General features: G+C 43.8%; 6 protein-coding genes across 6 annotated transcripts; 1 reads left to right on the top strand and 5 right to left on the bottom strand.

Moving 5' to 3' along the window:
- Nucleotides 1-8,152: 8,152 nt before the first annotated feature.
- On the bottom strand, nt 8,153-9,091 carry LOC133449539 (olfactory receptor 11A1-like). The gene has a single exon (XM_061728706.1). The coding sequence runs from the start codon at nt 9,089-9,091 to the stop codon at nt 8,153-8,155; it is 939 nt and encodes a 312-aa protein (XP_061584690.1).
- Nucleotides 9,092-15,993: 6,902 nt separating this feature from the next.
- Nucleotides 15,994-16,905, bottom strand: LOC133450407 (olfactory receptor 10A6-like). The gene has a single exon (XM_061729024.1). The coding sequence runs from the start codon at nt 16,903-16,905 to the stop codon at nt 15,994-15,996; it is 912 nt and encodes a 303-aa protein (XP_061585008.1).
- A 5,896-nt stretch (nt 16,906-22,801) lies between these two features.
- LOC133450399 (olfactory receptor 10A6-like) lies at nt 22,802-25,368 on the bottom strand (the record flags this gene model as incomplete). Its single annotated transcript, XM_061729013.1, has 2 exons — nt 24,458-25,368; nt 22,802-22,838 (listed from the first exon to the last, which is right to left on the bottom strand). Coding segments are annotated over exons 1-2 (945 nt in total), but the record flags the coding sequence as incomplete, so codon positions are not given.
- A 7,505-nt stretch (nt 25,369-32,873) lies between these two features.
- LOC133449530 (olfactory receptor 11A1-like) lies at nt 32,874-33,815 on the top strand. The gene has a single exon (XM_061728694.1). The coding sequence runs from the start codon at nt 32,874-32,876 to the stop codon at nt 33,813-33,815; it is 942 nt and encodes a 313-aa protein (XP_061584678.1).
- Nucleotides 33,816-39,097: 5,282 nt separating this feature from the next.
- LOC133449520 (olfactory receptor 11A1-like) lies at nt 39,098-40,039 on the bottom strand. The gene has a single exon (XM_061728683.1). The coding sequence runs from the start codon at nt 40,037-40,039 to the stop codon at nt 39,098-39,100; it is 942 nt and encodes a 313-aa protein (XP_061584667.1).
- An 11,781-nt stretch (nt 40,040-51,820) lies between these two features.
- LOC133449510 (olfactory receptor 11A1-like) lies at nt 51,821-52,780 on the bottom strand. Its single transcript, XM_061728673.1, has one exon. It carries the CDS (start codon nt 52,760-52,762, stop codon nt 51,821-51,823), a length of 942 nt encoding a protein of 313 aa, XP_061584657.1. The 5' UTR covers nt 52,763-52,780.
- Between the last annotated feature and the right edge of the window lie 8,168 nt (nt 52,781-60,948).

The following is a 60,948-nucleotide window of genomic DNA, read 5'->3' as shown; positions in this document are numbered from 1 at the left end:
ACACTTCTTAAGAGAGAACTATATTGGATATACACACTAGACACTCTAACTCCCAAGGGTCTGAATGAGGACTTCAACATCAGACCTTTTTTGTTAAAAAAAAAAAAAAATTGTGAATGTTGTAGTGATACTGTAAAATGTCTGAAGATGTGAAAAATGTCCCTGATGTTACCATATATTTGACTAGGATGGATATATGTTGTTTTTGGTAATCTGTATGTATTATTTTTGCTGTTTCTACCTACATAAGGGGATTCCTGGTTACCCTGCATATGATCGATACAGTAATTACCTCTCATGTCTTCTGTTTAACATGGGGGGATCCTACCTATTGATCATTTGCATTTTTTGCTTCTATATAATGATTTTCTATCTATTATCGATTATCTATGGGTGGACTTGTCCTTTGTCCATATCAAGGATATAAGGAATTGAACTCTAATTTATGTGTAAGTCTTTTTTTAAAATGTGTTAAATCTTTGAAAAAATATATAACCTTGTACAAACTTTAAAATTTAGCCGTCCTAAAACTAAGAGGTGCCTTTGTTTTTTTCTTTTTATCACTAGATATGTATGACGGCCAGTTGGCCTGATGTTGCCTTTATCTAGTTATAAGATGTTTAGATATCTTGATACATGTACTCTGTATGTTATATTTATTTGTATTTTATTCTACACCAGGTGTTTTGAATTAATTTATTTCTATGCAATGTGACCCCCTGGGGAGGGCTTAAAATGTGGTGTCTATTGTATCCAAATCAGTCTGAAAAAGAGCAAAATGCATTTTATGTGCTAAATAAATATGCACTAGGGAGCAAAAGTGTGCGGTCTCATCTCTTGTTTTTTCCTGCATCTGTGTTTTGATACCAGCACCTGTTGAGATATTGGATGTGCGCGACCTATTTCACCCTTTGTTTTCACTGCAGGGATTATCCAATCAGAGGTTGTATGTTACTAAGGATTCTCATTCGATACCTCTTAAGACGTCGCCTACACCTTGTGATCTCACACATCTGGGAGCATGAGACCCTGCCACAGGACTGGAAGAACACCAACATCACCGTCATCTATAAACACGAAGGTGACAGAGCGATCTGTGGGAATATCCGTGGAATCTGCTCTCCATTGCAGGGAAAATCCATTACCCCTCCCAGGTACTCCAAGAAAGCTGAGTATTATTTACTGTTGTTTGGCCCATAGGCACAAACAACAGTTGAAGGAGGGCTCACGTCGCCGTTTCGGGCTGAGACCGACTGGGTCCCATGGGCAAAGACCCAGCCACAAGGCACTTGCCTTCAACCCCCAACCCCTAGGCCTGGCTTCAGGGAGGGGCCACTGTGATGCCAATCTGGGCGACGTTACGGGCCCTGATTTTTTTCTTAGCCTTTCTGTTTGGCTTGTGAACTACACTTAGTCTGGCCTGTCACCCAGGACCAGCTTGCAATGGGAGACCCTACCAGGGGCATAATGCCCCCGACAGCCTAGGATCATTTGGGCAACACAACCCCCTCCACCACAATAAGGTGGCAGTTCAAGGGGAGGGCCACCTGGATGTGGGTTGAATGTTCATCCTGCCATCTCATTAAGTTCTACTGCAGTTTTGCTGCCTGATCCGGTACCGTTTACCTGCTTTGGGTATGGATACGAGTCCCATGCTCATTCCCAGCAGCAGCGCCTTCAGCAGGGTCAGGTCTGGAGGAGGCTGAGCCATCTGCAGCCAGAAGCAGGTGACAGCCACCGGGAGCTTCAGCTGATCGGGAAGGAGGCTCAGAGAGTCCTCAGTGACACCCAGAGCTTCTAGTAGGACCAGCAGATGCTCAGAGGGCTCCGCCTGGCACCGCCAAGATGCAGGATAGATGGCGGGATGGTAAAACTTCAGGGAATCAATCGTTTATCATAAAATTTGAAAAGAATAACCTACAAGGAGCTAAATTAAATCTCTGACACCTTTGTTTATTCATGTGCAACGTTATTGTGTCGCGCAACCTGGAAGAAAGAAGTGTCACCTCATGCAGCGAGCTGAGTCTGAGTCGCTTGCTGGTTTCACTAAAGGCCGGTCGGACCGGTACGAATATCAGCTGTAAATCAACTCCGTCTCGCTCCATCACCTGGAGTGACGTCCCTCTGCCCAACAGCAGCCCGTACATCACCTACCGGATTGGCCTGGAGATCACATACATGCTGGGCCGGTCCCGGGGCTCCACAGCGAAGCCCAGTGACATCCTCTGCAGCAGCAGCACGTCCAAGATGTTCGGGGTGAGCCGAGCCTGCATCAGAGCCAGACAGGCCCAGTCCGGGACAAGACCGGATCCCTGCGTGAGACAACAGTTTATAACAACCCCATATAGTCAGTAATCGGTCTTGGCATCAGACAAAGACTCACACGGACCACCAGCCTTCCTACAAGGGAAACACATTCACGGTGGTGCAGCTGGTAGTGCAGCCGTCTCACAGCTAGAAGGTCCTGGGTTGAATTCTAGCTGGGGACGCTGTGGGCACTGAGTGCGTGTTAAGTTCCCCCATGACTTCAGCACCACACCCTGGGTGGGGTTGGCGAAAGGGCCTTTCTGTGTGGAGTTTGCATGTTCTCCCCGTATTCCCTTGGTAGCGAATGTGAGCTCCCCTCACAAAACCATGCAGCAGTCCTGGGCTGTACATGGGGTGGGGGGGATCTGGCTGCTACATTCGGCCAGAGAAGCCCCACCCTGTCGGTGAAAAGAAGCGGCCTGCTCACTCCTCAAGTAAAGAGGAGACTTGAGCTCAGTATAGGGTCTCCCGGGGTTGGTAGAGGGAGCAATGCCCAGGACTGACTTAGGTATGAGCACTGGGTAATAAAATGGGAAAAAAATAATTACCTGGAACGGGGGCGGCACCCGGTGGTCGAAGAACTGTTAAAGGCAAACTCTGATGAAGTTGGTACTCCGTCATCCCCTCACAGTCCTCTCTGGACCTCTTCTCTCCTCTTCGTTTCCAGCTCTCCCATCAGCCCCAGTGCCGCCTCCATGGCCTCCCAAGGCTGCTGGAAGTCTCTCAGCCAGCAGAGCAGCCCCTCCATGCAACACAAAGGTCCTGCTACTACCAGAAACTGGGTTCAGTTGACCATCTTCAGCTTCACGTAGTCATTACCGGCCAAGGCGGCGAATGATACGGAAGACGTTGCAGAAGCTGGAGGTTGTGTTCAGTTGCTGGTTCAGTTATTAAAGAGTTATTAATAATTGGCCTTCGACAATTATTAATGATAAATAAAGTAGATTACTTATCTAAATATATTATCAAAATGAATTAATCAAAACGGGGCACCACCTGACTTATCAGGAAAATAATAACTATCAGTGAAATTAGTCTCAAACTAGCTGTTATTCCATACGTGTAGCCTGTTGCCAGGGATGGCGTTACAGAATAACAATGAAGGAAGGAATCCAAGCACAGACCTTGGCAACTATCAGCTGTGACAAGATGAGAGTGTGCGGGGGGGGGGGGAGGGGTTAGTAGGAGAGGATGAGAGGAGAGAAGTAAAACCCAAGACGCTAGAAAAACTTCTCACTACCAGAAAACTAAGTTCTTCTGATGTTTCCCGCACAGAGTCGCACTAATGCAAAACTGGCTTCACATGTGCGTTCTGGTCATTCAACTGGGAAATGTTGTGGAGGAACACGTCCTCAAGATCCAGCAATGTGGATGCCACAGTAGAAAAACAATAAAATAAACAAACACTCTTGAACTAATGAACACTATTGTGATGGGATCAGCGGTCCGGCTCACAACGTAAAACTAAACTTGTCAAATGTGTTAACTATGTTTCTCTGCCCTGAAAACAGCCTCTTACGTGGACCTTTGTATGTGAAGAAAAAGGTGGTTTGGTCTGGCCGGCCAGTGTTCCTTGGTGAACAAAGGGTGGTTACGCTCAGCAGGGGATCCTGATAAAGAGCGGCTCTCTCTCTCTCCTGGTCCTCATCTCAGTGTGGATGAGGGGATGCAGCATGGGCAGAACAGCTGGGCCTCCTTCAGCTCCAGGTCGGTCCAAAGGCGTTCACGTCGAGGCTTGGAAGGGTCCCTTGTTCGGCTCCTCTGGGGCTCGGAACATTCGTGGGTCACTCGCTGCAGCGCTCCAGACAGGCGCTTCTTCGGTCACGATCATGGAGGAGGCCGGTCCGTAGCTAGTAGCACTTCATGCTAAAATAGGAGCTGAGACCTGGAGGAGAAGAGAAAAGGAAAGAGAAAAGAAGAGGCAGAGACAGGGGGAGCTTGCTCTTTATAGTTGGGCCTGACTGTGACTGTGACTGTGCCCCCCCCCCCCCCCCCCCCTTGGTTTGGGGTCCATACCCAATGAGGAGTCTATTACTTATCACTGAAGGCCCGCAAATGCAAATCCTGCTTGGACCTTGAGTCACTATGGGGGTTCCTTTTTTCCAAACCATGCGGTCAGCTTGTAAGAAAATCCAGGCTGGTCTCAGAGTTAGGCCTCAGAGCTGGGCTTTAAAGTTCCAATTAAGGCTTCCCATGTTCACATAGATATGTGGCCAAACATATCTATGTACCCCCCTCTATGTAATTTTGTATCTATGTACACTGGTATATATGTGTCCTTTTATATGTTTATTCTAGTATCCATGTAACCTGGCATGTATGCACCAGGGTATGTATATTCCCTGGTATCAATGTACCCTGGTGTCTATGTGTCCTGGTACCTATGTACTCCAGTATATATGTACGATGGTATCTATGTACCCCAATATATATGTACGCTGGTATCTATGTACCATTGTATTTATGTACGCTGGTACCTATGCACCTTGGTATCCGTGTACCCAGGCATTTATGTACCATGATATCTCTGCTCTAGTATTTATGTACGCTAGCATCTGTGCATTCTAGTATCTATGTATACTGGGATCCATGGACATTGGTGTCTATGTAACCTGACATCTAAGTACCCTGGTATCTATGTACCATAATATCTACGTATACTGGTATCTATGTGTCCTTGTATTTATGTACCCGTGTATGTATGTACCCTGATATCTATGTATCCTGGTATCCATGTACCCTGGTATCTATTTATCCGGGTATTTATGTACCCTGGTATATAAGTACCCTAGTATCTATGTATTCTAGTATCTATGTATGTATACTTGTAGCTATGTACCCTGGTATCTATGTACCCTCGTACCTATGTTTAATGGTGTCTATGTACCCTAGTAACTATGTACCATAGGAAACAAAAAAAAAACTTCACTCTGAGAACGGAGAACTCTATTAGGAACATAAGGACCTATCAGGTCTTGGAGAAACCAGGATACTTTATAGACAACAGAACTTTGAATTGGAGTTTTACGTGGAGACAATGGAGGAACAGAAAATGTGGGTTATTTTTATTATCCTCTTTCAACCATGATTAAAAAGCTGTTCTCCCTTTGTGAAGGACATTTTATTATAGTATTAGACTATCTTTGCATTCACAATAAGAGTATACAGACTTACAGGAGTACCACTTCCTCTCCATTGTACGTACTTTTTGTGCCAGCATGCGGATATCTGAATTATACCAAGGAGTTACTGTAAGCTCCTATGGTTGGAAACCCTCTTTCTAAAAGGAGCAACTGCATCTAAAGCTGAGTGCAGCAAATATGCAATGACATCAACATCTGCTGAGGAAGAACCGAGGTCACTGGCCTCAACTGCTTCACTATGTTCCATTGTGGTGAGATGAGCAATGGCCTCCCGAAATTTAGCAGTACCTTTATCGGATAAACATCTGTGTGACGGGGGTTCTTTCCGGAAAAAAACTCTCCAATCAAAAAACACTGGCAGTCGGAAAATATTATATTTTATTGTTGCTGGCCTTCAAGATGCAAAGGTGCATCTTTTACAATAATACAAAAAAAAAAAAAAATAATGCAGTTGAAAAAAAAAAATTAATTGAAAATGCAAATAAAATAAAACCTTCAAACAGGAAGTTTTTCAAAAAGTCAAAGTTTCTACTTCTGAGATGCTGCCTTTTGTACAGCGTATTTCACCCTCTCCAAGCCAAAACCGGCTTCCTTTATACTTTTAACCCTTCACCTGGATTCAATCACTGATCCCTCTGTTTGGCAATCAGACTGAATGGGACACAGCTGACGACCATGCAGTGTGTGGGTGTGTGTGTGTGCATGTGAGTACATGTATGAATAAATAAACATAGGACAACTAAGTGTGCACCCTCAGTTGCGCTACTAAACTGGGAAAAAAAAAGGATAATGGTGATCATTAATGGTGCTTAAGACAGAAAGGGAGCAGAGAGAAAGTACAGCATGCGTGTATGAGTGTATTTGTTTGAATGTATGTTTATGCGCTGCCTGCAGTCAGGGGAGGACCGCACTCAGTGAGGGAGCCGCTCCGTCACAATCTGCTAAAGTAATACCTCCTCTTATGCGCTTCAAAATCGATACTAAATTCAAACGTTGTTAAATAGTGGTCGGATAGGACTTTACATGTGACACAGATTATTGGGTTCTACACCGTATGATTAAAACGGTGCATCGATTTGTTTATCTTTAGTAAAATTCCCATTGATTCTAGAAGAGGTTTTAAAAGCTTATTTAAGATTATCACCGTCAATATCCATATGTATGTTAAAGTCACCTTTAGTGTGTTTTAGTGTAATGGACCAGTACTTCGCTCATGAAACCACAGCATGTGCAGTTAAATCACTAATCAGAGTGCGTTGATGCATCTAAGTACCGCAGTATGGAAAATGAAATAAACGGGAGACAAAATGATCTTGTTTTGTAATAAAAACACTTTTATTTCAAAGATGTATGGTGGATTTAAAAAAAAAGAAAAATGGAGCAAAATCACAATTAGAACAATTATATATATATATATATATATATATATATATATATATATATATATATATATATATATATATATATATATATACAGTACTCGAGTTGAGGGGGGATGAGGGGGGATGGTATCCCCCCTGAAATGAAAACGGTCAAAATCCTCCTCCCTGTAAAACTGCCATCCCCCCTTTCCATCCATTATGTCATTTCATCAATGATTTTGGTATTACTGCTTTTTCAACATTTAGACTCATCACCAGAAAAATAACACCAGAAAAATAACTTATTTGCCAATTTTCACCTGTTTCAAGTACATTTTCACTTGAAATAAGTAGAAAAATCTGCCAATGGGACAAGATTTATCTTCTCATTACAAGCAATAAAATCTTGTTCCACATGCAGATCTTTCAACTTATTTTAAGTGAAAATCTACTTGAAACACGTAAAAATTGTCTTGTTTTAAGTGTAATGAGATTTTTTTTACTAAAATGAGACATTTTAACTAGAAATAAGACAAATATTCTTGTTAAGATTTTGAGGTTTTTGCAGTGATCCATGTTACCTATCCTGTGAAGGACAGAGGCATATTGATAATTTCAGAAAAGTGTTTTTTAGTTTTGTGTTTTGATGTATTTGATGTAAGCCCAGTGGATATTTAAAGCTTACAGAAGGCTGCATTTAACTGCTGCTATGTCATTCCTGCAGTATTTCTGCAGGTGTTTTGGTCACTGCTATTATTTGTAATATATTATATTATTTGTAATCAGCACAAATTATCTGTCACCATATGATAAAATCCACCATCCCTCCTGATTTTTTTTTACAACTCGAGTACTGTATATATATATATATATATATATATATATATATATATATATATATATATATACTGTATATATATATATATACTGTATATATACACGTGTGTGTACCACACGTCTTTATTTTTCAGACATACCTAATACTGACAACTTACAAGCCGTTTGGACAGTTATTAGCCATTTTTAAATAGTCAACATCAAAGAAAAAAACAATGTAGCTTAAACCTCTTAATTATACATATGTAGATAAAATAAAACTGTCAGTGTTCAGAATCAGGCCTGCAGAGCAGACGTCAGACCGACCCGTCCAGATGTCTGATGGGATGAGGGACGGCTGGGTTCCTGGGTTTTCTGTTGGAATCTGAACGTGACTGGAAAACAAATATGAGCATCAAGAAAAACCAAAAAACAACCCGGCTGGGGTGCCTATTTTTTTGCACTGTGCTAAACATGCACGGATGACGTCTGGAGAGACATCCTTGGGTATTTGCATGAGTGCAGTCAAACGATCTGGAGCACCTTCCCTCCGCCTAACAGACGTTTGCACGCGTCTCGTATTTTGCTGAGTTTAAGCCCGTACAGCAGCGGATTAAGTAGCGGTTGGAAAGTCAGGAAGTACAACGATGAAAAGATTTCAAACACAACCGGCAGTCTGCTACCATACCTGCTCTGTAAGATCTGAAAACAGCAACCGAAGGAAAAGTTGGCGATGGAGGCCAGGTGAGGCGTGCAGGTACTGATGGCTTTCTCTCGGGCCTGTTTGGATCCTGAAAAACAAACTTCTAGAATCTTCACGTAAGTGAAGAGGATCAAAATGAAAGGAATGACTATGGAGGTGGCGGTGTAGATGAGACCATAAATGTTGTTAACTCTGGTGTCAGAGCAGGCCAGTTTGACAATGGAGTAGTTTCCACAATAGACTTTGTTAATGACATTCCTGCAGAGCTGTAACGATACACTCAGGGATATCAGTACCACGATGGCACAAAGAGGGATCAACCACGTCAGAGCAATAAGGACAACCACCTTTTTAGGGGTCATACATGTGACGTACTGCAGAGGAAAGCAGATGGCCTGGTACCTGTCATAAGACATGACGGCCAAGATTAAAATTTCAGTACCTACATATGTGTAAATGCAAAAGATCTGTAGAAAACACAGAGGGAAAGAGATGGTGTGAATGTCAGAGAGGACCTGGACCAGCAGCATAGGAAACAATCCGGTGCTGCCGTACAGCTCGTTCACAAACAGACTGACCAGGAACATGTACATGGGTTCATGGAGGCTCCTGGTGCAGCAGATGGCCACGATGAGCAGTAGATTAGCACAGATGATGAGCACGTATAAACACAAGAGCATCAAAAAACACAAGTATTTATATAGACCAATGTCCAAGTAGGCAGTGAGTGTAAAATATACAACCTGAGTAGAGTTAACCATGATGCTGTGGGTTCAGGTGGAGCTGTGTGAACGCCTGAAGCTCAATGTCGCCACTTTTATCCCTGCAGTCAGCTGACCTCAACAGCAGCATGGTGAGCTCATTATCCACCATGGTTTCTGACTCACGACTGAAAGACAAAGAGAATTATCTTGTGTAGATTTAAGAATACGTTTTTCCCTCTTTGTTTACATGAAGCTCTCAAACATTTAAGAATTAATTCAAGACAGACGGTGAAACATTTACAAGAACAAAAGACAACAAAGTCAAGCCTTTGAGTAACAGGAGCAGGATGACTGAGAGTCCACACCAGCAGAAACCGGCTAAATGACTGTAGTAGCCGCGGAGAGCAAAGGTCAAGGTCACTCCTGACGATCAATAAAACTGTCAACACCAACTGACTAACAACACAGCTGACAATATTATATAATGATAGAAGGCATAAAAGTCAGAAAAATGACCAGTAGAACTGAAATAGGACTGATGAAGATGAGGCCGGGACTAGTGGAGCTGAAACCAGGACTAGTGGAACTGAAACCAGGACTAGTAGAGCTGAAACCAGGACTAGTAGAAGTGGAACCAGGACTAGTAGACCTGAAACCAGGACTAGTAGAGCTGAGACCAGGACTAGTAGAGCTAAAACCAGGACTAGTAGAGCTAAAACCAGGACTAGTTTACTTCTATTACAACAGAAGTGACCCCTGAGCAATAATTACATACTAGAGAAGCTGTAAACCTGAAACCAGGACTATAGGACATGAATCCGGGACTAGTAGAACTGAAACAGGACCAGAGGACTTGTAACCAGGACTAGTGAAACTGAAACCAGGAGTAGTAGAACTGAGGTCAGGACTAGTGGAGCAAAAAACCATGACCAGTAAAAATGAAACAAAATAGTAGAACTGAATTAACAGTCGGCTCAGCGAATGGCTAGCCGTTATGACTTTAACATCATGCTACTGCAGTTAGCTAAGCAACCGTCGGTTTGTATGAATCCAAAGACAGGTCTGGATCCGGACCTTGTTGGTGGGTAGAGGAACTGCAGGTCTGGATGCAGATGCAGGTCTGTATCCAGACCCTATTCGTGGGTAGAGGAAACTCAGGTCTGGATGCAGATGCAGGTCTGTATCCAGGCCATGGTGGAGGGTAGAGGATCCGCAGGTCTGGATCTGGATCCTCGTGGTGGGTAAATCAACAACAGCCCCTCCTGCGTTTTGGGTTCTATGTCCAATGAGGGTGCTATTCCTTATCCCCAAAAAGCCGTACATGCAAAGCCTGCTGGGGCTTGAGTCATTGTGGAGGTTCCTTTGTTTCAAACCATGCGGTCGACTGTAAGAAATCAAGGCTGGCGTCAGACTTAGGCCTCAGAACTATGCCACAGAGTTGAAAGTTTTTCCATGTTAAACATGGGACCGTGGCCCAACATGTTGTAATAAATGCTATATAAATAAAATGTAATTTAAAAATAAAATTGAATTGAAGACCGTGAATTTGTTAATCCACTGTGGATCAATGTGTTTTTTCTCAACTTTCATTTATTTCCAAATATTACGGCAATGGTGCGCCAGTGGAGTGACAGTTTTCTGTTTAGCTAAATGGTAAATGGCTTACACTTATATAGCGCTTTCCAGCTGTACTCCTACAGCCCCAAAGCTCTTTACACTGCAAACATTCACCCACACACGCACACACCGGTTGTCGGCGGAGCTGCCACACAACGGCGCTGGCCTGACAACTGGGAGCAACCTGGGGATTCAGTGTCTTGCCCAAGGAAACTTTGGTGGACACAGGTGGAACCAGGGTTTGAACCACTGACCTTCAGGTTCATGGGCGAACGCTCTACCAACTGAGCCACCTTCCCCTTCCCTAGCTACGCCAGAACTTTTCACTCATGATTTTCTGAGTGGAGCAATATTGGTTGGAATCCGCAACTCAAATATTTTCACGAACTCACGACAGATCAACGATCGAGGAACCCGCTGTAGCCGTTGTATGCCGGGGCCCTTAAATTTCCATGGCATGCATTAACTTCGGGTGATTAGTTGCTTCACCCAGAATAGAGATTTTCAGTCCGCCTTCATATAGCAGCTGCAGCAACGCACATAAAGATTTGATATGCGTATCAAATCTTCCTTGATTTCTCCCACCTCTCCTGTTGGCTTCCTCGGACCGGGACCTTCAGCATGTGCTGGGGCGGTTTGAGGCCGAGTGCGACGCGGCAGGGATGAGAATCAGCACCTCCAAATCTGAGGGTATGGTTCTCCATCGGAAAAGGGTGGCATGCCTTCTCCGGGTGGGTGGAGAAGTCCTGCCTCAGGTGGAGGAGTTCAAGTATCTCGGGATCTTGTTCACGAGTGAGGGAACGATGGAGCGTGAGATTGACAGACGGATCGGTGCAGCGTCCGCAGTAATGCGGTCGATGTACCGGGCCGTCATGGTGAAGAGGGAGGTGAGCCGAAAGGCGAAGCTCTCGATTTACCGGTCAATCTACGCACCTACCCTCACCTATGGTCATGAACTTTGGGTAGTGACCGAAAGGACAAGATCGCGGATACAAGCGGCCGAGATGAGTTTCCTCCGCAGGGTGGCTGGACGCTCCCTTAGAGTGAGGAGTTCGGTCACCCGGGAGGAGCTCGGAGTCGAGCCGCTGCTCCTCCACATTGAGAGGAGTCAGCTGAGGTGGCTTGGGCATCTGTACCGGATGCCTCCTGGACGCCTCCCTAGAGAGGTGTTCCAGGCATGTCCCACCGGGAGGAGACCCCGGGGAAGACCCAGGACACGCTGGAGAGACTACGTCTCTCGGCTGGCCTGGGAACGCCTCGGACTCCCCCCGGAAGAGCTGGAGGAAGTGTCTGGGGTGAAGGAAGTCTGGGCATCCCTGCTGAGGCTGCTGCCCCCGCGACCCGGAAACGGACAAGCGGCGGACGATGAGTGAGTGAGTGAGTGAGAAACCGGTGTTCTTTTCTGAGTTTTCCTGATCGTGCTTGGTTGTCCCTCCTTTTGATTGGATTGTTTTTTGTTAAATGGTTAGTCCTTGTTGTTCTCGGTTTTTTGGATGATTGTTTTGTGTTTTACAGTTTGAGTACTTGTTTATAAATAAAATAACAGAATTTTGTTTACACTCCCAGCCGTCATCTTTTTCCCTTCCCGGGTAATTGGGGCCCGAGCACTTGCAGTGCGAAGGCCCTATTGTATCTGTAGGAATTATTAGGGCCTGAGCACTTGCAGTGCAAAGACCCTATTGTATCCGTAGGAATTATTAGGGCCCGAGCACTTGCGGTGCGAAATTTTGCACGCAAGCCAGGCCTGGCGAAAAATAATAATAATAATAATAAATTATATTTAATGGTTTGCATTCATGGGCGTGGCAAAATGGCTCAACAGCGCCCCCTTGAAGACTTTGTGCCTCAAGCCCCACGATACGGTTTGACTTATATGCACGAAAATCGGTACACACCTGTATCATGGCGCAACTTAAAGAAAAGTCTCTTGGCGCCATGGCCGAAACCGAACAGAAAGTCGGCCATTTTGAATTAATTGTGTAATTTTGGCGCAATTTATGCCATTCCTTCGGCAATTAATACGGCCCGAACCGTAACGTGCACCCAGGTGTGTTATACATCAAAATGTGCGTCTCCATCTTGCGACTACGTGTAACCGATGTATAAATACGTTAGTTAATTTTCACCAAAAGTCAATTTTATTTTGGTAAGAAGCTTTTATTTTGTTAATTTCCTTTGTTTCGTTGTGCCGCGAGGTCACTTCCTGCTTTTTCGCGCACTTTTCTTCAGACGGCTTTTTGCCTTTCTGAAGAGAGGTAAGACTTGTGCGCTCTGGTAAAAAAAGTTGATAAAAAAGGATGTTAAATATACATAAACCTGTGCTATGTTTTTGTTATGCTGTATTATATTATTGTAGCATGTTTTTCATTAAGGTGTGTGTATTTTACTTTGTATAGCACTGCTGAGTATTGCTGGTGAAATCGGTGGTTTAAGCGAGGCTAGTCGCCATTTCAGATCGATTATCATCCAGCTTTTTGTGGCTCTCTCTTAAAGGTGTTCGTCAGAGAGACTGATGAAAACGGGTGCTATACTGTTTTTTTTTCCTGTTACACAGGTATGTGTTTTCTTTTTGATGTTTGTACTATGTTTGAGTTAACAAAGAAAACTAAAAATTGCTGCTGGTGGGCTCTTTGACTATTTTAATGGGATGTATTTTGTGTAATTTAAACTTATAAGGTTGAGACGGCTTTTTGCCTTTCTGAAGAGAGGTGTTCGTCAGAGAGACTAATGAAAACGGGTGCTATACTGTTTTTTTTTTCCTGTTTCACAGAGAAATAAAAATCCCGCCCAGCAGATCAGTTTGGCGCCTCACTCTCACCCAGACACAACGCAGAGCGTCACAGACCGGTTACATACGCGCATTACTTTTCTCTTTCAAAAGTGTTACCGTGGCGACGCTAGACGCCAAAAAGCGCGCCTCCCCTTCATCTGATTGGTCCATATTTGATAGTTCTCCAAAAGTCACCAAATTTTGCATGCAAGCCAGGCCTGGCGATACATTTGATATTTCATGGTTTGCATTAATGGGCGTGACCTAACGGCTCAACAGCGCCCCCTAGAATATGTTTCTCTGCCATAACTTTTTAAAGGTTTGACATAAAGAGTCGTGGGTGGTGTCATGGGACTCGGTATTGAGTCCTTGACCATAATTGGTGAAAATTAGCCCCGCCCCTTCTTCTGATTGGTTGTCCCTATTTCCTGCTATAACCTTTGAATGGTTTGACATAGAGAGTCGTGGGTGGTGTCATTGGACTCGGTATTAAGTCCTTGAGCTTCATTAGCCTGAATTAGCCCCGCCCCTTCTTCTGATTGGTTGTCCCTATTTTCTGCTATAACTTTTGAATGGTTTGACATAAAGACTCGTGGGTGGTGTCATCAGATTCGGTTTTGAGCCCTTACCATAATTGGTGAACATTAGCCCCGCCCCTTCTTCTGATTGGTTGTCCCTATTTTCTGCTATAACTTTTGAATGGTTTGACATAAAGACTCGTGGGTGGTGTCATCAGATTCGGTTTTGAGCCCTTACCATAATTGGTGAACATTAGCCCCGCCCCTTCTTCTGATTGGTTGTCCCTATTTTCTGCTATAACCTTTGAATGGTTTGACATAGAGAGTCGTGGGTGGTGTCATCGGACTCTGTATTGAGTCCTTGTCCTTCATTGGCCTGAATTAGCCCCGCCCCTTCTTCTGATTGGTTTTCCCTATTTTCTGCTATAACTTTTGAATCGTTTGACATAGGAAGTCGTGGGTGGTGTTTATTTCTGATATGCTTATGGGGGACGGTGGCTATGAGTGCGAGGGCCCGTTCATCGCTGCTCGCAGCTTTAATGTTTATTATTGTTACTCATGAACCCCCTAGACGGTTCAGTATATAAATAAAGTTTGATTTGATTTGAATTGATTTGACTGAGGGGCGGATGGTGGACCATGCTGTGTTTGCATGGGTGGGGCTAATCTGTGGTTGGAGATCCAATCTGGAATCAATGCTCTTTAAAACTTTGATTTATGGATTAATCGACAGCTAGACAGCCTGAAAAGTGAAAACATGATAGTTTAAGACCATTTTGAATCTCTGGGAGTCAGGAAAAGGAGAATATTGGACGGTCAATTCACACAGCCCGAAACTTAAACGTAAGTAATGGACCAGTTTTGTGGACTGTTTTTAGTATATTTTTCCAACCTGGGTTCACCAATGTGTTTTAGTGTAATGCACCAGTACTACGCTCATGAAACCACAGCATGTGCAGTTCAATCACTAATCAGAGTGCGCTGATGCATTCAAGAACTGCAGCATGGAAAATGAAAAAAACGGGAGACAAAATGATCTTGTTTTGTAATAAAAGCGCCTTATTTCCAAGATGTAGTGTGGATTTTAAAAAAAAGAGAAAAATGGAGCAAAATCACATTGAAGAACAATTTGTTTTTAAAGTGATAATTCTACTAATAAAAACTAACATATGTATATATATATATATATATATATATATATATATATATATATATATATATATATACATATATATATATATATATATATATATATATATATATATATATATATATATATACGTATATATATATATATATATACATATATATATATATATATACGTATATATATATATATATATACATATATATATATATATATATATATATATATATATATATACATATATATATATATATACATATATATATATATACATATATATATATATATATACATATATATATATATATATATATATATATATATATATATATATATATATATATATATATACATATATATATATATATATATATATACATATATATATATATATATATATACATATATATATATATATATATATATATATATATATATATATATATATACATAGACGTGTGTGTACCACACTTCTTTATTTCTGACATACAAACAGGAAATACAGAGATTACATTTGACCTAATATTGACAACTTACTAATTGTTTGGACAGTTATTGGCCATTTTTAAATAATCAGCATCAAAGAAAAAACAATGTAGCTTAAACCTCTTAATTCTACACATGTAGATAAAATAAAACTGTCAGTGTTCAGAATCAGGCCTGCCAACGTCAGACCGACAGGTCATGATGTCTGATGGGATGATGGACGGCTGGGTTCCTGGGTTTTCTGTTGGAATCTGAATTTGACTGGAAAACAAATAAGAACACCAAGAAAACCAAAAAACAACCCAGCTGGGGGTGCCTAGACTTTTGCACTGTGCTAAACATGCACTGATGACGTCTGGGGAGACATCCTTGGGTATTTGCAGGAGTGCAGTCAAACGATCTGGATCACCTTCCCTCCGCCTCACAAACGTTTGCACGCATCTCGTATTTTACTGAATTTCAGCCCGTACAACAGCGGATTAAGGAGCGGTTGGCACGTCAGGAAGTACACCGATAAAAAAATGTCAAACACAGGCGACAGTCTGCTAAAACCAAACCTGCTCTCTAAGATCTGAAAACAGCAACCAAAGGAAAAGTTGGCGATGGAGGCCAGGTGAGGCGTGCAGGTACTGATGGCTTTCTCTCGGGCCTGTTTGGATCCTGAAAAACAAACTTCTAGAATCTTCACATAAGTGTAAAGGATCAAAACGAAAGGAACGACTATGGAGATGACGGTGTAGATGAGACCATAAATGTTGTTAACTGTAGTGTCAGAGCAGGCCAGTTTGACAATGGAGTAGTTTCCACAACAGACTTTGTTAATGACCTTCCCGCAGAGCTGTAACGATACACTCAGGGATATCAGAACTACAATGGCACAAAGAGGGATCAACCACGTCAGAGCAATGAGGACAACCACCTTTTTAGGGGTCATACATGAGACGTACTGCAGAGGAAAGCAGATGGCCAGGTACCTGTCATAAGACATGACGGCCAAGATTAAAACTTCAGTACCTATATATGTGTAAATGCAAAAGATCTGTAGAAAACACAGACGGAAAGAGACGGTGTGAACGTCAGAGAGGACCTGGACCAGCAGCATAGGAAACAATCCGGTGCTGCCGTACAGCTCGTTCACAAACAGACTGACCAGGAACATGTACATGGGTTCATGGAGGCTCCTGGTGCAGCAGATGATCACGATGAGCAGTAGATTAGCACAGATGATGAGCACGTATAAACACAAGAGCATCAAAAAACACAAGTATTTATAAAGACCAATGTCCAAGTAGGCAGTGAGTGTAAAATATACAACCTGAGTAGAGTTAACCATGATGCTGGGGGTTCAGGTGGAGCTGTGTGAACGCCTGAAGCTCAATGTCACCACTTTTATCCCTGCAGTCAGCTGACGTCCACAGCAGCATGGTGAGCTCATTATCCACCATGGTTTCTGACTCACGACTGAAAGACAAAGAGAATTCTCTTGTGGTGATTTAAGAATAAGTTTATCCCTCTTTGTTTACATGAAGCTCTCAAACATCTAAGAATTAATTCAAGACAGACGGTGAAACATTTACAAGAGGGTCAAAGACGTATAAGGCCTTTGAGTAGCCCATTTTTAAAATACTTAAAATAAAGATATTTTTGGCCATTTTCCAAACATTTGAAATGTAGTGTACACATACATGTATGTGAAAACTTCAAACAAAGGTATTTTAGTGTTTTTAAACCTTTAAACCGTCATTTGGGGCGACCATTTATCTCAAAATTAATAGATTTCCATAACAAAATTTATATTTTAATAAGTATCAGTAATTAAATTAACTGTTCAAGAAAGATAGACACATTTTTCCTTTCATTTTTTGAAAACCATTTTTAAATACATTCTATCCATAATGGCAGTGTCACCCTCTTACTTACTCTAAAATTCATAAAACTGATTTAAAATGTGTACAAGGTGTATCCACTTATGCATGCTATACCAATAATTTATATTTGAACCAAAACTGATAGACATTCAATTTTGAATTTGATACAGAATTGCCATTTGTTGGTTACCCCACATGACAGGTGGTCACCCCACATGATGCTTTCAAGTTGAATCAAATATAACAGGCTAACAGTTAGCTATATGATCTAAGCTAGCTACTTCTCACCACATATCACTAACAAATTTACCTTCAAAATATAGATTTGCAAATAAAACTAATTATTTACAGTTTTAGGGTGGTCACCCCACATGATATCAAAATGTGACGTATACACTGCAGCAGTTAGAAAGAGGTTTTATTTGTAAAGGAGAGAGAGACTACTGACCTGCAGGTTGTCTCTCTGGGACCCTCATGGAGTAACTGGCTGATGCAACATCCTCTTTGAGATGATTGTCAATATAAAAGTCCCTCAATTGTATTTTTTTCATGGTCACCCCAGATGATAATTCAGACAATGAACATATTCGGACAAGATTAGTTTGTGTATTATGATTGAAATGTGTGTACAAATGTTCCATAACTTTGTCAATAAATCTAAAACAAGTTTGAAAGTATGCCCAATAGGGCAAGCATTATTTTTAAATTGTTTTAATGTGATTTAAAACCAGTTGTCCAAACAGAAGTCAAGGCCGGACGGTCACCCCACATGATGTTTTCACACTTCAGATGGCAGAAAATGACCAATAACCAACATGTTTAAATAAAATAAGAGTGGACACATGTAGAAGGAACGTATTAGACATACATGTTATATTTTTTATTCATTTTTATGTTTATTATTAGGTAAAAAGTTCCATCGGACAGAAAAAGTAAGCGTCACGTCTTTGACCCAAGAACAAAAGACAACAAAGTCAAGCCTTTGAGTTACCAGGAGCAGGATGACTGAGAGTCCACACCAGCAGAAACCTGCTAAATGACTGTAGAAGCCGCGGAGAGCAAAGGTCAAGGTCACTCTTGACGATCAATAAAACTGTCAACACCAACCAAGTAACAACACAGCTGACAATACTATATAATGATAGAAGGCCTAAAAGTCAGAAAAATGACCAGTAGAACTGAAATAGGACTGGTGAAGATGATACCAGGACTAGTGGAGCTGAAACCAGGACTAGTAGAACTGGAATTCAATTCAATTCAATTCAATTTTATTTATATAGCGTCTAATACAACAGAGTTGTCTCTAGACGCTTTACAGAGACCCATACCCAGAACATGACCCTCGAGCAGATATTACATAAACAATGGCAGGTAAAAAACTCCCCTAGTGGGAGAAAAACCTTAAGCCAAACAGTGGCAAGGAAAAACTCCCCTTTAGGAGGGAAGAAACCTTGAGCAGGACCAGGCTCATCAGGGGGGACCCTCCTGCCGAGGGCCAGACTGGTGGGTCAGGGACGGCAACAGCACAGCAGGCAGGTGGAAGCAGCAACGGGATGACCGGGGGTGGGGACCGCAGGCCAGCACACAGCTCCCGAAGCTCCAGCCCAATCAGCAAGTCCCAGGTTGGGGTGCAGGGTCAGGAAAAGACTTGTGCTCCGTAATGCAAGCTACAAGCCACCCACGGCCACCTGCAGGACAAAAGAGAGAAAAGGGAGGAGAAGGGGGGGGCAGCAACGGGATGACCAGGGGTGGGGACCGCAGGCCAGCACGCAGCTCCCGAAGCTCCGGCCCAATCAGCAAGTCCCAGGTTGGGGTGCAGGGTCGGGGAAAGACTTGTGCTCCGTAATGCAAGCTACAAGCCACCCACGACCACCTGCAGGTTCCGGTGTCCGGCAAAGGATGCTGCAACATGGACAAAAGAGAGAAAAGGGAGGAGAAGGGGGGGCCAGCACAAGAAACTACAGGAGCGACTCTGACACACTAAAGTTTACACTACCTAGAGATTTACCAACACCAGCTAGAGGTTTACTAAACACTAACTATAGGCTTTACTAAACAGAAAGGTTTTAAGTTTAGTTTTAAAGGTGGAGGGGGTGTCAGCCTCCTTAACCCAAATTGGAAGTTGGTTCCATAGTAGTGGTGCCTGATAGCAGAACGTCCGCCCTCCAAATCTACATTTGGATACTCTAGGAACTACGAGTAAACCTGCACTCTGAGAACGGAGACCTCTGACAGGAACATAAGGCACTATCAGGTCTTGCAAATAATGCAGAGCTAAGCCGTTTTGGGCTTTATACGCAAGTAATAAAATTTTAAATTGGATTCTGAATTTTACGGGTAACCAATGGAGCGACGCTAACACTGGAGAGACGTGGTCTCCCCTGCTGATTCCTGTCAGTACTCGTGCTGCTGCATTCTGGATCAGCTGGAGCCTATTCAGCAAATTACTTGGACATCCTGCTAACAACACATTACAGTAATCTAGTCTAGAAGATACAAACGCATGAACTAGTTTTTCTGCATCACTCTGCGAGAGGATTTTCCTAATCTTTGCAATATTACGGAGATGGAAAAAGGCTATTTTACAAACCTGATTAACATATGGTTTAAACGACAAATCCTGATCGAAAATAACACCAAGGTTTCTCACAGTTGCACTGGAAGCCATCGCAACACCATCTAATCCCCTTCTAAGATGCTCTGGACCAAGAATGATAACCTCTGTTTTATCTGAATTTAGAAGCAAGAAGTTTCTGGACATCCAGTCCTTGATGTCCCTAAGACATGCCTGAAGTTTAACTAACGGTTCTGTTTCATCCGGCTTCATAGACAAGTAGAGCTGCGTATCATCAGCATAACAATGAAAGTGTATGCCGTGAATCTGGATTATACTTCCCAATGGCTGCATGTATAAACTGAACAAGATTGGCCCTAGCACTGAACCCTGCGGAACACCATAACAGACCCTTGACTGTTCTGAAGAAACCTCATGTACATGAACAAACTGGAACCTGTCAGATAGGTATGATTTAAACCAACATAGAGCTGTCCCTTTAATCCCAACAACATGCTCTAACCTGTGCAGTAAAATGCCATGATCTATAGTGTCAAAAGCAGCACTGAGGTCCAGTAGAACCAGTATGGAAACTAATCCCTTATCTGAGGCCATAAAGAGGTCATTCGTGACTCGAACCAGTGCTGTCTCTGTGCTATGATGCATTCTGAACCCTGACTGAAAGACTTCAAACAGATCATTTCTATACAAATAGTCACATAACTGGCTTGAAACTGCCTTTTCCAGAATTTTAGATACAAATGGAAGGTTGGAAATTGGTCTATAATTAGCTAAGGTGTCTGGGTCAAGAGAAGGTTTTTTAAGTAAAGGTTTAATTACTGCGACTTTGAAAACCTGTGGTACATATCCTAAACTTAGGGATAGGTTAATTTGGTCCAGTATTGTCGTAGCAATAAGAGAAAAAACATTTTTGAATAGTCGAGTCGGGATGGGGTCTAACATACATGTGGTAGACTTAGCTCTATTAACGAGTGAGGTCAGCTCAGGGAGGTCTATAGGATCAAAACAGTCTAGAGTCAAGTCAGAGCCTAGGGAAGTCGCTAAAGCTGAAGAAACACCTACAACCGGCTGGTTGATTTCTTCTCTAATTCTCGTGATTTTACTGTTGAAGAAGCTCATAAAGTCCTCACTACTGAGAGCTGCAGGAATGCACGGCTCAACAGAGTTGTGACTCTTTGTCAGCCTGGCTACAGTGCTGAACAGAAAACGTGGGTTACTTTTGTTATCCTCTATCAACGTTGAATAATAAGCTGTTCTGGCTTTGCGAATGGCTTTTTTATATACTATTAGAATATCTTTCCATTCACGATAAGAGTCTACAGACCTACAAGAGTACCACTTCCTTTCCATTTTACGCACGTTTTGTTTCAACATGCGGATATCTGAATTATACCAGGGAGTTAAGCTCCTGTGGCTAGAAACCCTCCTTTTCAAAGGAGCAACTTCATCTAAAGCTGAATGCAACAAATCAGCAGTGTTACTAGCAAGGAAATCAACATCTGTAGAGGTAGAACCCAGGTCACTGGCCTCGACTACATCACTATTTCGCACTGTCGTAAGATAAGCAATGGCCTACCTAAATTTAACAATAACTTCATCAGACAAACATCTGCTAAAATAATACCTCCTATTTTGCACTTCAACATCAACAAAATTAAATTCAAACGTTATTAAGTAATGGTCGGATAAAAGGGAGTTTACAGGTGACACCAACAGACCATCAGTTTCAACACCGTAGGTGAGAACGAGATCGAGAGTATGATTAAAACAGTGCGTCGGTTTATCCACTTTTTGTGAGATACCCATTGATTCTAGAAGAGAATCGAAGGCTAATTTAAGATTATCGCTTTCAACATCCATATGAATGTTAAAATCACCCACTATGATGAATTTATCTGTGCTAATCAATAATCCAGAAAGGAAATCTGAAAATTCAGACAAAAACTCTAGATACGCACCAGCAGGGGGCCGGTACACTACCACTAACACAACTGGCTTCTCTGATTTCCAGCTCGGAAATTTCAGACTAAGCGTGAGGCTTTCAAATGTATTATAATTGCACTTAGGTTCAATTTTTGTTTGGAGACTGGAGTTATAAATTGCTGCGACTCCTCCGCCTCGGCCCGTGCTTCTAGGAATGTGATGATTAAAGTAGCCGGGCGGAGTTGATTCATTCAAACTAACATACTCTTCCTCCTGTAACCATGTTTCTGTTAAGCAGAAAATATCACTCCTGCTCTCTGTAATTATATCATTTACTAACAGAGACTTGGAGCTTAATGATCGTATATATTTAGTAGTCCGCATCTAATTTTTCGGTCTGTAATTGGTACCAAATGTACATTGGTTTTAATTTTTACAAGGTTATTTTGGTTAACGCCTCCAAAACGCCGCACCTGGTGAACTTTTGGAGGGCGGGGAACGGCAACCACTTCTATTTTGTATGAATTTTCCTTTTTTTTTTTTCCTTCTGACGAAATAAGGGCCTTTTTGCCCCCCCTAAACGTGCCCCAAAAGTCACCAAATTAAAAATTTTCAAGCCATGCCTGGCGAAATATTTGATATTTAATGGTCTGCATTAATGGGCGTGGCCTAACGGCTCAACAGCGCCCCCTAGAAGACTTTGTGCCTCAAGCCCCACAATACGGTTTGACGTACATGCACAAAAAATCGGGGCACACCTGTATCATGTCGCAACTTAAAGAAAAGTCTCTTGGCGCCATGGCCGAAACCGAACAAGAAGTCGGCCATTTTCAATCAATCGTGTAATTTTGGCGCAATTTATGCCATTTCTTCGGCCGCTTCTTCGCCCATAAGCGCGCCCCCCCCTTCATCTGAATGGTCCATATTTGATAGTACCTACGTTCTGCCATAACTTTTGATAGTTTGACATACAGAGTCGTTCACATTCATGAGTCCTTCACCTTAATTGGTGCAAATTAGCCCCGCCCCTTTTTCTGATTGGTCGATATGTGATACTTCCTATTTTCTAAAATAACTTTTGAATGGTTTGACAAAGACTCGTGGGTGGTGTCATCGGACATGGTTTTGATTCTTTGAACATAATTGGTGCAAATTAGCCACGCCCCTTCATCTGATTGGTCGATATTTGATAGTTCCTACTTTCTGCCATAACTTTTGAATGGTTTGATATAGAGAGTCGAGGGTGGTGTCATCCGCTAAATGTCCAGGCCTGAAGACATCTACATGCAAGTCATACAAGCTTCCACTGCAGCCTGAACGTGCACAAGGGTGTGAGGGACCGTTCATCGCTGCTTGCAGCTTTAATTTTATTTGTTATTCAAGCGTACTCTTAAATTAAATACTTTTTGAAAACCAAGAATGAGATGTGTACCTGCTGTACTCTACTGCCCTTACTTTTCAGCCACTTGTGCTTTTTATTATTTTACCTCTTTTCTTATCATTTTATTTCATTGTATTTGTTATTTACTGTTTAATTCTGTTTTGCAGCTTTTAATGTTGATGTAAAGCACTTTGAATTACCTTGTGTTGAATTGTGCTACACAAATAAACTTGCCTTGCCTTGGAGAAATCTGTCACTCGTTTTTTTTTCTAATCTCTTTTTATAGTGATATTGACCCAGGAATGAAGGGGGACCTGGAGGGAGGACAGTGGCCATGAGTTTAAGGGCCCGATCAACCCTGCTTGCAGCTTTAATGTTTATTATTTTATTTTATTATCACTTGTCAGTTTAGTTCTTGTTATTCTGTTGTTGCTGCTACAACAATTACATTTCCCCTATGGGGATTAATTAGGTTATCTGAATCAGAATCTGAAACACCCCCTTAAAAACACATCCATCAAAGATGCCCTTTTCCCCCCTGAAATGATCAGTTAATGCCCTAAATGTGGTTAAGAAAAGGTTCATGTCAGTACAGTTGTCATGAATGTGAACTCTAGTCACGGAGAGAAAATTATTATTTTTTGTACCAGACTGTAATCATGTTTATTTCTGCTGTAAATATGGTTAGCACTTGGTTGTCACATGACTCCATAAAAGTGGCAAATATACAAGAATTTTAATGCATCTGTGGAAAATTGCTTGAATCTGGCGGAATACAGTAAAAATGTCAAAGGTAATTTCTTTCCTTCAGAATGAATTGCTGACATTACAGAGTGCATGATTTTTACACCAGAATGGCAAAATAATTAAAAAGTGTTTTTTAAATGAAAGTCAAGTAGTTTCTTTTTTGTTTTTTTCCCCATGGTTTCCAGAGGGTTCTTGGTGCATAAAGAAAACACAACAAGGATAAAAACTCTGGATTTCATAGATTTAACTAAAAAAAAAGTTCTGCCAACCCAGGTGAACCCAGGTACCAGTCCTGGCCTGTGGCCCTCGGTCTTTTAATGTCACTGTACGTAGAAACGTTTCTTACATGAGCTCTCTGTGATCAGTCAACTTCTTTTTACTGAGGAAATGTTTGCACGCGTTTCTTATTTTGGACAACTGCAGTCCAAACATGAGCGGATTCAGGAGAGGCTGAAGCATCGGAAAGTACAAAGACATGATAAGCTGCAGCACACTGGGAGGACCGGTCCTATCCAACCTGCTCTGTAGAATCTCAAACAAACAACCAAAAGAAAAGTTGAGGAGGGAGGTGAGTTGAGGCGTGCAGGTGCTCACGGCTTTCCTCCTGGTCTGTGTGGAAGCAGCAGAACAGACTCTGAGAATTTTCATGTAAGAATACAGGATTGGAAGCAGAGGGACTAAGACGGTGAGGGCGGCACCGAACAGTCCATAAATGTTGTTGACCGTGACGTCAGAACACGCCAACTTCACAACCAGGTAGTTATGGCAGTACAGGCCGTTGATGACGTTCCCACACAGCGTCAGGCGCAAGTTCAGGCATAAAGTGATAAAAAATTTAACAAAGCTGTAAAACCACACCACTGCAATTAAGACCATCACTGTGGTGGCTGACATACGGGTATTGTATTCTAGAGGATGACAGATGGCCACATACCTGTCATAAGACATGACGGCCAGGTTACAGAACTCAATATGTACATACGAGAACAAGCAGAAGATCTGCAGGTAGCAGAGAGGAGCAGGAACGGTGTGAACATCAGAGAGGACCTGGAGCAGCAGGACCGGGAACAGGCCGGTGCTGCCGTACAGCTCGTTCACAAACAGACTGAGCAGGAACAGAAACATGGGTTCATAGAGGCTCCTGGTGAAGCAGATCACTGTGATAATGGACGTGTTGGCAATAATGACAGCAACGTATGACAGGCAAATAATCACAAAGTACAAGTACTTTAACCTTCCAACCTCCATGTAAGCTCCAAGGATGAAGTAAGAAAAAGATGAAGAATTTGAATTCAACATGCTTCTTTTGCTTAAAGGACAAAAATACACAAGAAAACAAACACAGTTGACTTCTACTCAATCACGTCCTTTCAGAGACTGAAAAAGAGAAATGGGTGCAGTTTTGTCTGCAGTTCAAAGTTTCGAGAACAACATCCTGACCTCACCCTTTTACCTGAACACAACTCTGACCGAGATCAGAGACAGATCGGTCCAGACAGTCGCTGCTGCAGCATTTGCAGCATCTGCAGCAGCATCTGCAGCATCTGCAGCGTTTATACCTTCTCAGAGCCAATCTCTGCTCTGAGCTCATCCTTCCTGGATCAGCAGGAGGGTTCAGTCCCACGACGACTCAAAGCTCTCAACGCGCTCTAGCTGGGTGTTTTTTGTTTATTTTTTAGTTCTTTAATGTAAACTACTGTGTATAGATACGTGAAATGAAGACTGTCCATCCATTCGTTCAAACATCTAAAATTGAACTTAATGTCTTTCATGTGTATAATTTGTGAAAGACACTTCAACTTCAAAACCGTACATGAGGGGTCTCCATGCAGAAGTGACACAAAGTTTTAGGACGCATAGTACGCAAAACACCACAAAATGATGAAGACTAAAAGCTATGGTTCTAATAACAGGTCATTGCAGCTGTATGTGACAACTGAACAGAGCTCTCACAGACAAAAATATGAGTCTGCACAAGCTGAACCCAGGCTAAGGCGAAGATTTTCCTCACAAAAATGAAAAAAGGATAAAAGCAATATAATATATGAGACTAAGAATTTGTAAAACAATGAAAGACAGGAACAAAACATCAACAAACATAATGACAAAAACAGCAAGCAATAAAGAAAGAGTAGGTTGAAAGAATAAAACATTAAATGTGTTGGGCCACAGTCCTATCTGAACTATGTGATTATGTGAATTTCAACTTTAAGGCCCAGCCCTGAGGCCTCAGTCTGAGACCAGCCTTGAGTTTTATTACAGCTGACCGCATGGCTTGGAACAAAGGAACCTTCATGATGACTCAAAGCCAGAGCAGGATTTGCATTTACGGCCTTAAGTGAAAAGGAATAGCCCTCTCATTGGGCATGGACCCGAAAACGCAAGGGGGGGGGCACAGTCACTGCCTGGGCCAGCTATAAAGAGTAAACTCCCCCCTCTTACTCTCTCTTGCCTTTTTCTCTTGTCCTCCAGCTCTCAACTCTTATTTTAGCATGAAGAGCTAGTAGCTATGGGCCGGCCTCCTTCATGATCGTGACCGAAGAACCATCTGTCTGGAGCGCTGCAACAAGTGACCCATGAATGTTCCGAGCCCAGATGAGCCGAACAAGGAGACCCTTGCATGCCTCAATGTGAGTTTGCTTGTCGCAAAATGCGTATAGTTAGGTTTAGAGTCTCTGCCCAGACTTTGCCTCAACTCTGCCCAGAACAAAGCCTTTAGCCTCCATGAATTCTATGCCTAACCTTTGAACTTTAATGTTTTTTAACCCCTCGCCCAACCAGAACTGCATATGGACAGTTGCACCATCAGTCAGTTCCAATGACTACGACCAGCATCCCAGTCATCAGACCTAAGGGGGGATGTTGGGCCACAGTCCCATGTGAACTTTGTGATTATGTGAATTTCAACTTTAGGCCCAGCTCTGAGGCCTTATTCTGAGACCAGCCTTGAAATCACGGCTTGGGCCAGCTATAAAGAGCAAGCTCCCCCCTCTCTTTTCTTTTTCTCTTTTTCTTTTTCCTCCAGGTCTCTTCTACCTCTGACCTGTCCACGGTCCCATGGAGTTCTCTGTGAGCAATGAAGAAGGCCAAAACTCCTATTTTAGCATGAAGAGCTAATAGCTACGGACCCCGTCTCCATGATCGTGACCGGAGAACCATCTGTCTGCAGCGCTGCAACGAGTGACCCACGAGTGTTCCGAGCCCCAGAAAACTGAATAAGGGACCCTGCATTCCTCGACATGAACACCTTTGGACCGACCTGGAGCTGAAGGAGGCCAGCTGCTGTGCCCATTATGAATCCCCTCATCCACACTGAGATATGGAAAACAGGAGAGAGACCAAACCACCTTTTTCTTCACTTACAAATATCCATGTAAGAGGCTGTTTTGTGTCTGGGCAGAGAAACTTAGTTAACACAAGTTTAGTTTTACGTTGTGAGCCGGACTGCTGATCCCGTCACAACTGTGTTTATTAGTTCAAGTGTGTCCTACTAACCTTCCTCCCAAAACACACTCTTAATTTGGTCATAAAATCTCCGAATTTGTTTTCACTGGATGAGACGAAATCTCGTCCACCATTTTGAGTCACGTGACACTCAGTCAACAAACACACACACACACACACACACACACACACACACACACACACACACACACACACACACACACACACACACACACACACACACACACACACAGACACACACACACACACACACACACACACATACACACACACGCACATTCACACACAGATATACAGTATATTCTGAAGTTTGTGTTTACTGCTAGTTAGTTGTTGTTGTTTATGTGTAGGTTAGCCATCAGAATTTTTCCTAAGTGTTGTTTTACCATCTTTTTAACACTTGTGTGAATACATTCTGAATAATTTGAATGAGAGAAGTTGTTTGTGCTTATTTTACACTGCAGGCCATGAGTGGTGTTGCTACAAAGGTAAATTATCACTTTGATTAGACTGTGCAGTCAGAAAACTCCTCAGAAACTTTGTTTAGCTGGCATCATGGCTGAAAGGAGACACTCTGACGTCCACCAGGCCCGAGACGCCCGTGGTCCTCCATGGACCGTTAACACCACTGAAACCACAGCTGAGCTGGGCTCAGGCTGATTGGTCTCTGCGGTCAACAGCTCTGACTGTAATGTGCTGCATAGGGAATTAGTGGAAACTGTGGCTGATGCAAAGCTTCCTCGGGGACAGCCGTGTTGACAGGACTCTCCTGATCTAGTTTGTCCACCATCGACAGCCTCTGTGGACGACACACCAACCTGAGCTGAGAGAAACGCTGGAGCAGAAGTTTCATCAACTTCTGAGCAAATTAACAGACATGAGACTGTTAAAGGCCTCCACGCCTCGTCCCATCCACCATCACAAAGTGTTTTTCAACTTTTCTGATAAGTTCCAACATTTCAGTTTTTATGAGCAGTGAGATATTACGAGTTTGTACGTATATTTAGATAAACAGCAATCATAAGAAGCTTGGATATGTCAAAATTAGCAACAAAATAGATCTTGGCAAAAAATACCTCTTTGACTTCCATTCAAACCACATTTTTAAATCTAGCTACCATCATCGTATAAAATCATGCCATCTGTAATGCCACCATTGCATTTTAAAGGAGAATATTGATATTTCACACTTTTATTTTATTCTGCCAGATTCAACCAATTTTTTTCCAGTTTTCTAATGGAACTCTTCTAAAGTCACATGACACTGAGCCAAAGCGGGGATTCCCCATAGACTGTAAATAACAATGGACAAAGTATTTGGTCACATGACCCACTGGTTTCTGAAGGCCGGTTTTCAAGTCTGTTTTTCTTTGTACGTACCATGTTACTCAGGAGGCCGACAGGTACACGCCCACCACATTTCAATCAAAGTTGTCTTTGCTTCCAGCTCCTTCAGCAGAACGCCGCCAAAATATCTGCTGAGCTGCCGTCAGACGTTTCCATCAGGATGAACCGTTTAACACATCGACTCAACGGTGTAATAAAAAATCACCGTCATGTTTTTAGCCGACGCTGGTTGATACAGACTCGGTAGCATGAAAATCACGGATGAGGAAGTGATAACGGCCAGTGACTCGCTCAACTGACTGTCAACTGAACACACATCTCTACTGGTCATCAAGAGTGGGTTCTTCCCTTTCTCATACTCATAAAGGAAATGATTGTGGGCATAAAGGCTTTGTTATTTCAGATCATGTCCTAATAAATCTGCACATTCACCTTGCATCTTTTATGAGAGGAGAGTGAATGTGGCAGCTTAGCCCATGGTGACTTCGTGACCAGAAGTTACTAAAACTTGTAGAAACCAATATACAGGCCACAAGGTTCAGTGCTTGGACCGATTCTCTTCACCTTATATTCGCTTCCATGGGGTAATATTACTAGACATTACATGACGTCGTCTGTTATTTTCCTTTTGTTCCACATTATGTGATGTTTTCCTGGCACTCTCTCTCACACACACACACACACACACACACACACACACACACACACACACACACACACACACACACACACACACACACACACACACACACACACACACACACACACACACACACACACACGCGCGCACACACGCACACAAACACACACGTAGGTGATCTGAAGTTTGTGTCTAATGTTTAGTTAGTTGTTGTTTATGTGTAGTTTAGGGATTTGAAGATATGCAGAGTATTGTTGCATTATCTTTTAACACTTTTGTACATAAACTCTGATTCATTTGAATCAGATACTTTTTTTGTGTTTATTCTATACATATTTGTCACAGCTGCTGGTTGCAAAAGTCTGTGCTCGGACTCCTTCCTTCACTGTTATTGTGTAGCGCCACCCCCTCCTCTGGCAACAGGCTGCACGTATGGAATAAGGCCACTTGGAGACTGATTCTGCTGTTTAGTTATTATTTCCTGATAAGTTAGGTGATGCCCTGTTTTGATTTATTCATTTTGCTAATTCATTTTGATAAGTCATCTTCATTATTAAGTTTTAATAACTATCAGAAAAAAATATGAATAACTCTTTAATAACTGAATCAAGACTCCCTTTGTTGTACAACATAAATGGTGACCCCTGTGAGGCTTTTAATACACCAGCTTTGTGTCAACCCCGGGGGACCCCGGGGAAGACCCAGGACACGCTGGAGAGACTATATGGGAACGCCTCGGACTCCCCTCGGAAGAGCTGGAGGAAGAGCTGGAGGAAGAGCTGGAGGAAGAGTCTGGGCCTGGGTGAAGGAAGTCTGGGCATCCCTGCTGAGGCTGCTGCCCCCGTGACCCGGGAACGGATAAAGCGGAAGAAGATGACTCCGGCTTTGTGTCAAACCTGTGTAAAATAAGCCAATAGTTTTGATAAATGTTTAGAATTTTTTTTGTGGTGGTAATTGATACCCCACTTCTCTAAAACATAAGAATACATCAGATGTCTTTTGTGTATTGCTTGATTGCATTGTAGTAAGATCTGTGAACAGTCACTGAATCTCCGTGAGCAAGCACTCAGCCTCCATGAGCAGTCATTGGACCACTGTGAGCAGTCGCTAGACCTGCGTGAGCAGTCACTGGACTTCCATAAAGGGTCCGCTCACAGCTCCACTAAAATGGAGCAGAGCTGGGTTGAAAACGACCAAGTGAACCACAAGTCACAGCTCAAGCCAGAAATTACAGCAGATCAACTCTTAATTGTCCGGATCACAAACAAAAAGGTGCAGCAGTGTGATAAATGGCACGACCAACCTCACACTGACCCATGGCCAGCAGAGGGCAGAGAGAGAGGATCCAGCAGTTAACCTGCTTATCCCGTCTGAGCCGAGAGAGACAGCTAGTAGCCAGAACACTACTACTGACACAGTCCCAGACTTCACCACTTGGGATGAAATTCAAGTGCTGCCACCCAGGTACAAAGGGAGGAAAGGAGGGGGGAGACTCAAATTGTGTGCACGCCCCTTCACCCTCTGCTCCGTGCGTTTGAGATGAAGTACTGAGTCCAAAACACAGTCAGAGTCATAATTTGAAGACCGTGAGTAGTCCAAGTTTCCAGGAACCTTTCCTTGCTGGACAAAAGCTTGTGTCAACCTGTTCCACATCACTGGAAAAATAATCATTCTTCTTGGTACAGAGACCATCTGTAACAGGAATATTCAGGTGAGCCAGATGATCCTGGCCAGTCACATGGACAAGGCTTGTGTCTCCGCTACATTGAGTCCCTGGCCACTGACATAGAACACTTCGACACGAATGATCCAGGGTCAAACATTGAGAATTATCTCTGTGAGGTTCAGGATTGCCTCCGGGATTTGCCTCATGCGTCATCCTGAGAAAAAGTAATGCTCCTCTGGAAAACCACAGCCTCCGTTCGTCCGTGCTTTCATAAAGTCCCTTCCACCTGAAAACCAGTGTTGGGACTAACGCATTATTTAGTAACGCGTTACAGCAACACCGTTACTTTTGGCGGTAACTAATACTACAACGCATTACTTTTTAAATTCAGTAACTCAATTACCGTTACACAACGGTGCGTTACTCCGTTGTTTCTGGCAAGCTACAGTGAAGCTTTTTTTCCCCACACACGGAGACCAGAGGAAATGTAGTGGGCATTTGTGTGTGCATTCAAAAACATGACCGGTCACGGCCAGCCAAGAGAGCAAGGCGAGTTTCGCAACGTTGAGATATTGTCATTAAAAGAAATCCCTGACACATCCGAAGTGAATCAAGCTGCTCCATGTAAGCAACAGCGGCTGGAGTTTAACCGAGGGACGTCTGTAAGCCAAGTTCAACTTGACAAAACAATTGCACGGTATGTGGTAGAAAAAATGCTACCTATTTCTACAGTGGAGTCACCCGCTTTCAGGCAGCTAATTAGCATGATACCATGCCCAGGCGGCACACGGCAAATGGGATGGAATAATTTTTCGAACTATTTAAAAAAAAACATTATTTTAAATGCTCCCATTAATGCCCCTCTAGCTTTCATTTCAGCATGAGACTGTATGCGTATGTACTGTATATATGTATATGTATATGTATGCTGTATGTGTTTTTTTAAGTAACTAAAAAGTTACTTTTCATAGTAACTCATTACTTTTGGTCTAAGTAACTGAGTTACGAACCAAGTTACTTTTTAATGAAGTAACTAGTAACGGTAACTAGTTACTATTTTTCAGTAACTAGCACAACACTGCTGAAAACAGAAACTGCTATGAAGCATTCTGTCAGGCTTTGCGAGAAGAGTGTCATACACTGACTGGGCTTCAGCTCTTCTAGTGACGCAGCACACCAGGTTTGGAGGACAACCATACATTTAAGTCTCTCTTCCTCCATGAAAGCGTGCGGTTCAATGTAACCACTTACTGCGAATTGAAGAACCCCAACATAAAGGAACTCGGTTAGTATATACAGCTTTTTGGGGAAACACAGAGACGTCTCACTGTAGGTTCTGAGAGTGGCCCAGAGAGTTACAGCTTGGCTCTCTGAGGACAGAGAGGTGCTCCACTCCAATGCTGACACCGAGATCCAAGAGAGGGTAAAGTTTACTTTCACCTCCCGATCAGCTGTGACACTCAACAGTCTGACATCAGCGTTTTCCTGTGGGAGGAAACTAAAAGGTTTAAAGTCAGAGACCGTCTCACATTTCGGTTCATTGGAGCTCAGTCCCCACAGTCACACAACCTGAAGTCTCCCACCTGGTTCTACCATCTCTAAAGGTGAGAGTGGTAAGAAAATGCACCGTGAGTAGTTAGTCCAGGTCGTCCTGAGAAAGAGGAACTTGTCCTGAGTAAAACAGAGATCATGAAGAACTCCACTCAGGTTTCATATTTCACTCTGGCTGCTTACTTTGATACCAAGAACTTTCAATACTTATTGTTTATGATTATTGTGATTTTATATGCATTCATCATGTGTGGTAACGTTCTGCTCATTGTGGTCATCTGCTGTAACCGAAGTCTCCATGAACCCATGTACATGTTCCTGGTCAGCCTGTTTGTGAACGAGCTGTACGGCAGCACCGGCTTGTTTCCTATGCTGCTGGTTCAGATTTTGTCTGACGTTCACACCGTTTCTGTTCCCCTGTGTTTCCTGCAGGTCTTTTGTGTTCATACTTATGCAAGTGTTGAATTTACTAACTTAGCTGTCATGTCTTATGACAGATATACAGCCATCTGTTTTCCTCTGCAGTACAGCACACTGATGACAGTGAAGAAAGTTGCTCTTCTAGTTGCAGCTGCTTGGTTAACAGTTTTTCTTTTAATAGGTATCATGACATATTTGAGTTTCTCTTTGCAGTTCTGTGGGAACGTCATTGACAAAGTCTACTGTGTTAACTACTCTCTGGTGAAACTTGCTTGCTCTGACACCAAAGTAAATAACATTTTTGGACTCATTATGACTGCTTTCATTATCTGTGCTCCAGTTATTTTCATCCTTTACAGCTACATGAGGATCCTAAAAGTGTGTTATTGTGGCTCCAAAGAGACCCGACAGAAAGCCTTCAGCACCTGCACACCTCACTTGGTGTCTCTGATCAACTTCTCCGTTGGTGCTTTCTTTGAGATCTTACAGAGCAGGTTTGACATGAGCAGAGTTCCCAACATGCTGCGAATCTTTCTGTCCTTGTACTTGCTGATTTGTCAACCTCTCTTTAACCCCGTACTGTACGGCCTGAAAATGTCCAAAATACGTAACGTATGTAAAAGCCTGATTTCTGTAAAAATTATAAAAATAGTTAACTAGTTCAAACTAGTTAATCATGCTTTTGACTTATCAAACTCCGTGTTATCTGAAGTAAACACATACACAAACATCTGTTTGTCTTCAACCCTCATTTCTTTGCTGCAAGTGAAGTCCATGAAATAAAGGCCATGTTTGTGATCACAAGTGCTCAAAATTAAGAACTCTGTATACTTTTTGTTGTGGAGATAAATAAGGACTTTTTTATTAACTTAGTTGGTCTTGAAGCTCCACAGGAGTTTAATGGATGTTAGAAAGCGTCTTACTGTCACAACAATGCTTTGTAGAATCCCAAATGTGTGGTGTCATGTCCATTCTTTGATATCCTGTGATGTGTGTTGGGAGTTGAGCTGCTATGTTTCGTGGACGAGATGCGGACCCTGGTGTTATATAGACTTGCACGGTTTGGGAGTTCTTGTCCACATGGATAATCTTAGACACCAGTCATCGTGCATCAGGATTTTTTTTCTTTATACTTTCATCCCTGATTATTTTCCAATTTTTTTTAACCCAGTGCTCCTACAATAGTCAGTCGTGGGCATTGCCTAATTTGTCCCACAGAGGGGGTGCTGGTTCAGTTATCAAAGAGTTATTAGGGCCCCCCATTACAGTGCGAAGGCCCTATTGTATCCGTAGGAATTCTTTTCCTTGTTTTTATTTTTCTGACGAAATGAGGGCCTTTTTGCCCCCCTAAAAGTGCCCCAAAAGTCACCAAATTTTGCACGCAAGCCAGGCCTGGCGAACAATTTCATATTAAATGGTTTGTATTAATGGACGTGGCAAAATGGCTTAACAGCGCCCCCTAGAAAACTTTGTGCCTCAAGCCCCACAATATGGTTTGACGTACATGCACGAAAATCGGTACACACCTGTATCATGTCGCAACTTAAAGAAAAGTCTCTTGGCGCCATGGCCGAAACCCAACAGGAAGTCGGCCATTTTCATCAATCGTGTAATTTTGGCGCAATTTATGCCTTTCCTTCAGCAGTTAATACGGACCGAACCGTAACGTGCACCCAGATGTGTTATACATCAAAATGTGTGTCTCCATCCTGCGACGACGCGCATTACTTTTCTCAGTCAAAAGCATTACCGTGGCCACACTAGACGCCAAAAGGCACGCCCCCCCTTCATCTGATTGGTCCATACAGATAAAACTTCGTGCCTCAAGCCCCACAATACGGTTCGACGTACATTCACAAAAATCGGTACACACCTGTATCATGTCGCGACCTAAAGAAAAGTTTCATTGCGCCATGACCGAAACTGAACAGGAAGTCGGCCATTTTGAATTAATCTTGTAATTTTAGGGCAATTTATGCCATTCCTTCGGCCGTTAATGCGGCCCGAACCGTAACGTCCACTCAGGTGTGTTATACATCAAAATGTGCGTCTAGATCCTGCGACGATGTGCATTACTTTTTTCAGTCAAAAGCGTTACCGTGGCAACGATAGACACCAAAAAGCGCGCGCCCCCTTCATCTGGTTGGTCCATATTTGATAGTTCCTTCTTTCTGCCATAACCTTTGAATGGTTTGACATAAAGACTCGTGGGGGATGTCATCTGACTTGGTATTGAGTACTTGACCTTCATTGGCATGAATTAGCCCCGCCCCTTCTTCTGATTGGTCTATATGTGATAGTTCCTATTTTCTGCAATAACTAAAGACTCATGGGTTGTGTCATAGAACATGGTTTTGAGTCCTTGACCATAATTGGTGCAAATTACCCCCCCCCCCCCCCCCCCCTTCATCTGATGGGTCGACATCTGATAGTTCCTACTTTCTGCCATAACTTTTGAATGGTTTGATATAGACTTATGGGTAGTGTCATCGGACTCGTTTTTTAGTCCTTGAACAAAATTGGTGCAAATTAGCTCCGCCCCTTCTTCTGATTGGTCGATATCTGATAGTTCCTACTAGGCAAAAAAAAGGCAAAAAGGCAAGAGAGAGAAAGAGGGGGGAGTTTACTCTTTATAGCTGGCCCAGGCAGTGACTGAATTTTAGACTAAGTGTGATGCTTTTGAACGTATTATAATCGCATTTAAGGAGACAGGAGTTATAGATCGCCGCTACCTTGGCCGTGCTTCGGGGTATATGATAATTAAAGTAGTAGGCTGAGGGGCCCTGGATACCTCAGTGGGTTGAGCAGGTACCATTTACCGAGCCTATTTCCCTCAAGCAGACAGCACAGGTTGGAGTCCCGGCCTGTCGATGTTTCCTGCATGTGTTCCCTCTCTCTATACCCATTTCCTGTCCAACCACCCTTGAATAAAGGCCACCAGTGCCAAAAAAATTGAAGAAAGAAAAAAAGAAGTATAGGCAGTCCAGGTGTTGTCTTCTGTTTAGCAGCCTTCAGTCAGCGTGAAGATAGCTGCTAAGCTTCCAGACCAACCCAGAGGAGTTCTCAGCTGAGTACAATAGGATGTACTGATTCTGGACTGAAAGGAGATGGAGGAAATCGAAATGAACCGTACATCATGAAATTTTATGCCAGCACCTTAAAAATTACAATAACTCCATTAAACAAACAAGAACTTCTCATTTCAAAAACCTAATTTCAAATAACAAAAACAATCCCAAATTCCTATTCTCTACAATAGATTTTTTAACAAATGGAAACCCCAACAGATCCCATAAGACAACAACAGACACCCTTTGTGAGGATTTTGCAGACCACTTCAGAGGTGAAATTGATGACATTAGATCCAGTCTTTTATCTCAATAGATTTTAACTCTCAACACACCTGGATCAGTGCGCGGGGAAACTTGGTCGAGTTTTCTCCAAGGTAAAGCCCACAACCTGCCTTTTAGACCCCATTCCCACACAGTTTTTTAAAACACTCTATGGATTCTTTGAGGAACAGCTGCTGTATTTGGTCAACTGCTCTCTTCAGACGGGTGTCTTCCTTTAAAACAGCGGTGGTGAGGCCCCTTCTGAAGAAGAGTGGTTTTGACCCAATGTTTTAAATAACTACCGGCCTGTATCCAACTTACCGTTTTTAAGTAAAATTTTAGAAAATCTTAAAAAAAGTAAATACATTTTTAAACTCAAAACAGATTTTAGAGGCTCATCAGTCCGGTTTTAGGATGAACCACAGTACAGAAACAGCATTTTTAAAGATTTTAAATGACATCAGGTGTAATTTAGATAACCACAAACTCACAGTCTTGGTTCTGCTGGATCTAACCGCCGCCTTCGATACAGCAGACCATCACATTTTATTAAATAAACTGAGGAACCTGGTCGGCCTCTCTGGTACTGTTCTTAACTGGTTCACGTCCTACCTCACTGATCGAAGTTTGTTCGTAAATATGGATACATGTTCCTCAGGAATCTATAAGATAATGTGTGGGGTTCCCCAAGGGTCAATTTTAGGTCCAACTCTTTTTAATCTGTACATGCTGCCCCTTGGGGACGTCATCAGGAGACACGGCATCAGCTTCCATAGTTACGCTGACGATACGCAACTGTACATCGCCGTGTCTCCTGATGACACTGGGCCAATTGATGCCCTTTTTAACTGTATTTTAGATATCAAGTCATGGATGGCTGCAATCTTCCTACAGCTCAACCAGGGCAAAACGGAGGTCTTAGTCATTGGCCCTGAAGGCCAGAGAGAGGAACTTTTACCAAGGTTACAGGATTTTAAACCCTCAAAATCAGTTAACAATCTGGGCGTGATTTTTGACTCTGAGCTCACTTTTATTCCACATATTAAAAACATAACAAAGATAGTTTTTACCATCTTAAGAACATAGCCAGAGTCCGCCCGTTTCTCTCTCAGGCACGGAGGTGCTAATGCATGCTTTTATCTCTTGTCGTTTGGATTATTGTAACGCCCTGCTCTCTGGTCTTCCCAAAAAGAACATGTATAGCCTACAATTATTACAGAATTTAGCCGCACGCGTGCTGACGAGGACCAGAGGGAGGGAGCACATTACACCTGTTTTAAAATCGCTGCAATGGCTCCCCGTGCGCTTCAGGGTCGATTTTAAGGTTCTTTTACTAGTTTTTAATTGTCTTAATGGTCTTGGGCCTTCTTATTTGTCTGCACTACTTTTACCCTTGCGGACCCTGAGGTCCTCCGGTGCTGGTCTTTTAACCATACCAAGAGTCAGAACAAGGACACACGGGGAGGTGGCATTGAGTTATTATGGCCCCCGATTGTTTAATATGTTTTATGTTTGTGTATTTGTTTTATGTAAAGCACTTTGTGTTGCATGCTATGCATAAAAGGTGCTATATAAATAAAGTTTGAATTGATTTGACTGAGGGGTGGATGGTGGACCATGTTGTGTTTGCATTGGTGGGGCTAATCTGTGGTTGGAGTTCCAATCTGGAATCAATTATCTTTAAAACTTTGATTTATGGATTAATTGACAGCTAGACAGCCTGAAAAGTGAAAACATGACAGTTTATGACCATTTTGAATCTCTGGGAGTCAGGAAAAGGAGAATATTGAACCTTCAATTCACATAGCCCGCAACGTAAAGGGAAGTAATGGACCAGTTTTGTGGACTGTTTTTAGTATATTTTACCAACCTGGGTTTACTAATGAGTTTTTTAGTGTAATGCACCAGTACTACGCTCATGAAACCACAGCGTGTGCAGTTCAATCACTAATCAGAGTGCGCTGATGCATTCAAGAACCGCAGCATGGAAAATGAAACAGACGGGAGACAAAATGATCTTGTTTTGTTATAAAAACGATTTTATTTCAAAGATGTAGTGTGGATTTAAAAAAAGAGAAAAATGGAGCAAAATCACATTGAAGAACAATTCGTGATAAAAACTAACATATATATATGTACTGTATATGTACTGTATATATATATATATATATATATATATATATATATATATATATATATAGACGTGTGTGTACCACACTTTGACATACAAACAGGAAATACAGAGATTACGTTTGACCTAATATTGACAACTTACTAATTGTTTGGACAGTTATTGGCCATTTCTAAATAATCAGCATCAAAGAAAAAACAATGTAGCTTAAACCTCTTAATTCTACACATGTAGATAAAATAAAACCATCGGTTCTCAGAATCAGGCCTGCAGAGCAGACGTCAGACCGACCCTTCAAGATGTCTGATGGGATGATGGACGGCTGGGTTCCTGGGTTTTCTGTTGGAATCTGAATGTGACTGGAAAACAGATAAAAACACCAAGAAAACCTAGACTTTTGGTGCCTAGACTTTTGCACTGTGCTAAACATGCACGGATGATGTCTGGGGAGACATCCTTGGGTATTTGCATGAGTGCAGTCAAACGATCTGGAGCACCTTCCCTCCACCTAACAGACGTTTGCACGTATCTCGTATTTTACTGAGTTTCAGCCCGTACATCAGCGGATTAAGGAGCGGTTGGCACGTCAGGTAGTACAGCGATGAAAAAATGTCAAACACAGGCGACAGTCTGTTAAAACCCAACCTGCTCTCTAAGACCTGAAAACAGACACCGAAGGAAAAGTTGGCGATGGAGGCCAGATGAGGCGTGCAGGTACTGATGGCTTTCTCTCGGGCCTGTTTGGATCCTGAAAAACAAACTTCTAGAATCTTCACATAAGTGAAGATGATCAAAATGAAAGGAAAGACCATGGAGATGACGGTGTAGATTAGACCATAAATGTTGTTAACTCTGGTGTCAGAGCAGGCCAGTTTGACGATGGAGTAATTTCCACAACCGACTTTGTTAATGACGTTCCCGCAGAGCTGTAACGATACACTCAGGGATATCAGAACCACGATGGCACAAAGAGGGATCAACCACGTCAGAGCAATGAGGACAACCACCTTTTTAGGGGTCATACATGTGACGTACTGCAGAGGAAAGCAGATGGCCAGGTACCTGTCATAAGACATGACGGCCAAGATTAAAACTTCAGTACCTATATAAGAGTAAACGCAAAAGATCTGCAGAAAACACAGAGGGAAAGAGACAGTGTGAACGTCAGAGAGGATCTGGACCAGCAACATAGGAAACAAGCCGGTGCTGCCGTACAGCTCGTTCACAAACAGACTGACCAGGAACATGTACATGGGTTCATGGAGGCTCCTGGTGCAGCAGATGGCCAAGATGAACAGTAGGTTAGCACATATGATGAGCACGTATAAACACAAGAGCATCAAAAAACACAAGTATTTATAAAGACCAATGTCCAAGTAGGCAGTGAGTGTAAAATATACAACCTGAGTAGAGTTAACCATGATGCTGTGGGTTCAGGAGGAGCTGTGTGAACGCCTGCAGCTCAATGTCGCCACTTTTATCCCTGCAGTCAGCTGACATCCACAGCAGCATGGTGAGCTCATTAGCAACGAGCCACCATGGTTTCTGACTCATGACTGACAGACAAAGAGAATTCTCTTGTGGTGATTTAAGAATAAGTTTATTTATTATGTTCATACAAAGATGGTTATCAATATTATTATTAGGGCCCGAGCACTTACAGTGCGAAGGCCCTATTGTATCTGTAGGATTTTTTTTTCTTTCTTTCTTTCTTTCTTCTGACGAAAGGAGGGCCTTTTTGCCCCCCTAAACGTGCCCAAAAAGTCACCAAATTTTGCACGCAAGACCGGACTGGCGAAAAATTTGATATTTAATGGTTTGCATTAATGGGCGTGGCGAAATGGCTCAACAGCGCCCCCTTGAAAACTTTGTGCCTCAAGCCCCACAATACGATTTGACGTACATGCACGAAAATTGGTACACACCTGTATCATGACGCAACTTAAAGAAAAGTCTCTTGGCGTCATGCCCGAAACCAAACAGGATGTCGGCCATTTTGAATTAATCGCGTCATTTTGGCGAAATTTATGCCATTCCTTCGGCAGTTAATACGGCCCGAACCGTAACGTGCACCCAGGTGTGTTATACATCAAAATGTGCGTCTCCATCCTGCGACTATGCGCATTACTTTTCTTTCAAAAGTGTTACCGTGGCGACGCTAGACGCCAAAAAGCGCGCCTCCCCTTCATCTGATTGGTCCATATTTGATAGTTCTCCAAAAGTCACCACATTTTCATGCCAGCCAGGGCTGGCAATAAATTTGATATTTCATGGTTTGCATTAATGGCTCAACAGCGCCCCCTAGAATACTTTTCTCTGCCATAACTTTTGAATGGTTTGACATAAAGAGTTGTGGGTGGTGTTATGGGACTCGGTATTGAGTCCTTGACCATAATTGGTGAAAATTAGCCCCGCCCCTTCTTCTGATTGGTTGTCCCTATTTCCTGCTATAACATTTGAATGTTTTGACATAGAGAGTCGTGGGTGGTGTCATCAGATTCTGTATGGAGTCCTTGAGCTTCTTAGGCCTTAATTAGCCCCGCCCCTTCTTCTGATTGGTTGTCCCGATTTTCTACTATAACTTTTGAATGGTTTGACATAGAGAGTCGTGGGTTTTGTCATTTCTGATATGCTTATGGGGGGCACTGGCCGTGAGTGCGAGGGCCCGTTCATCGCTGCTTGCAGCTTTAATTATTATTATTATTATTAGTATTATTATTATTATTACTACTATTATTATTATTATTATTATTATTATTATTATTATTATTATTATTATTATTATTGTGATAGTATATCATATTATTATTAGTATAGATATCGGATAGGTGAATGGATGAATGAATGGGATGCCTGGGTCTGGGGCCCTCCGTTGTCGGGCCCGCGCAGGTGTCGCCCTGTTTGGGGGGTTCCCTCTCTCCGGGCCCGTCTCCGGTCCCCCCCGTGGCCTCCGCGGCGGGGTGCCCCTCTGGTCTTGGAGGGCCACTTTCGTGGGGGCGGGTGCTCCTGCCCGCGTCCGGGCAGGCTGGCCCCTCGCCGGGTGGGGGTCGTTGGCCTGGAGGGTAAGGGCCTCCTGCCGCGGGATCTCTGGCTGCTTCTTCCCGCGCCGTAGGGGCCCCGCCCGCGGGCTCCACCCGCGGGCTCCACCCGCAGGCCCCCTCGGCTCGCTGGCGGTGGGTTGCCTCCCTCGTACCTCTCCCCTCTGTGGGGTTGCTGGTGGCCTGGGTTCCGGGTTCTTCCTGGTCGGCCCCTGGTCTCGCGGGTGGCGGGGTTGCTCCCCCCCCTCCCCCACTATAGATACACTTCAGGTGGAGCTTTGTTTGGATTATTACACACACACACACACACACACACACATGCACACGCACGCGCACGCGCACGCACGCACACGCACACACACACACATATAGCCACATAGACATATACACACTCACGTACACATATACATATTCATACATTCATGCATGCACACATACACACACATAGCCACACATATGCATACATGGATACATATGGAGCTTTGTTTGGATTATTACACACACACACACACACACACACACACGCACACGCACACGCACACACACACACACTCATTCACACACATATATGATCTGAAGTTTGTGTTTACTGTTAGTTAGTTGTTGTTTATGTGTAGTCTACCCATCAAAATGTATCCTAAGTGTTGTTTTACCATCTTTTTAACACTTTTTTAAATACATTCTGATTAATTTGAATGAGAGAAGTTGTTTGTGCTTATTTTACACATATTTGTCACAACTGCTGGTTGCAAAGGTCTGTGTTCGGACTCCTTAACTATTATTTTGAAGAATAACTTACCTTGAGACTGATTTTGCTGTTTAGTTATCATTTTCCCGATTATATCAGGTGGTGTCCCGTTTTGATTAATTCATTTTTATAATACAATCTACTTTATTAATTATTAATAATTGTCGAAGGACAATCAGTAATAACTCTTTGATAACTGAACCAGCACTCCCTCTGTGGCACAACATAGGCAATGCCCACTTCTGACTTATGTAGGAGCACTGGGTGAAAAAATTATGAAAAAAATCAGGGATGAAAGTGTGGTGGCAAAAATTGTTGTTCAAAAAGAATGTCAGGACACCTCAGCTGTCTTTCTGAAGATTTAACGGAAAGAGGAAAAACATTCAATTGAATGGAGCCACACAGTCCATCCGGTCACATGAACCGTCAGTCCTGAGTGAGCTGAATGTGTTTAAAGAAAAGTTATCTTATAGTTGGGAAGCTGGGAAACTAGACAAAACATCACCCTGGCAACCGTGCCAGGCTCTGTGTCAAAGGAACATGACCTCGGCATAGGAATGTTCAGTTGAAAACAGGCAACAGACAGTGTTATACCAAAATTTTCCATTACATTCCACCCCTTTTAGCATTTTATGCTAAACCACAAAGAAATAGAAAATTTTGCACTGACCTACCCCGCGACCTTTATGCTCTGTCCCGCACCAGCCAAACGCTAGCGCACCCATTCTCCAACGTGGGAGTTAAAGAAACCCCGACAGAGGGCATAGGTCTCGGGTACAGAAGAGCCAAAACCCCTCCCTCCACTAGACAAAGGGAGAGTCAAAAGACTTAATCTTTCTAGCTACTCTATCATAGACAAGGAGGGAAAAACCCCCGAAGGGGAAAAGACCCATTATGAAATATAAACTAATCTACTTCAAACAATACCAAAACAAATCACATTCAGCACAATAGTCCATGAAGGGAAAAGGAGAAGAGAGGAAAAAAAAAATCAAAGGCTCTGTGTGACTAAGCAATTAAGGATAAAAATGTGATAAAATGTAAAAAATAATAATAATAATAATAAAAAATGACAACATTTTCCATATGTCCTGGCAAAACCCTCCATGTTTTAACCCACCGTACCACGGGGCTAATGCTTGACTCCCTCACAACCTGTCAACAGGACATAACAGCTCATAATCAGTTCAAAACAGTATAAATGAAAAAAAACATCATCAACCTGAGGAAGGATTAATGCAGAATATAAATTAAAGTAGCTCTTCTTCCTCCATGGAAGGAGGAACCCACTCATCATCGCGGTCCATCTCCTGGGCAAACCGTCCAAGTGCGGTGGGAATGGCAGAAGCTACTAGTTTCTTCACCCATGGCACAATAAAACACAGAAAAACACACAAACCCAAAAGAATAGTCAGTTCAGGGGCAGAGAGGTTGAACAGTGCAGTTTCCCACCCTGAAATGGAAAACCAGGACCTCCTCTGCAAATGCAACAATTCATGCAGGTGTCCGACAACATGTGTCACATTGATCTCGTTGGTCAGCTTCCTCGTCACAGTGACCATGGCACGGAACCACATGTTGTCCTATAGCTGCAACGTCGTGTTGGTCATGTTGGTTGTGTAAACAGCAGCCCTTCTCACCAGCCAATGAGGGGTAGGTGCCGCCTCAGAATCGTGGTCGGGGGGAGGTGAGATTGTCGTGCTGTTGGTCTGTGACCTGTGGTCATAGAGGCTCTCCAACAGCAGCAGAAGCAAACCCGCCCCTATGCCGATGACCAGCAGGACGCTGGTCGCCACCCTTAGGCCGCATCCGAGCCGCCTAAGGGGATGCCACGGCCGTGGCCTCTCGATCAGCTGCATGGCGTGCGTGTGGATCAGGAACCCGTCGGCAGTGGCTGGCGTGGATCCACGTGGCACGTCTCTCTGCAACCTCGACTGCAGTCTGCGTGACCAGAAGCACTTGGAACGGTCTGTTCCACCTCCGAGCTTTCCAGTGTTTGCGCCTGAAGTCTTTCACCACGATGTAGTCTCCACTCCGAGGTCATGGAGTTTCGTCTCTGCCGGTCCGGTCCGGGGAGGGCCGTCTTAACCTGCTTGTTGATATCAGACAAAACAGACTACAAGGTTGCACAATATCGTAACATTTCGTCTTCACAAAGGCCAGTTTCTTGCTGCTGCCTCTTAAACGGGCCCAATCCCTGTTTAAAGGTCTCCCAAAACAGGATTTCAAAGGGGCTCAGGCCATTTTTGCTTCTCTGGCGCGCAACATTAGCACAACATTAGGCTGGGTGGTAGGCGCAATGTTGTCGTATATCTACGCCCATGTACTCACCGACCTGTTTCAGTGCCGCGCTCACAAACGGCGCGCCATTGTCTGAGATGATTTTTCCCGGAATCCCCCACCTGGGAATTATAAGGTGCATCAAAGCCTTGGCCACTGCAGCGCAGTCCTGTCTTGTTGTGGGAAAAGCTTCAGTCCATTTAGAAAACATGCAAATGATAACCAAAAGAAACTTTTTGCCTCCACTGGGTGTAAGTTCAATGAAATCCATCTGCAAATGCTGAAATGTCTGTCTGGTGGGGGCGAGTTTTGAACCCCCTCTCGTGAACCAGTGTCTTCGTATTCACTCGTATTGCGTATTTCACTCACCATCCCCCACCCCTTGACACATGAAACCGTGTGTCAATTAAGAAAAAATTCTTGGGGAGACATGGCCGGCCGTCGGGCCGCATTCACACCCTGTTAATCACCCCGCAGTCTGCATCCTCCCAGGACCGTTTTTCAGTGTGCAAAGCCCTTAGCTATAATTCACCAATCTCAACTGAGGTCACAGCCGAGGACGGAAGTAGCAGGGAGACAGCTTGTACTTTGAGAGACAAGGGTTGTTTTGAAGCAGTTTCTTTTGCAGCTGCGTCAGCTTGAACATTTCATTGAGAGATAAAATCAGATTGTTAGTGTGATCATCACATTTACACACAGCAATTTGTGTAGGCAGCAACATGGTATCCACGTGATGCGCTATGGGTCTACCTGTGGAAATAAAAAAACTTATCGGGGACAAAAGCCCCAAAAAGCAAAACCTGCAATGTTAACTCACGTAGCAGGAGCCCTGGAAGCAGAACCAACAACAAAAAAGATCAAAGTCAGCATTGTCAATTGCAACATCACCCAAATTCAGGTCTTGGGGAACAAAGACAACATCACAACAACAGCAACATCACTCAAATTCAGGTCTTGGGGAACAAATGGATGTTAGCGTTGTCACACTAGCGTGGTTCTCCATCATCCGCTGTTGGCAAAAGGGTAAGGGTTAAGAACTTGCTGTAGCACTTGAAGTCACGTAACCCCCCTTTCCGTCCACAGTCTGGGCGAAAGGTCGTGAACAGTCAGGCAGTCCAGGTATTGGAGGCGTCTGTAACGTCAGTTTCAGGTCAGTGAAAGCTTCGTCAGCCTCGTCAGTCCAGGTAACAGGGTCTGATGCTTTTAGGCCTTCTCCATGGGCAATTGCTGCCAATGGTGCCTCAATTTCAGCACAATGCGAGACCCACTGTCGACAATAGCCGGTGGAGCCCAGAATTTACATAATTTGATTCTTAGTGACCAGTTCTGGCTTTTTTCCCTTTTGAATGGCCGTAATTCTGCCAGGCGAGAGGGATTTGCCCTCCCCCGAAATGACATGACCCAGAAACGTAACCCCTGTGGCAACAAACTGCAGTTCGGACAGGCCGGCTTAATGCCCCTGTTCAGCCAAAATGGGTCAACAGGTCCAGAGAAGCTTTAACGCATTCGTCTCTGGACTCACTCGCAACCAAGATAACATCAACATACTGCAATAAGCACTTCCAAACTGTCCCTCAGAGCCAATGACAGTAGGCTCATGAACACTATATCCAAAAAAAAAAAACACAGGGCACTCATTTTACGGGACGAAACCCACTCTTGATGAAACCGTCAATCATCAGTATGTGACTTCACGACAGACAAAATAAAGAAAAATGATTGATATGTTTCATGCTTTTCACAATCAACCCAATCATACACAGCTCAATGGCAAGAACCCCATTTCCATACAATCCGGTTCAAATACAGTATCACAAAAGTAACCTGCAACCATTCGAATGGTGAATCAACCCAATTTGACAATTCCACGTCACCATTCCCCATTCAGGGAAAAGAATGATTAAAAACTATATTATTTGTATCAATTTAACAAAAATGTCAACAGAAAGGAAAATGAGATAACATCTCTCTCCCATCCACGCAGCCTCACGTGAACGCTCCCTGCGTGAACGCGCAGTCAGACAAGCGACATGGAGCTTACACACGCACACACCCTCACATACACACCTCAGCACACACAGAGCGCAGAGGCATCAGCAGTTCCTGCTGAATTTCACATATATTTATCAATCTGACCATCTCTGTTTCTGTTTTCTCAGGCCCATGTCAACATAGTATAGTATCAACATAGTATCTTCATGAAGCCACGCCACCAACATCTAAGTTTCTCTGGCAATTTAAATCCTAAAAAAGGGGGGGGTCCCAGACCCCCGAAGGTCCCTGACATTCAACTCAACCCCCTCAGTGGGACTCAAACCCACTTTAATGCATTTACAGGAATCCCAATTCAATAAATAATTTCAGTCATGAACACTAGACAAAAAAAAAATTGGACAGGACAACGATCAGCCAAAACAGGCAAACAAAAATTCCCATTCCCCTAGATCTATCGAGAGGAGTGTCTCCTCTTGCATTCCAAAACTTGTGTTACTAATAGGGGGTCCCAGACCGCAGGCTAACCCCAGGCTAGCAGCTATGAAAGTAACATATGCAATACCCCAGGTATTTATCGAGCATGAACATTCAAATAAAAACCACAAAACACGAGGAAACGTGTAACATTTTACCATCAAAACAACAGCAAACAAAATTGACTGTTAGGATGGACTGGAATGCTGAGGAAAAAATAAATAAAACCAAAACGTTCTACCGGAATCTGAGACAGAATAGTGTGTGAATTCAGGTCGAATCCATTTCACTTCTAGTCCATTTATATCATTACATCTTATTTGTACCTCATTATTCAAGTCATGAATAACCTCTCCTGACACAATACTCAATTCCAACGTCTATTAATAAATTACGTTATAATCTTAAATCATAATCTAATCTCAAACAGACGAGTGTGCTGATTTCCCTTCCCTGTGGACATTAAACATAAAATCCAGACCTGCAAATTGCTGTTAAATGTTAAATGTTCCTGTTAAATCTTTGAGACAGTCAGGGTGTACTTAGGATTGCCTGCTAGATCAACGTTTCCTTTGTGAAGAAAAAATGGTGTTCTTTGGGAACAAAAGTGAGCATTATTAGCTCCCTCGAAACTACGGCGCAGTCGTCCAAAATACTGGACGATGCTCAGATGAATTAAATCTGATTAAATTTAATGACAATTATTACAATAAATGAAAAACAAGGTTCTTGTGTGTATGTGTATTTAGGTGCTCACATGTTCCGCAGACCCCACAGCCGGCCTCCGCATGTCAGCCGGACACCTCACCGGCTCTCTCCGCCACCCCTAGTCAGTCCGGCCCCCCTTCTCCCGCCTCTCAGGCTTCTCTCCCTTCTCTGGGCACGGCAGCGGTCTGTGACGTCACAGGCCCTCACTGTGTTCTGCCTCTCGTTGCTCTCTCTTTCAGCCTTTTGCAGCAACAGTCTCACCCTTTTCCTGGCTAACGCAGGCTTTCTGCCAGTCAAAAATGTCCTTTAGACAGCCAGTCTTTCCAGCACTTTTCCTCATCTTTCCGATGGGTGAAACGGGTGAAGATGGGGGAGGGGTGCTCCCACGGGTGGGGTTGTGGGCAGTGGGGGGCAAACGGGCGCAGCTGGGTGAAGTCCAGGCGCCGGTGAGCTCTGCTTGAGGTCCGGACGCTATTTGGGGGGGCGGGTGGGGCGGGGGGCGCAGAGTCCAGACCGGGTCCAGCTTCACACACTGGGGCACAGTCTGTTTGGGTGTCTGCCTCACTCAGCCACATTCCAATCTATCTAAATTTGTTTTTCATTTTTCTTTTTAGCGAGTGATAACTGGCCTCTGTCTAACCTGAAAAGCCAACAGCTGTTTAACGCTCAGGCTTCCTGTTTCTTGTTTTTTCTTTATTTTGGGAATTTAAGTTGTCTGACCCACAGTTCCGACAAAGGTTGTGGGTTCTATTCTTTTCCATAATTAACTATCATATATTAGACCCTCCAGAAAAACGCGGGCAAAAATCCTTGATTCCGCGGGCTAAAATCCTTGATTCCGCGGGCTAAAATCCTTGATTCCGCGGGCTAAAATCCTTGATTCCGCGGGCTAAAATCCTTGATTTTGCGGGCTAAAATCATTGATTATGCGATTAAATGTGGGGGTTTTTTATGTGCTTTTATGCGGTGAAATTGCGGAATATGCTGGAAGTTGTGGAATATGCGGGAACTCGTGGAATATGCGGAAAGTTGCAAAATATGCGATATATGCAGGAAGTTGCGGATTCGGCACTGAGCTCTTCCCTCTTAAATTCAGCGGGTTGTCTCGTCTGATCTGAGGTCGTAAGAGAAAAAAAAAGGAGAGCAGGTGGAGAGGAGAGGGGCGGGGGCGGCCCGGGGGCCTGCCGCCTCTCTCCCTCCAGCCCGCGGCTCAGTGCTCGGGTGATTGCCGGGCGCACCGGCGCGACGAGGGGGACGAGACAGAGCTCCGTCACCCCGCTGGCAAGATCCCCCAAGTGGATGGGAGCTCCGCCTCCGCAGGCGCAGTAGTGCGCGGTCAGCGCGGAGACCTGAGTCCACCGGCAGCCCGTCCCCCCGCTTGCGCGGGGGGACGGGCTGCCGGTGGACTCTCTTTTTCCTCTCTCTTTTTCCTCTCACCCCCACGGGTGAGAGCTGCTGTTTGGGGGGTGGCGGTTTCTGTGAGGGGTGCGGAGGTCCCCGGGCGGGTCCCGCACGTCGCGACCGGGCGTCCCGACATGTCACTGACAACACTTCCCCCTTTTTCCAAACTTTATGCGAAAATGTGCGGTGATGATGCGGTGAAATCAAGCGAGCCCCGCATAATTCGCATATTCAGCGCGGACATATGCAATATTAACCCCAGTAAAAGTGATTTTTCTGCACCAGACATTGAAATCCACGGAAGGTCTGTAAATCCACGGACAGCCGTGAAATCTGCGAAAAATTCCGCGATCACGGAATTGCGGATTCCTGGAGGGTCTAATATATCTCACATTTAGTGCTGAAAAATCTGGTCCTTGGGAAAAATTACTCCCAGAAGGCTTGTTGAAAACTGGCCCCCACAGCTGATTATTTGATCCTCTCAGACGTGTTGCGTGTCCAAGTTTTCAGAAGGAGAAAAAATAACAAAAAAAAACACAATGGCTAATCGCTTATCAGGGTCTGTGACGTCACAACAGCCGGAACACTCGCGCAGCTCTCTCACAGACATAGTTGGATAAGTAAAATAAAAAAATAAAAATACATATATATAAAAGGAAATGTCACGGTTCAGATTTGACTGGAGTCCTGCATCTTTTAAATCCTACAGAAGAAGGTAGTACTTCGGATTACCCGTTTGCTTCCAAATGCTGCATCTTTTAAATCCTACCAGGTATACTTCGGATTACCCACTTAACTCGAACCAGATTCTAGACGCAGAAGCGGGGGAAAACCCACGACTTAATCAACAGAAAAACATTCCAACTCCAATTATTTCTCAAAATTATTTGTCATCCACCCGTACAGTCAAGATTGTTAGTCAGACATTAACAGACAGCTCAGAGTAAAAACACAAAACTCCTTCACCTCCCAGAATTAGGCATTCTAGGCCACCGCCAGACCCTGTCTGGCAACTCGGATTCCCCGAATCCAGAGCCCTCAAGACTTGAACTTGAGGTACCTTCACCTCAGGACTTGAACCTGAGGGAGCTTCACCCCAGGCCTTGAACCTGGGGTACCTTCACCCCAGGCCTCGAACCTGGGGGAGCTTCACCCCAGGCCTTGAACCTGGGGTACCTTCACCTCACCTCAGGACTTGAACCTGAGGGAACTTCACCTCAGGACTTGAACCTGAGGGAACTTCACCCCAGGCCTCGAACCTGGGGGAGCTTCACCTCACCTCAGGACTTGAACCTGAGGGAACTTCACCCCAGGCCTCGAACCTGGGGGAGCTTCACCTCACCTCAGGACTTGAACTTGAGGTAGTCTACCACTCTCAAACCACGTCTACAGAAGCACTCGTGATCCGTCGCGTCTGACGACCCACAGCCGATGTCGCACTTCACTAACTCCTAGGTCAGTAATAAACAGCCCAGGTACCCCGGCTGGACCAGCCCTCTCCGGCTCCAAGCACTCCTGGCAACATCAGCTGATTAGGCAGAGATGAGACGTTAGCGCGCAGCTTATTTCGGCCGTTTTCTTTCCAAAACTCACCCGAAAGAACAGCGAGGTGTTTCTGAAGCCACCGGGTTCGCTCGACCCCAGTCGGTGCGGGGACCTTCCCAACCCCCTCCGGACGAGAGGCCCTCTTCTCGACCTTCACTTGATGGGGGAGTACGAGGTTGTTGCATGCTTAAAACACCTTCGATTCCGGAGGAGAGAAGGAAAAATCCGCTCACAGATGAGGTCCCTTCGTGGTCGCCAAATTGTGGTGGCAAAAATTGTTGTTCAAAAAGAATGTCAGGACACCTCAGCTGTCTTTCTGAAGATTTAATGGAAAGAGGAAAAACATTCAAGGAATGGAGCCACACAGTCCAACCGGTCACATGAACCATCAGTCCTGAGTGAGCTGAATGTGTTTAGAGAAAAGTTATCTTATAGTTGGGAAGCTGGGAAACTAGACAAAACATCACCCATCACCCTGGCAACCGTGCCAGGCTTTGTGTCAAAGGAACATGACCTCGGCATAGGAATGTTCAGTTGAAAACAGGCAACATACAGTGTTATACCAAAATTTTCCATTACAAAAGTATAAAGAAAAAAAAATCCTGATGCACGATGACTGGTGTCTAAGATTATCCATTTGGACAAGAACTCCCAAACTGTGCAAGTCTACATAACACCAGGGTCCACATCTCATCCACGAAACTCATCCACGAAACACATTTGGGATTCTACAAAGCATAGTTGTGACAGTAAGACACTTTCTAACATCCATTAAACTCCTGTGGAGCTTCAAGACCATCTAAGTTAACAAAAAAGTCCTTATTTATCTCCACAACAAAAAAGTATACAGAGTTCTTAATTTTGAGCACTTGTGATCACAAACATGGCCTTTATTTCATGGACTTCACTCGCAGCAAAGAAATGAGGGTTGAAGACAAACAGATGTTTGCGTATGTGTTTACTTCAGATAACATGGAGTTTGATAAGTCAAAAGCACGATTAACTAGTTTGAACTAGTTAAATATATTGGTAATTTTAACAGAAATCAGGCTTTTACATAGGTTACGTATTTTGGACATTTTCAGGCCGTACAGTACGGGGTTAAAGAGAGGTTGACACGTCAGAAAGTACAGGGACAGAAAGATTCGCAGCATGTTGGGAACTCTGCTCATGTCAAACCTGCTCTGTAAGACTTCAAAGAAAACAGCAACGGAGAAGTTGATCAGAGACGCCAGGTGAGGCATGCAGGTGCTGACGGCTTTCTGTCGGGTCTCTTTGGAGCCACAATAACACACTTTAAGGATCCTGGTGTAGCTATAAAGGATGAAAATAACTGGAGCACAGATAATGAAAGCAGTTACAATGAGTCCAAAAATGTTATTTACTTTGGTGTCAGAGCAAGCAAGTTTCACTAGAGAGTAGTTATCACAGTAGACTTTGTCAATGATGTTCCCACAGAACTGCAAAGAGAAACTCAAATATGTCATGATACCTAATAAAAGAAAAACTGTTAACCAAGCAGCTGCAACTAGAAGAGCAACTTTCTTCACTGTCATCAGTGTGCTGTACTGCAGAGGAAAACAGATGGCTGTATATCTGTCATAAGACATGACAGCTAAGTTAGTAAATTCTACACTTCCATAAGTATGAACACAAAAGACTTGCAGGAAACACAGGGGAACAGAAACGGTGTGAACATCAGACAAGATCTGAACCAGCAGCATAGGAAACAAGCCGGTGCTGCCGTACAGCTCATTCACAAACAGGCTGACCAGGAACATGTACATGGGTTCATGGAGACTTCGGTTACAGCAGATGACCACAATGAGCAGAACGTTACCACACATGATGAATGCATATAAAATCACAATAATTATAAACAATAAATATTTAAAGTTCTTGGTATCAAAGTAAGCAGCCAGAGTAAAATATGAAACCTGAGTGGAGTTCTTCATGATCTCTGTTTTACTCAGATAAAGTTCCTCTTTCTCAGGACGACCTGGACCAATTACTCACGCTGCCTTTTCTTACCACTCTCAAATTTAGAGATGGTAGAACCAGGTGGGAGACTTCAGGTTGTGTGGCTGTGGGGATTGAGCTCCAATGAACCGAAATGTGAGTCTGTCTCTGACTTTAAACCTTTTAGTTTCCTCCCACAGGAACACGCTGATGTCAGACTGTTGAGTGTCACAGCTGATCGGGAGGTGAAAGTAAACTTTACCCCCTCTTTGACCTTGGTGTCAGCATTGGAGTGCAGAACTTTTCTGTCCTCAAAGGCCAAGCTGTAATTCTCTGGGCCACTCTCAGAACCTACAGTGAGACGTCTCTATATTTCCCCAAAAAGCTGTGTATACTAACGGAGTTCCTGCATGTTGAGGTTCCTCACTCTGCAGTAAGTGGTTACATTGAACCACACGCTTTCATGGAGGAAGAGAGACTTAAATGTATGGTTGTCCTCCAAACCTGGTGTTCTGCGTCACTAGAAGAGCTGAGGCCCAGTCAGTGTATGACGAATACTCTGACAGAGGGCCTTATAGCAGTCTCTGTTTCCAGGTGGAATGGATTTTATGAATTCACGGACGCTCCTGGCTGTGGTTTTCCAGGGGAGCTTTACTTTTTCTCTGGATGACGCGTGAGGCAAATCTTGGAGGCAATCCTGAAGCTCACAGAGATAATTCTCAATGTTTGACCCTGGATCATTTGTGTCAAAGTGTTCTATGTCACTCGCCAGGGACTCAAGGTAGCAGAGACACAAGTCTTGTCCATGTGACTGGCCAGGATCATATTGGCTCACTTGAATATTCCTGGTACAGATGGTCTCTTCACCGAGAAGAATTATTATTTTTCCAGTGATGTGGAACAGGTAAGTCAAGATGGGGTTTTAAACAACTTGACACAAGCTTTTGTCCAGCAGGGAAAGGTTCCTGGAAATTCTGACTACTCACGGTCTTCAGATTATGACTCTGACTGTGTTTTGGAATCAGTACTTCATCTCTCTTTTTTTTTTTTTTCTCTTGTCTGCACACATATTAATGATTGATACCATGACGGTAGAAACCAAAGGGGTATATATGTGCATTATGACTACATTAAATATATATACATATATATATACGCATACGTATGCATACACATACATAAATATACACATACAAACCCAGTGTTTTTTTTTTTTTTGTGGGGTGGGGGGGGTGGGGTTTGGGGGTGGTGGAGTGGGGTGGTGGGGGTGACGACATCCACTGCCAATCCAGGAAGCAGGAACACACGGAAGCACACGTCAGGCACTGGAAATCTGCAACAAAAAAACCACAAACAAAACACGAAACCGGCACGGAGCCAACCAAAACATGAACAGCAATCGACCCAAATCTTGAGATTTGATCGCAGTCTGAGCTAAGCTACCGCTACCGCTACCTAACCCCAAAAAGTACAGAGCAAGCATGCAGGTGAACAAGCCAGTGTGTATGTCTATGTGTGTGTATGCGTGTATGTATATGATCATGTGTGTGTGTGTGTGTGTGTGTGTGTATATATGTGACTAAGTGGCTATATGTGTGTGTGTGTGTGTGTGTGTGTGTGTGTGTGTGTGTGTGTGTGTGTGTGTGTGTGTGTGTGTGTGTGTTTGTAATAAACCAAACAAAGTTCCACCTGAAGTGTATCTATAGTGGGGGAGGGGGGGGAGCAACCCCGCCACCCACGAGACCAGAGGCCGACACGGAAGAACCCGGAACCCAGGCCACCAGCAACCCCACAGAGGGGAGAAGTAGGAGGGAGGCAACCCACCGCCTGCAAGCACCCCCACCCCCCCCCCCGGCGGCGGCCGAGAGGGGGGCCCCCACGGCGCGGAAGGAAGCAGCCAGGGATCCCGCGGCGGCGGACCGCGACCCGGGCAATCCCCGGCCACCCGGTCCGGGCCGGACACGTGGCCAGGAGGCCCTCACCCTTCAGGCCAACGACCCCCACCCGGCAGGGGGGCAGCCTGCCCCGAGAGACAGAGCCGCCCCGGCCGCCGACGCGGGCAGGAGCACCCGCCCCACGAAAGTGGCCCTCCAAGACCAGAGGGGCGCCCCGCCGCAGAGGCAGCGGGGGGGACCGGAGACGGGCCCGGAGAGAGGGAACCCCCCAACAAGGCGACACCCGTGCAGGCCCGACAACGGAGGGCCCCAGACCCAGGCATCCCATTCATTCATCCATTCACCTATCCGATACCTATACTAATAATGAGATATACTATAATAATAAGATATACTATACCTAATAATAATACTAATAATACTAATAATACTAATAATAATAATAATAATAATACTAATAATAATAATAATAATAATAATAATAATAATAACCATCTTTGTATTACTTCATCTCGAACGCACTGAGCATTGGGCCTGAGGGTGAACGGAGGTGCACACAATTTGAGTCTGGCCCCCCTTTCCTCCCTTTGAGCCTGGGTGGCAGCACTTGAATTTCATCCCAGGTGGTGAAGTCTGGGACTGTGTCAGTAGTAGTGTTCTGGCTACTAGCTCTCTCTCTCGGCTCAGACGGGATAAGCAGGCTAACTGCTGGATCCTCTCTCTCTGCCTTCTGCTGGCCATGGGTCAGTGTGAGGTTGGTCATGCCATTTATCACACTGCTGCACAGGGTCGGCGCCAGAGCAAATATTCAGAGGGGGCCCGAGGCTTATTAGGGCGGGCACCAAATCAGTCGTGTAGGACAGCATTTTAAGGAAAAAAGTGCATTCTCACTGCTTTCCTATTAATAATCTGTCTAAAACATGTGGAGAAATCAAATCACTTAGGTGTAAATAATGCAAGGAAGCGCACATTTTACTTTGACTGAAAACGTTTTACTCGTAACACACAACAAGGTCACATACATGTTTTCAATATAGCATATAGAACAAGAACAAGAACAAATTGTCGCCTCCTCACGGCTCGGACTCGGAGAGGTGGGCTTGGATGGTGAAGAAACACCTTTTTCTTTGTTCCTACCGGTCAGCCACGCTCTTATATCCATGATATCTCTCTTTCGTTCGCAATCTCTCTTTCGTTCGCAATCTCTCTTTCCTTTGCAATAGTTCGCTTTCGGGAAATTTGTTTACCGCCAAAGAAGAAAAGTGAGGGGGCACAGTGACTGAAGTAAGCGGGCACTGCCCCCTGGTGCCCGCCCATGGCGCCGACACTGTTGCTGCACCTTTTTGTTTGTGATCCGGAAAATTAAGAGTTGATCTGCTGTAATTTCTGGCTTGAGCTGTGACTTGTGGTTCACATGGTTGTTTTCAACCCAGCTCTGCTCCATTTTAGCTGTAAATGTACCCTTTATGGAAGTCCAGTGACTGCTCACGCAGGTCTAGCGACTGCTCAGAGTGTTCCAATGACTGCTCATGGAGGCTGAGTGCTTGCTCACGGAGATTCAGTGAGTGTTCACGGATCTTACTACAATGCAATCAAGCAATACACAAAAGACATCTGATGTATTCTTATGTTTCAGAGAAGTGAGGTATCAATTACCCCACTTCTCTGGGGGGGGGGGGCGATATACAATAACAGTGAAGGAAGGAGTCAGAGCACAGACTTTTGCAACCAGCAGCTTTGACAAATGTATGTATAGAATAAACACAAAAAACGTATCTCATTCAAGTGGATCAGAGTTTATTTACAAAAGTGTTAAAAGATAATGCAACACTCGGCAAAACTTCCGATGCCTAAACTACACATAAACAACAAATAACTAAACATTAAACACAAACTTCATATCACCTACGTGTGTGTTTGTGTGTGTCAGTATGTGTGTGTGAGTGTCTGTGTGTCAGGAAAACATCACATAATGTGGAACAAAAGGAAAATAGCGGACGACATCATGTAATGTCTAGTAATATTACCCCATGGAAGCAAAATAACAAAGCCTTTATGCCCACAATAATTTCCTTTATGAGTATGACCAAGGGAAGAACCCACTATTGATGACCCGTCGAGATGTGTGTTAAGTTGACAGTCAGTTGAGCGATTCACTGGCCGTTATCACTTCCTCATCCGTAATTGTCATGCTACCAAGTCTGTATCAACCAGCGTCGGCTAAAAACACGACGGTAATTTTTTATTACACCGTTGAGTCGATGTGTTAAACGGTTCATCCTGATGGAAACGTCTGACGGCAGCTCAGCAGATATTTTGGCGGCGTTCTGCTGAAGGAGCTGGAAGCAAAGACAACTTTGATTGACAAGTGTACCTGTCGGCCTCCTGAGTAACATGGTACATACAAAGAAAAACAGACTTGAAAACCGGCCTTCAGAAACCAGTGGGTCACGTGACCAAATACTTCAGCGTACGTCAGCAGCACACAGCAGACATCCACGTAGGCAGGTGGAAGCAGCAATGGGATGACCGGGGATGGGGGGGGTACCGGGAACGCAGGCCAGAACGCAGCTCCCGAGGCTCCGGCCTGCAAACATGCATAATAGTTAAAAGAAGGGGGGCCGGCACAAGAAACTACAGGAACGATGGACAAAAATGATAGCTATGAGATATTTATAATAAATAAAAATGGTAATGGAGAAGAGAGGAAGGGAAAAGGAGAGGAGAAGAAGGGTGAGAGGCACCGCCCAGCGGATCATGTCGGTGCCCCCCTGCAGCATAAGCCTATAGCAGCATATCTACCACCAAGCTATATTTGAGACTAACTATTATAGTCTTGTTCTATAGCTGCAACTATGACTACTGACTCTAACACACTAGAGTTTACACTACCTAGAGATTTACCAACTAGCTAGAGGTTTACTAAACACTAACTATAGGCTTTACTAAACAGAAAGGTTTTAAAGGTATTGTGACATCATTTTTAACATGCTTTTAACACTATTAAAAGTCTTGGCCAACATCCCTCAAATGTGTCTAAAAGAGTGTAACAAGAAAATATTCACTCTAGAACTCTATTCCTGGCTTTTTATTACAGTGTTTTTTTGCGCCGTGAAAAATGCTTCCTTTTCTCCCTTTCCTGTCAATCATTGCTCCGCTCCTCCTCCAAACCTCCTCCTCCTCCAGCCATACGCTCACAGCGGCGTCGGAGAGAGCCGGGAGCGACAGGCGAAGCATGCACGGAAAAGCAGCACGGCGAACCACAGCAAACAATCATAAAAATAAAGGCATGCAAGCAGCAGTGTCACCTTATCTTAAGTCCAGTCAGTGGCCGCGGGTGTTCTTAGCAGTTTTCCTCCGGTGATTAGAACAAAAGAGGCTCTAAACACTAAACAGCTCCGTGTTAAGCCTGATTTATGGTTCTGCGTTAAATCGACGCAGAGCCCTACGCCGTAGGGTTCAGCGTACGGTGCGCGTCGCCGCGTAACCCTACGCCGTAGGCTCTGCGTCGGTGTAACGCGGAACCATAAATCAGCCTTTATGGTGCGCTGAAGAGGAGAGGAGGCAGGGAGCTGGGTGGAGGGGGCGGTGATTTAGCGGATCGTTACGTAACGATCCGCCACCAAACCACATGCGCCGTTTTTGCACAGTTATGCGGAAAATCCCAGAAAGCACACAATACACTGAATGTTAAAAGTTCGTCGTTTTTTGGGTGTAATTGATGTCAAGACACCCGACAAAACACAAAAAATCAAGAAAAATTTGTTTTTCATGTCACAATCCCTTTAAGTTTAGTTTTAAAGGTGGAGGTGGTGTCAGCCTCCTTAACCCAGATTGGAAGTTGGTTCCAAAGTAATGGTGCCTGATAGCAAAACGCCCGCCCACCAAATCTACATTTAGATACTCTAGGAACTACGAGTAAGCCTGCACTCTGGGAGCGGAGAGCTCTGCCAGGAACATAAGGCACTATCAAATCTTTTAATCTTTTAATTTTAATTTTACAGGTAGCCTATGGAGCGACGCTAACACTGGAGAGACGTGGTCTCTCCTGCTGATTCCTGTCAGTACTCGTGCTGCTGCATTGTGGATCAGCTGGAGCCTATTCAGCAAATTACTTGGACATCCTGCTAACAACACATTACAGTAATCCAGTCTAGAAGATACAAAAGCATGAACTAGTTTTTCTGCATCACTCTGCGAGAGGATTTTCCTAATTTTTGCAATATTACGGAGATGAAAAAATGCTATTTTACAAACCTGATTAACATATGGTTTAAACGACAAATCCTGATCGTTTATTACAAATCGAAAACAACACCAAGGTTTCTCACAGTTGCACTGGAAGCCATCGCAACACCATTTAATTCCTTCCTAAGATGCTCTGGACCAAGAATGATAACCTCTGTTTTATCTGAATTTAGAAGCAAGAAATTTCTGGACATCCAGTCCTTGATGTCCCCAAGACATGCCTGAAGTTTAACTAACGGTTCTGTTTCATCCGGCTTCATAGACAAATAGAGCTGCGTATCATCAGCATAACAATGAAAGTGTATGCCGTGATTCTCAATGATACTTCCCAACGGCTGCATGCATAAACTGAACAAGATTGGCCCTAGCACTGAACCCTGCGGAACACCATAACAGACCCTTGACTGTTCTGAAGAAACCTCATGTACATGAACAAACTGGAACCTGTCAGATAGATATGATTTAAACCAACGTAGAGCTGTCCCTTTAATCCCAACAACATGCTCTAACCTGTGCAGTAAAATGCCATGATCAACAGTGTCAAAAGCAGTCATCAAGTGAAGAGAAAATCCGAAGTGCTCATGGATTTGTTCAGAAAAAATCTTGAAGGTGCTCTTTGGTGTTGGGGAAAAAAACAATATCTAGTCAAAAAAGGGAGTCCAAGGCACTCTTCTTGTGGAAAAATATTAAAAAGCCTTTATTGAAACATGGCTAATACGTATAAAAACATGGGAGCAGAGACCCACGCGTTTCGGTGCAAGCCTTCTTCAGGGTACTGCTCAAACAGGAATTCCTAATGATATACACATATAGTGTCAAAAGCAGCACTGAGGTCCAGTAGAACCAATATGGACACTAGTCCCTTATCTGAGGCCATAAGGAGGTCATTCGTGACTCGAACCAGTGCTGTCTCTGTGCTATGATGCATTCTGAACCCTGACTGAAAGACTTCAAACAGAGAATTTCTATACAAATAGTCACATAACTGGCTTGAAATTGCCTTTTCCAGAATTTTAGATACAAATGGAAGGTTGGAAATTGGCCTATAATTAGCTAAGGTGTCTGGGTCAAGAGAAGGTTTTTTAAGTTTTTAAGATAAAATGTATGAACAGAAATGAACAGTATAGGCAGAAATGTACAATTTTTTATATTTTTTTAATATTTTTATTTATATAGCGTCTAATACAACAGAGTTGTCTCTAGACGCTTTACAGAGACCCATACCCAGAACATGACCCCCGAGCAGTTATTACATAAACAAGTAAGAGTAAGCAAGTAAGCAAGTTCCTGTCCTGCAAGACAGGAAGTCAGTGATCCACCTGCAGGTGGAGTCAGGCACGTTCAGCTGGGAGAGCTTGTCCTGGAGCAGAGATGGGATGATGGTATTGAAAGCAGAGCTGAAGTCCACGAACAGGATCCTGGCGTAGGTTCCTGTGGAGTCCAGGTGCTGGAGGATGAAGTGCAGGGCCATGTTTACAGCATCATCTATAGACCTGTTGGCTCTGTAGGCGAACTGCAGGGGATCCAGTAGTGGGTCGGTGATTTTTTTGAGGTGTGGCAGCACAAGGCGCTCAAAAGACTTCATGACCACAGAGGTCAGGGTGACGGGTCTGTAGTCATTGAGTCCTGTGGTCCTTGGTTTTTTGGGGACAGGTATGATGGTGGAGGTTTTGAAGCAGGCTGGCACATGGCTTTTCTCCAGGGAGGTGTTAAAGATGTCCGTGAACACCGGAGACAGCTGATCGGCGCAGTGCTTCAGGGTGGATGGGGAGACAGAGTCCGGTCCTGCTGCTTTGCGGGGGTTCAGTTTTTTGAATATTTTATTAACGTCCCTCTCCAGGATAGAGAGGGGCGTCGCAGTGGTGTGGGGGGTGGAGGATTGGGCCTCTGGGGTGTGAAGTGGTGGGGAGGCTCCAGCCCCTGCTGGGGAGGGGGGGGTGCAGTTGGAGGGATGGAACTGGGGAATGTGAATGCAGTCCCGGGGGATGGTATCAGGACTGTCCCTTTGTTTGTCAAAGCGACAGTAGAACTCGTTCAGG

The sequence above is a fragment of the Cololabis saira genome, chromosome 1 (genome assembly GCF_033807715.1).
Source record: "Cololabis saira isolate AMF1-May2022 chromosome 1, fColSai1.1, whole genome shotgun sequence".
NCBI lineage: Eukaryota > Metazoa > Chordata > Actinopteri > Beloniformes > Belonidae > Cololabis > Cololabis saira.
Note: the sequence above shows the minus strand (reverse complement) of the source record. Positions and strands in the feature narration are given on the sequence as shown.

Bases quoted from the DNA above. Each gene is read 5' to 3' on its own strand.
- LOC133449539 (XM_061728706.1), bottom strand. From the start codon at position 9,091: ATGGTTAACTCTACTCAGGTTGTATATTTTACACTCACTGCCTACTTG.
- LOC133450407 (XM_061729024.1), bottom strand. From the start codon at position 16,905: ATGGTTAACTCTACTCAGGTTGTATATTTTACACTCACTGCCTACTTG.
- LOC133449530 (XM_061728694.1), top strand. From the start codon at position 32,874: ATGAAGAACTCCACTCAGGTTTCATATTTCACTCTGGCTGCTTACTTT.
- LOC133449520 (XM_061728683.1), bottom strand. From the start codon at position 40,039: ATGGTTAACTCTACTCAGGTTGTATATTTTACACTCACTGCCTACTTG.
- LOC133449510 (XM_061728673.1), bottom strand. From the start codon at position 52,762: ATGAAGAACTCCACTCAGGTTTCATATTTTACTCTGGCTGCTTACTTT.